General features: G+C 42.9%; 2 protein-coding genes and 1 non-coding gene across 3 annotated transcripts in view; 2 read left to right on the plus strand and 1 right to left on the minus strand.

Annotated features, from left to right (window-relative positions):
• CCDC73 (coiled-coil domain containing 73) overlaps nucleotides 1–102 on the minus strand; it is a 117,029-nt gene extending 116,927 nt beyond the window's left edge. The window contains exon 1 of the mRNA XM_040980055.1: nucleotides 9–102. The gene's annotated coding sequence lies outside the window, so the exon portion shown is untranslated. The remainder of the gene's footprint in view (nucleotides 1–8) is intronic.
• Nucleotides 103–11,242: 11,140 nt separating this feature from the next.
• Nucleotides 11,243–11,345, plus strand: LOC121156586. Its single transcript, XR_005883890.1, has one exon. It is a non-coding gene; the product is annotated as a U6 spliceosomal RNA (small nuclear RNA).
• Nucleotides 11,346–38,115: 26,770 nt separating this feature from the next.
• Nucleotides 38,116–58,570, plus strand: PRRG4 (proline rich and Gla domain 4). Its single transcript, XM_040980307.1, has 5 exons — nucleotides 38,116–38,218; nucleotides 44,210–44,373; nucleotides 45,926–45,974; nucleotides 46,875–47,004; nucleotides 58,336–58,570. The coding sequence occupies exons 1-5, from the start codon at nucleotides 38,116–38,118 to the stop codon at nucleotides 58,568–58,570; spliced, it is 681 nt and encodes a 226-aa protein (XP_040836241.1).
• The last annotated feature ends 13,519 nt before the right edge of the window (nucleotides 58,571–72,089 follow it).

The following is a 72,089-nucleotide window of genomic DNA, read 5'->3' on the forward strand; positions in this document are numbered from 1 at the left end:
CCGCCTACCTGTTGGCGTCCACTCTCTTCCTCGGGGAAAGCCTAGCGCTTCTGCTGATCACTTCCGCTTCCGCCTCACGCTAGCCCGCCCCCCTCGGGTCCTTCCGGTCTCCCTGGTCAGCCGGGATTGACGCAGGCTCCTGGGAGGCCGCCTCTGGAGGTTTCATGTTTTTCTCTATGTGAAACATTTGTTGGCTGGGATATCGTGTTGTTTTTAAAGTCTTTGGAAGGGTAAAGGAAGAGCCACGTGTTACTTGTTGGAAACACTAGAAAGCATGAGGATAGATTCAGGAGAGAATAAAGACTTGATTAATCCCTTCTAATACTCTTTAATGTTTGTCTCATGTAAATGTGTGGCCTGTTCAAAAAATTAAATGTCGCTTTTTTTTTTTTTTGATGAAACATTAAAAGAAAAAAAATGGCTGTACCTCTAACCAGGCCACTGATATCACTTATCTGTTTGAATATCTGTTGAGCATCTTTCAAATATGAATTCAATGTTTCAAGCCTATATGATACCACCAAACATAAATGGAAGGCTCCAACCCTGAATTTTTAACAATATTTTCAAGTAAAAATCTGTCTGGAACGCATTTTACTCTCTCACTTCTGAAAACCTAAGTCCAGCTGTTTTAGGAAGATGATCCCTGACAACCCTGTAGGAACACCTACATACACAACCTACTGTTATCTTGTTCTTATAAAGCTTGGGGTTTTTTTTTTTTTTTTTTTGAAAAGAGGTTTATTTGTTTTTATTGACACAGCAGATTTAGAGGGAGTAGGAAAGAAAGACAAAGATATTCCATCCACTGGTTCACTCCCCAAATGGCTACAATGGTCAGAGCTGAGCCAATCCAAAACCAGGAGCCAGGAGCCTCCCTTCAAGGCCTCCCTTGTGGGTGCAGGGTGCTAAGGCTTTAGGCCATTCTCCACTGCTTTCCCAGGCTACCAGCAGGGAGCTGGAAGAGGAGTGGAGCAGTGGGGACACAAAGCAGCACCCAGATGGGGGATGCTGCCATGTGGATGTGAAGGATTAGCAGTTAAGACATTGTGCTGGCCCCTACACAACCTACTTTTAACATAATCATCATTGAACATGGTGTCTTTATTGGCTCTGTCTTAGAACACAAACTCCATGAAAGCAGAAATAAATTTTATTCACTTTTACAACCAGATTCTAGTGTAATGCCTGGCATGTATATATCAGCTAACTGAAGTGAATGAATGGATGAAGTGTAAACTTGCAATCTGATGTGTGCTAATCCGAACAGCTGTGTTCTAACAACCACTCATGTTTCTTGGTAGTTTACTATGCACCTGATTATGAGCTATAATCTCATTTTAATCTCTGTGGCAATCCTACTGCCATATGCATTTTGCATATTAGGAAATAAAGACACGTAGAGGTTAATGAGTTGAACTTAAACATTTTTTAATCCGCTTGTAACTCTATGAAATTGTTCCAGGGATCAGTGCAATGGCTCCAATGTTTACTGTCCTCTCCAAAATTCAGGCTGAAACTTAATCCCCAATGCAACAGAATTAGAAGGTGTTGCCTTTATGCAGTGAGTCATAAGGGCAGAGTTCTAAAGAATAGGATTAGGTAGCTTCATAAAAGGGCTTTAGAGATGATATTCAGTTGTTTTGTTTTGTTTCTTTATTTGTTTTTATCCGCTCTATCATTTCCACCCTTTGTAAGCACCCAGCTTTCCACCCACCTGGATGTTTCAGGAAGAAGGCCACACTTTGGCTTTTTTGTTATTTTTTTTAAGATTTATTTATAATTATTGGAAAGGCGAATATACAGAGAGAAGGAGAGAGAAAGGAAGATCTTCTGTCCAATGGTTCACTCCTCAAGTGGCCACAGCGACTGGAGCCGAATGAATCTGAAGCCAGGAGCCAGGAGCCAGGAGCTCTTCTGGGTCTCCCACACAGTTGCAGGGTCCCAAGGCTTTGGGCCATCCTCGAATTCTTTCCCAGGCCACAAACAGGAAGCTGGATGGGAAGTGGAGCCACTGGAATTAGAACCAGCGACCATATGGTATCCTGCCACGTGCAAGGCAAAGACTTTAACCACTACACTATAGCACCAGTCCCCAGAAGGTCACACTTTGAAAGCAAAGAGCAGTCATTACCAGGCACATATCCTGTCAGCACTCTGATCTTGAACTATCCAGCCTCAAGTTTTGAAATAATCATTTTGAAAAAGTTTTCTATTTAGACACCTATGTGGTATGTCAATAAATCCAAACCCTTCACAATCCTGAAAAAAGAAGTACACTGCTTCAATGCATAAAAAACACGAGTAATTGCATGTCTTCCAGTTCCCTGTATGGAAAGAGCAATGGAGGCTGGCCAAAGCGTCTGGACCCATGCCACCCCCATGGGAGAGCTCGAGAAGATCCTAGCCATAGCCTAGCCCAGCCCTGGCTATCAAAGCCATCTAGGGCATTAAACAAATGGATGAAAGATCTCTTTCTATCTGTAAATCTTTCAAATTACAAATGAATAAATCTTTTTTCAAAGACAGCATAGCCCCGTGCAATAGCTCAAAGGCTAAATCCCCACCTTGCAAGTGCCAGAATCCCATACGGGCACCAGTTTGTGTCCTAGCAATTCCACTTCCCATCTAGCTCCCTGCTGGTGGCCTGGGAAAGCAGTCCAGGACAGCCCAAAGCCTTGGGGACCCTGCACCCCCATGGGAGACCCGGCAGAGCCTCCTGGCTGGTGACTTCGGATCACCTCAGCTCAGTCATTTGCAGCCATTTGGGGAGTGAACCATTGGATGGAAGATGGTTCTCTGTCTCTCCTCTTTGAATGAATCTGATCTGCCTTTCCAATACAAATAAATAAATCTTTTTTTTAATTGCATAAATTCTAAAGGCCCATACTTTCAAGCTAAAACTACATACATTTGCCTTTAACCACATTTGAAATCTCTTACACAGAATGAATGTCTATGAAATGATAATCCTCGTAGCTCCTCAAAGAATGACAAACCAAAATCAACATAAGGTAGAGTTTTACTTGTTAACTAGCAAATTGTCTTATTGCAGCACATATAATACTTAGTACTGCTAAAGTGAGCCAGTTAGTCATGCCTAAAAGTAATGCAATAAAGCATAAGACAACCTATAAAGATGGCATTTTTTTTCACTTACTCCTGGGAATTTGCAACATAAGAAAAAAACCACAGGCACCAAGATATGAAGGTATTATCTATAGTAAAGTAAAATTGATAATACCCTAAGTATTAAAAGAATGTTTAAGTAAATAATAATATATTAAAATGGTACTTTATTTTATTATTATTTTTTTTTAATTGTAGAGGCAGACATATAGAGGGAAGGAGACACAGAGAGAAATATCTTCCAACCACTAGTCCATTCCCCAAGTGCTGATCTGAAGCCAGGAGCCAGGAGCTTCTTCTGGATCTCCCACGCAGGTGCAGGGTCCCAAGGCTTTGGGGCCGTCCTCAACTACTTTCCCAGGCCATAGACAGGGAGCTGGATGGGAAGTGGGACAACTGGAACATGAACCAATGCCCATATAGGATTCCAATGGATGCAACGAGGATAGCCACTCAGCTATCGCACCAGGGCCCTTGTTTAATTTTAAATCCCCAGATGTTAGCACAAAGGGCTAGGGGTTAGCACATTGGATAGCATGTAGCAGGGGGACATCAGAGAAAATGGCCTAACCCAAACTTAAACTTACTAGTTAATGTACTAGATCTTTCTGAGCCTCAAAATTCACATTAGTGAAATGGGAATAATGCCAGTTCCCAACTGTAAGATATTCATGTGATAGATACACTGCATGAGGTGGATAGTATAGTGCCCAGCTAGTGTTCAACAAGTTCTGACTGCTATCGCTATTATATTAACTGATTCCACAAATTAATGAATAAGTGAGTAAATGTATTTTAGATGACTACTCAGGTATCTAAATTCAACCCAAAATAATGGCAAGTTCTTTCACTTCTGTACTCTTTTTTTCCTTCTGTTCTCTCTCCCTAATTTTTTTTTTCCCTAGTTAGTTTAACTACTGGGGCTGGTGCCATGGCATAGTAAGCTAAGTCTCCACCTATGAATCTGACATCCCATATGGGTACCAATTCATGTTCCAGTGGCTCCACTTCCTATCCAGCTCCATGCTTAAGGACTAAGAAAGCTGTGGAGGATGATTGAAGTCCTTGGGCCTCTGCACTACTAGAGGAGACCCAGAGGAAGCTCGTGGCTCCTGGCTTTGGATTGGCTCAGCTTGGGCAATTTCAGCCATTTGGGGAGTGAACCAGCAGGTGTCTCTGTTTTTCCTTCTCTCTGTAGCTCTACTTTTCAAATACAAATGAAATCAAATAAAAATTAGTGTAGCTACTTATATGAAAGCTAAAATCTTTTTTAACTGCACAGTCTATTTTTTCCATAAAAAGATTGTGAATATTATCCTGTGGAATTGCTTTTACATTCAACATAGATTAAAGACTTAGAATGTGTTGATCCAATCCTAAACATAATTGCCAGAAAGTGAAAGTGTGTCCTTTTTACTTGATGTCAGAAAGGGAGTTCTCATATTTACATGTCTCCCAATCCAGATTCTCTATGATCATAGTTTTCATGTCCTGTATTAATAGGCCTGCAGCTAGTTAGAGTTTGTTGTAAATGAACACAGTGACTCCCTAGGAGAATAGGATATAATATCTACATCAAAATATAATGTACAATGCACAAAGTGACTGAACATGTTTCTACTGCCTGCTTAAGTATGGAAGTGAAAACAAGTGATTACAACTTGTTTAGCTATAGTACTTAACACATTTGATTGGTGTTATTTGTTTTCATGTTTGTTTGAAGAAATTATATCTTAGTCATCTTTTTTATACTTATTTATTTATTTGAAAGGCAAAGAGATGTACCACTCCCATCTGCGGGTTTACTCCCAAGACATTGCAATGATGGGGGACTAAACAAGGTCAACGGCTCACCAGGTGCCAGGAACACTGGTTCCAAAGGCTAATCCTCCACCTGCCAACTCCAGCATTCATGTCCCTGCTGCTCCACTTCTTACCCAGCTCTCTGCTTCTGACCTGAGAAAGTCCTTGGGTCGCTACATCCATGTAGAAGACCCAGAAGTAGTTCCTGGTTTCTGGCTTCAGTTCAGCTCAGTTCTAACCATTGCAGCTATGGTTGGGGAGTGAACCAGAGGACTGAAGATTTCTATCTCTCCTTTTCTCTGTTCATCTGCTTTCAAATTAAAAATAAACAAATTATTTTTAAAAAAAATTGTATCCAAAAATGTGAACCTAAGTTAAAAATATAAAACACAAAACCAACGTGAACACATTTCTTTCTGAAGAAAATTCTTTAGGTCAGATTCATCTAACATATAAATTCTTCGGGGGCCCAGAGTGATGGCTCAATGGCTAAATCATCACCTTGTAAGCACTGGAATCCCATATAGGCACCAGTTCATGTCCCTGCTGTTCCACCTACCACTCAGCTCCCTGCTTGTGGCCTGGAAAAGCAACAGAGGATGGCCCAAAGCCTTGGGACTCTACACCCATGTGGTAGTCCTGGAAGAAGCTCCTGGCTCCTGACTTTGAAACAATAGCTCAGCTCTGGCCACTGTGGCCACTTGGGGAGTGAAACAGCAGATGAAAGAACTTTTTCTCTCTCCTCCCGTCTGTAAATCTGATCTGCCTTTCCAATTAAAAAAAAAATCACTTTGGCCAAATGTTGCTTAGAAGTAGTTCAAGAACAATCTTATAAGACATAGCAAGGGAAATCTAGATCAACTTTGGGAAAAACTACAGTATTGTCATTAGTTAATTCCCACGTTGTTATACCCTTTCCCCTGCTTCTGACCCACCCCTGAGCTCACATGAGTTCCTCAGAGAGAAGCAGTGGAGCTGACCAGGGGCTGACACAGGTATACATCAAAGACTCCTAGAGCCAGAAGGAAACATTGTCAGATGAAGCAATCCTTAAAGAATCAGAAGGCCAGAGAATTCGAATACTTTTCCAAAGCTTAAGAAGCTGTTTCAAATTCCAAATCTGTGATTTGTTTTGCAACCTTCTCAGACCGTTGCTAAAAGGAAAACTACTTTGACTCAAGTTTAACTCACATTGCCCTCTGGGAACTTCCTGGTTGCGTGGATGATCTACGCTGTGAGAAAGAAACCAGTTAAACAAGGTTAGAAATGTAAATATATTTTCATTATTGATTGTAGCTATTCTGTCAAGCCAAAACCTCTTTGAAAATAACTCTTTGATGCCTACTTCTTTGTTTAACATAGAGACAACAGGAAAAGGCATGGAATAAAACTTCAATTTTCCTAGTAGACTTTCCAGGTAGTTAGCCTTCCTAGGTTCAAATTACAGAGCTGGAAAGGCAGATTGGTCAAGGAACTTTCTGGAGAATGTGAACAGCAAAGCCAGGGTCATGTAAGGAAAAAAAAACCTTCGTTTGGTTTTGTGGTAAGTCCTGTTGATGGTGTATAAGTTAAGCAAATCTCTGAGGGGCTGCATTTTGGCATTGTGAGTAAAGCCACCTGGGCACTAGTTCAAGTTCTGGCTGCTCCATTTCAGATCTAGCTCCCTAACAATGTGCCTGAGGAAGCAGTGGAAGGTGGCCCAAGTACTTGGGCCCCTGCACTCACATGGGAGACCTGAAAGACACTCCAGACTTTGGATCTGCCCAGTTCCAGTCATTATGGACATTTGGGAGATGAACTAATTGATAGAAAATCTCTTTCTCCCCCTCTCTTCTCTCTCTCTAAACTCTGCTTAAAAAAAAAAATTAAACAAAAAGGAACCATGGGACCATGAAAATATTTTAGAGTTCAAAAGTAAGAAAAACCGGGCCCAGCGGCGTGGCCTAGCCACTAAAGTCCTCACCTTGAGCGCGCCATAATCCCGGCAGCTCCACTTCCCATCCAGCTCCCTGCTTGTGGCCTGGGAAAGCAGTCGAGGATGGCCCAAAGCCTTGGGACCCTGCACCTGTGTGGGATACCCAGAAGAAGTCCCTGGATCCTGGCTTCGGATTGGCATAGCATTGGCTGTTGTGCTCACTTGAGGAGTGAATCATTGGACGGAAGATCTTCCTCTCTGTCTCTCCTCCTCTCTGTATATCTGACTTTCCAATAAATAAATAAATCTTTAAAAAAAAAAGTAAGAAAAACCGTTCACAAATGGGGTGAACTAAATTTTTCTATAAAGGGCCAGATAATAAGCAATCTTAGATTTTGGACTCCATGAAACTTCTGCTGTTACTTTGTCCTGCATTATAGCAAAACAAGCATCTGCTGTAGCCTTTATAGTGCAAAAGCAACCAAAGACATTGTCTAAATGATGTGTTTGCCTGTATTACCATAAATCTTTATTACAAAGCCAGGCAACTCTAGTTTGCGCACCCCAACAGAGAGCAATCAGAGGAACGGCTGCCTCTGAAATAAACTCACCACAAAGGCATGAGAAAAGTTTTTTTTTTTTTTAATTTGATTCTTTTTCTCCATAAAATCCAAGAGTAAGTTGCATGTATCAGGTCAGAGTAGGCATTCCTAAAAAATGAAACCATTTTAGGCCATACAGAATTGGATTTAAAAATATATCAAACTTGGGGGAGGAGAGGGGGAAATTCCAGTACCTAAAAAGCTGTATCACATAATGCAACGTAATAAATTGGAAAAAAAAAAAAATCAAACTTAAAATTCCATTAAAGGCAGTCTACTACAAAACTTGAAACAGAATTAGTAAAATAAAGGCAGATTTTGAGGATTAACCAAATTGATGAGATAAAGGAAAATAAAATGAGAATAAGAAATAGATGTTATAGGAATTCCTAAAAAGGAAACTAATACATGGAATAGAGGAAATAAAGTGAAAACAAAAATCTTTCTGAGCTGCTTTTTAAAAAGTTGTGTGCATTTGAAAGGTGGAGCAACAGAGCAACGGGGAGCACAGAGAGATCTTCCATCTGCCGGTTCATCCCCTATACAGCCCTAAAGGCCAGGACTGGGCCAGGCTGAGCCCTGCACCATACACTCCTCAGGATCACCTGCAGAGGCTGCAGGAGCCCCAGCACTTAGGCTGTCTTCCACTGCCTTTCAGGACATTAGTGAGAAGCTGAACTGGAGTGAAGCAGTGGAGACTCATGCTAGACATGGGTTAGCAGCATCACACACCCACCACAAGGCCAGCCCCTAAGCCGGTAATATAGTGTAAGTGAGGCGTAACACACATCAACTAAAACAAGGAACCTATGTCTAGATGAGACTGGGAACAAAGCAGTGAATTCTACTCACTCTATTTTTATAAAATGAGAACTGATTTTCTACTTTTATACATTTCCATAAGAAACCCGTTTTAAAATTATTATGGGTTTTTCACAATTATGAACTGTATTAACATGTAAACTATTTTAAAATGTCAATAAAGCAGAAGGAATCTAGCTTATAATTCCATAACTCAGACATTACTAGAATTGTTTTACTACTTATCCTTGCAGTACTTCTTTCTGTACACTTGTTTATATCTATAAAATTCAGATCACTTCATTGTACTATTTTGTGTCTGATCTAATGGAAATGTTTCCCATTTATGTTCCATTTTTATTGATTAGGTCGAGTAAAAAGAAAGTGTTTGATACTGTCTTTCAGACCCTAGATCAAGCTCATTATGATTTCATAGCTAGATTTTGATGAATATGGTGAAGGAATATTTTTAATTTAATGCAAATCTTCAGTGTCATCAGTGTACAGGACAATTAGGGGATAAAAATGTGGTGCCTTCACAGACATGAGATGAACGAAATCTGCATTTAAGTTTGAAAGCAATTGAAATCAGCTCTAGCTAACATACAGAAGAAATAGAATGATATCTCGCAGCTCGCAAAAATCGATGTCCCAGTGGGGTGCCAGAAGAAAGAGACTCAGACAGTAGCAAAATGTGGAGCAAGTGCGGAGGTGTTGTGGTGCTGCCAGCACTGGGGGCAGCTGCATTCCACCTCTCATGGCCTGGTTGGAATCCTGGCTCCTCCATGGCCCCTGCTGGTGCTCCCGGGAGACAGCAAGCAATGGCCCTCATACAGGGGGCCTGTCTGCTAGGTGGGAGAGCTGGAGGGCTCCTGGCTTCTGGTTTTAGTAGAACTGGACTCACAGTCTAACTAGGATCCTACAAAGAGAGAATTGACCCTAAATAGGAAGGAAGCTATTGGGGGAGGCTGTTCATGTTTATGACAAAAAATTCCTCTGTGATCGTAACTAATCTGTGCCTTTTAATATTCTCCTTTAAATAATAAGAGCAATACCTGCTCCTACTATCTGCATTGATATGCTATGAAGACAAATGATTTAATCTCTGTTAATTGCACTGAACACCTTAGACAAAGAGAACGTTATGGACACAAGTTATTTTAGTTAGGGAAATTATAATTAGTAAATATTGTAACATATAGTGTGCTTCAGAATAAATAGTAATAACTGTTAGCAAGTCAGTGACCAGCAACTACAGATATTTTGGCATAACTAGAATTTTTCAAATGGAATTAATATTTGTTTAGCTTTAAAAAAATCTGTTTATATGCAGTCCAGTTCCAGGGTTTGGAATTGGAAAGCGGCAGGAAGCTGCATAGACCGGCCAGCTCCTTGGATCTGTTACATTAATTTCACAGTCTGTGAAGGAGTGGCTTGCCCCTTGAATGGTAATGGAAAATTAGTTTCTTTATTTCTTCATTAAAACTGTGGGAGGAAAATTAATGCCCTCTTCAGCTTTTCCAAATTAATAGAATACATCTTTATTAAAATGATGGATGTACAGGCCTACTTTCTTTTTGGTTGAGAGGTTCTGTAAGTCGTAGAGTGACTGAACTCAAAGTTGAGCTTGAGGAGTCATCTTGATAGGAAACGGAGGTCCGGGGAAGCCACTTTATTTCCTTGGATCACATAGTCTGAAGGACAGAGCAAAACTGGAAATGGGCTTCTGACCCTTAATCCAGTATTCTTCAGATTCATCAACTCATCTAAATGGGAAAAGGAAACTTCCTTTGTTATATTTAAGGGTTTTTAAAATGTTATGTATGTGGGCCTGGCGGTGTGCCCTAAGGCTGAAGTCCTCGCATTAAATGTGCCAGGATCCCATATGGGCGCCAGTTCTAATCCTGGCAGCTCCAGTTCCCATCCAGCTCCCTGCTTGTGGCCTGGGAAAGGCAGTCGAGGACAGTCCTATGCCTTGGGATCCTGCACCCACATGAGAGACCTGGAGGAAGTTTCTGACTCCTGGCTCTGGATCGACACATTACCGGTCATTGCGGTCACTTGGGGAGTGAATCATCGGGTGGAACATCTTCCTCTCTGTCTCTCCTCCCCTCTGTATATCTGACTTTGTGATAAAAACAAATAAATCTTTTTTAAAAAATGTTTTTTATTTGGGTCCAGCGAGATAGCTCAGTGACTGAATCCTTGTCTTGCATGTGCCGGCATCTCATATGGGCACCAGTTTGTATCCCAGCTGTTTCATTATTGATCCAGATTCCTGCTTGTGGTCTGGGAAAACAGTCGAGGATGGCCCAAAACCTTGGGACCCTGCACCCGTGTGAGAGACCCGGAGGAGAATCCTGGCTCTTGGCTTCTGATCAACTCGGCTCCAGCCATTGCAGTCACTTAGGGAATAAACCAAGTGCTCAAAGATTTTTCTCACGCTGTCTCTCCTTCTTTCTGTAAAATCTGCCTAAGAAAAACAAATAAATCTTTTAAAACAAAACAAACAAAAAAAGATATAGCAGATTTAGAAAAGACCAAGAGAAGAACAATTATATAATAAAAATTTTTAAAGATTTATTAATTTTTATTGGAAAATCAGATATACAGATGTGAGCTGATCTAAAGGTGGCAGCCAGGATGTTCTTTCCAGCCTCCCATATGTGTGCAGAGGCCCTGGGAGTTGGGTCATCCTGCCTTGCTTTTCCAATAAAAAATAAATAAATAAATAAATAAAATAAAATAAAATAAAATAAAATAAAATAAAAAATAAATAAATCTTTAAGAAATCATTATCTTCCCATAGTTACAAAAAGATTCTTTTGTTTCCTTCTAGTCATTGTAGGTTTAAGTTCTACATGTTAAATCTAATTTTTGAATATGTAAAGTAAAGCTTGAAATTCATTTTATTCCATACAGCAGCATATGTTTAAAAGGCTGTGTTTTCCCCAGGAATAATTTCAGCACTTGTGATGAAAATCAATTGATCATGCTCGCTTCGGCAGCACATATACTAAAACTGGAACAATACAGAGAAGATTAGCATGTCCCCTGCACAAAGATGACACAAAAATCAATTGATCTCCAACTGTAGACAACTGCCTAAATTTCTTTGTACCTAAGCAAGTGTTACCTTGTGGGAGAAAAACACCTAACAGCTGGCGGGCATCCTGGACTTGGTTAATGCCAAATTTGTGTTAACTACACCAGTGTGCCAGCATAGATGCCTATTTTGTTTAAGATATGTGGGGGACAGACACCAGCATGTCATCAGACAGGGTCTGGGGACCTACATGCAAGTGTGCATGGTCCCTGAGTAGAGAGGACCAGGCATAGGGGGTTGTGGATTGTCAGAGAAGCAGATATGGAGATGTGTGGAAGATAAGACTGCTGAGGGAAAACATGACAGGTAAGTAGTGACTTTTGGGGGACTTCCACCAACCTGGCTACTGCACTTGCAGCTAAACAAGGAGGCTGACTAGTGGTTTAGAGGAGGCAAGCCAGGGGAACTCTTGGGACAAAATCAATACACCCACCCATCTGGGAGATCTGTATCTGGGATTGTTAGTATCAGCCACCACCTCCTGGGGGGCCAGCCTGACAGGGCTCAACCATAGTACTCATAAGTGAGTGTCAGGGCAGGGAGTGGACCATGTAGGCTGGGCCATGACACTAACCAATTCATAAAAGAAATGGGCCTGGGAGCAGATTCCATGGTGGATCACGGGCTCACCCCTGTGGGACCAGCTGGTTTGCTTGAGGGCTAGGATGGTGACAGGCTGAGGTAAGGCTGATCATAAAACTTACCAACATACATGGATACTGGGATTGGGAATTAGCTGGGCTGGTCCAGACTGTAGCACCTTCAGGCACACTCAAGAATTGGGTATGGAGTGGGCTGGGCCTGAACAGCCACCAGTACACAAAGGTTAGCACCTGGCAGGGCAGACTGCCAGGTGAGGGCCTAGTACCCACTGGCACACCTAAAGTCTGGGTCTGCGAGTGGGCCTGAAAGGGAAACTTAGGGATTCCCTGATGGGCTGTCATTCCCCCGATGAGCACGTGAGTCAGAGCTGAGTGTTGGTTAGGTGAGGCGGGGGCACTTTACTTATTGGCAGATACATGGGTTAGAACTGAAGGGGGAGAACCAGGAAGGGCTAGGACAAACCATAGCACACATGTGCAAGAACCAGGATGGAGTGTGGGCCATGCTGAATTAAGCTAGACTATCACACTTATTGGTTTGCATGAAAGCCAGGGATGGGGGTAGGTTGGGCAGGGCTAGGCAGTAGTACCCACCAATGAGAGTTGGGGTTGGGGTGGGCCAAGCCAGGCCAGGCCAGGCCAGGCTGCAGCATCTGATGGCAAAGGCCTCATTGGGTGATAGGTTATGCTAGTCTGGGTCAGAGCAACCATCGGCTCAAGCAAGATCTGTGCCTGGGAGCAAACCTGGTTGAGGAGCTGAGATGTCCCTGCTGAGCTGTGGTTCCCATTGGTGAGCGCAAGATGGGGGCAGTGAACTGGCCTGGGCATGGTTGCAGCATCCCTTACTTTCGTATGGACTGGATCTGGAGTGTGCCAGACTGGGCTAGACTCCAGCACCTGCTACAAGAAACAGAGTGGATGTAGGACAGGCTGGGCTAGGTCTCTGCACCCTCTGAACCATGCAAGAGCTGGGTCTAGGGGTAGACCAGGCATGGCTGGGCTGTAGCACCCAACAGTAAAAGCCAGAATGCATGTGGGCCAATCAAGCATGCTGCTGTACCTGCTAGGACCAAGTCATGTTGGGCCAAGAACCTGCCAGTGTGCACAAGATCTCAACTAGGAGGTGGCCTAGTAGAGAAGCTTGGGGAACTCCCCTGTCAGGATGCAGTCCCTGCGCATGAGCACAAGAACCAAGACTGGGAGCAACCCAGACCAGACCAGGTTATAATACTTGCCAGCATACCTATGGGTCAAGTCTAGGGTGGGCCAGGCTGTGCCAGTTCACAGCACCCACTGGCAGGTTTAACCAGGATGGGGTGCAGGACATGCCAGGTTGGGCCACAATGCCAGCCAGCTCACATTATGGCCGGGACTGGGGGCTAGCTGGGCTGGGCTAGGCTGCAGCACCCACCGACATGAGCTGTAACTGGGGGCAGGCCAGGCCAAGCCATGTTGCAGTACCTGCTGGTGAATGCCAAGGTGAGGTGAGCCAGGCCAGTCTGGACCAAAGCTCCCACTAGCACACATAAGACCCAGGATGAGGGCCCAATCCAGGATGGGGAGTCAACCCAGCAGGGGAGCTGCAGGGGATCCCCCACTGGGCCACTGCTCCTGCTGGTGAGTGTGAGAGCTGGGATTGGGAGCAGACCAGGCTGGGCAGGGCTATAAAGCCCGTTGACCTGAAGATGAACTGAGTTAGAGGAAGAGCCAGGCTGGGCTAAGTGATTATATCCACTGGTGCATGCATGAGCCAAACCAAATGCAGGCTGGTCAGGTTTGGCTTTGCTGCAGCATCAGCTGACAAGTTCTGGGCCTGAAGACAAGTCCTATCAAGCTAGACTGCAGAACCACCTGGAAAGTGCCAGATTCAGGGCTAAAAATGGGGCCCAGTGGGGAAACTGTGGGCACCTCTCTGGTGGGCTGCAGCTCCTACCAATGAACATGAAAACCAGCGCGCAGGGTAGGCCTGGCTGGATAGGAGATGGCAACTGCCAGCATAAGTGTGGGCTGAATAGTGGGGTCAGTTGGGTTGAGCCAGACTCCAACACCGACTGATACGTACAAGAGCCAAATGGGATGTGGGATAGACTGGATCCATCTGCTGCACATACCAGCACATGCAGGAACCAGGGCAGGGGGCAGGGCTGGTGGAGGTTAATGAGGGTCACTCTAACTAAACTGTAGTTCCCTCTGGTGTATGCAAGGGCCGAGTGTGTGGTGGGCAGGGTTAGATTGCATCCATTGGTTTGCATATGAGATGGGGCTAGGGACAGAACTAACCAGGTGACTTCAACAGTCATCCTGTGTGTAGTCTGATACGGATGACAGACTAAGCCAGAACTTCACCTTGGTTGGTACACACAGGAGTCAGGTTGGGGTCGCCTCAGGTAAGATTTCTTTGGGGAATCCCCCCAACTGGGTCACTGGACTCAGAACTCCAGCCACAGTGAAGAATCACAGGATCTGTGATCTGACTGTGAAGTGCAAGGGTCAGAACTGGGCCTCCACAGTTGCTGAGGCCTGTGCAGATGCTCATGGGGTACATGACAACCAGTTAATTGAGGCCTGTTGAGGGTCTCTGTTGCTGTCCAGTACTAAAGAGAGCAAAACAAATTGGCCAGCTCTCCCAGACAAGCTTTGACAGTGAGTTGATGGGTAAATGGAGACTCAAAGGAGAACAATATCAGCCAATGGGAGGACCTTGGGAGGATTTCCTCAATCTTGGAGCAACAAAATCAACGGCATCTTAGAACTATTGAAACCACTTAACCAGTGGACTGGAACACACCCCACATCAGGGACTCTGGGATGAAATCAGGCTGGACTTCCCCCGTTCTTTGTGGTTGAGCTGCTGGCAGTGGCCCTCTCCCCTTCTTTCTCCATTTTCCCCAGGTACCAGAAGAAAAAAGGAGATTAAAGGCAATTGTCTCATTCACTTTCCCCTATTCCTGCACCCTTTCAGCCATAATTGGTGGTTCACATGGACATGCGCCCCTCTCAACTATTAAATATCATCAGAAGTAAGATGAATTTATTATTTTTTAAAAAAAGAAAGAAAACATAGCAATGATCATTGGAACCTCAGCTTCATTGATCCTTCATTACACCTCCTCTTCCATACTCAGGGATGACTAATCACTCCCCTGTTATTTCTTTTTTTTTTTTTAAGGTAGTGGAAGCAGTTTTTATTTTTAAGGATTTATCAATTTTTATTGGGAAAGCCGATACATAGACAAGGTGAAACAGAAAGATCTTCTGTCTGCTGGTTCACTCCCCAAGCGACTGCCCGAAGCCAAGATCCTGGAACTCTGTCCAAGTTTCCTACAAGGACTTAAGCCATCTTCTGCTGCTTTTCCAGGTGCATTACCAGGAAACTGGATTGGAAATGGAGCAGCAGGGATTCAATGCTGGCACTGCGGGTGGTGGGCTAATGCCTTACACTATAATGCCAGTCCTCACATGAGTCTTTAAGCCACCTGAAATATTTTTATAGATCATGTAAAGACTGAATTTTTTTCTATGTATATCAGATCCTCCTAGAAGGATTCACTGAACATTTCCTTAGCCCTTATGACCTGCAATGCCAAACACATCTGTAAATGAAGTCATCATTGTTACACATGTCTGTTGCTGGCGTCTGTGTTTGGTTCCATGGTTCAATAGTGTGATAACGCAGCATGTTACTCAGGCTTGGTAGCTCATGTGACTCCCTGGAGTCTCCCTCCATACATCCTGCCTCGGGCGTGTTTTATTCTCAGCCTTTTGCTGTTTCAAATCTGTTTTACAATTATTTTTTCAAATGTCCATAAATAATCTTGTTGGAATGTGTATCGCTATGAATAAAGTTATATTAGAAAGAACTTATTCTATCCTTGAACATGTTATTTCTCTTCATTTATTTAGGACTTCTGTGATTTCTTTCAATAAATTTTTATAATTTTTCCTATCAAGTGGACCCCTCCCCTTGGCTAGATTTCTTTCCAGAATATCTTGTATTTGGATCTAGGAGTAAATATTTACAACTAAATTACGTCAAATGGCTTTATCTAGGAACTTGAACTTCAGTTATCTATGGAGCCAGGGAAAAAAAGATAAATGTAAAACTCAGCCCAGGTGCGAGATGGCCAACAATGGAAGACCTCAGCTATTTGCAGCCTAAAGTCACCAGCTAGCCAAATGTTTCCTAGTTCTTGAAATATCATGCAGGTTGCTAGTTTCAAACACTCCAAGATGAGTCTATAGAAAAATGAAAAAGAAATACCAGGTTGTAGCCAATGAGTGAGATAGAACTTGAGAAAGCAGAAACAAATTCAACAACAACAACAACAAAAAGTGACAGGGACAAATATTGGCAGAAATGTAGAGAAACTGGAGTTGCTTGCTACTGGGAACATCCAATGGCTACAGCCCCTTTGGAAAACAGCTTGGCTGTTCTGTAAAGTTCAGTCACAGTCACCCTGAGTCCCGGCAAGTCCACCCAAGTGGAACAAAAACAGATGTCCACACAGGCTTGTAACCAAATGTTCATAGCAACATTATCATAGCAGTCCAAAAATGTAAAAAACTCAAAGGCCCCAAAGTGAGGAATGGATAGTCAAGTATAAGTAGAGCCACACAATAGAATAGCATTTAGTCAAATAAAGTGATGAAGTAGTCTTTTAGCTGGAACTGCCAACTTACAGTGATTTGCCAAAATGAAGAAAACAACAGGAAAGATGGTAAGTGTCTGATGTGTGTCTTCTCAGCCTTTTAGAAAACATAGTTATTCTTTGGGCCACACACGCAAGAACCTACAGAAAAGGTTAACACTGAAGACATCACGGGAATGGGTGCTGATCGAGAATGATGGCCCTGTAAATGTCACCATGACAAAACCGAAAGAGCCAGCAATGTTCCCCAGCTCGCCGCTGGCATTTTACAGGGGTATTCTTACAAAGGGGGTGTGCATACACAACCCAGTAAGCATCCTCCAAGATAGCTAGCCGAGATAGCTCCCCAAAACCTGCAAAAGAAATTGTCTAGGAAAAAGAAGTCCAAGAAAGCTTTCAGTGTGCAACTGCACCCCAGCTCTCTGCAGCCACAGAGTTCACTGGCTGAGAACTTGAGAGGTTCCTCAAGAATCCATGGCATAAAAAGTGTAAAAAACCAGACATTAATGTGGGCCTTGAGACTTTTGGTTGAGATATCCACATTACATATCAGAGTGCCTAGGAGTGACTCCACTCCTGACTCCAGCTACTGGTTAATGCAGGCTTGGCAGGCAGTGGTGCTGGCACAGGCAATTGGCTCCCTACCACCTGACCATATGGGAATCCTGGATTGAGCTCCCAGCTCCCAGCTTCAGTCCCAGCCCAGTTCCAGCTATTGTGGGCATTTGGAAATTGAATCTGAAGGTGGGAGCTCTCTCTCTCTTTCTCTCTCTCTTTCTCCTGACTCTCAGAAACCAATAATAACTCTTTATATTGAGATAAATAGGAAGGAATAAACTACTACTGATGCTTGCTATAGCATGGATCACCCATGAAAGCATCTTGCTAAGCAAGAGAAGCCAGTCACAAAAGATCACATAATGATGACATATGTTTATATATAATTTCCAGAATAGGCAAATTCATAAGAACAGAAAATGTATTAGTAGTTAACAGGAAAAAAAAATGTTGCATGAATACTAAGGGTCAGGGGTTTATTTGGGGATGATAAAAATGTTCTGCAATTGGATATCAGTAAAGATTGCAAACCTTATGAAGACACTAAACCACTGAATTTTACACACCGAGAAGGTGAAGCCTTTTAAAGATTTAAATACTGTGGCATGTGAGTATCCCAAACTGTGGCATACCTCACGGCACCAGAAAGCCTGCTCCATCTACTGCACTTGTTTTTTAAAATGGGAAGGTAATGAACATTTTTACAGCCACTGTTTTAAATGTATCATCATTATTTCTGATATAAATTCCTATACACTGGACTGAAAGGAATGGACCATTTGACAAAAGTTAATTAGTCAGTTAATTCATTTGAAAGGCAGAGTTACAGACAAAGGAGGAATCTTCCATCCTCTGCTTCACTCCCCAAATGGCCACAGTGGTTAGGACAGGGCCAAATCAAAGACAGGAGCCTGTCACTTCTTCCAGGTCTCCCACATGAGCGCAGGGACCCAGGCATTCTTCTGCTGATTTCCCAGGCACATTACAGGGAACTAAGACAGAAGTGGAGCAGCTAGGACTCAATCCAGTACTAAAATGGGATGCCAGCATCACAGAGGCTTAGTGTGTTATAGCACAATGCCCCCCCCCAAGCTTTGACATTTAAAAACCTTGCTAAATTGCCCTCTAGGGAAGTCGGACCAGTGTTATCACTGGTAAATTATTTGAGTATTCATTTCTTCATACCTACATTTTAATCGTTATCACATTAATGATGGAAAACAAGGAATAGCTGTATTTTGACAGAAGTGTTTTGCCACCCACTGAGATTTTCACATTTCCCTAAACAATCTTGCCTCTAATTTTTCCCCACATCAATTCATTCTGGATGCTACTGCATCCAGATCTAAGCTCTTAGAATTCCTACAGCACTCCTGCTTAAGGAAAAAAAAATCTTCCATGTTTCCTCACTGCCTCAAGTACAACTCTTTCAGTCAGCTGGTTAAGAACCCAGCAAGACAGGGCAGAGGAGACACTGTGGGGTAGTAAGTTAAGCTTCTGTCTACAGGGCCGGCATCCCATGTGGGTGCAAGTTCAGCTCCTAGCGGCTCTACTGCCAATCCAGCTCTCTATTAATGTACCTGGGAAAGCAGTGAAAGATGGTCTGCATGGGAGACCCAGATGAAGCTACAGGCCTTGGACTAGCCCAATGTTAGCTGTGAGGCTATTTAAGGAATGAACCAGCAGATGGAAGATCTTTCTCTCTCTGTCTCTGTCTTTCCTTATCACTTTGAATATCTGCCTTTCAAATAAAATAAATTAGTCTTAACCAAAAATAAATAAGTAAATAAATAAAGATTGTTGCAGAAGCAGACATTGGACACAGCAGTTAAGTTGCCACTTGGGGGCCTGATATGATGGCTTAGCAGCTATATCCTCACCTTGCATGTGTCAGGATCCCACATAGCTGCTGGTTCATGTCCCAGCAGCTCCACTTCCCATCTAGCTCTCTGCTTGTGGCTTGGGAAAGCAGTGGAGGACGGCCCAAAGTCTTGGGACCCTGCACCCATGTGGTTGTCCTAGAAAGAAGCTCTTAGCTCCTGGCTTCAGGTTAGCTCAGGCTGTTGCAGTCACTTTGGAAATAAGCCAGCAGACAGATTTTTCTGTATATTTCCTTCTCTTTGTATATCTGCCTTATTAAAGAAAAAAAAAAAGTTGCCACTTGGAACATTGGCACCCCAAATCAAAGTGCCTGATTTGAGTGCTGGCTATTCTGTTCCCAATCAGTTTCCTACTAATGTATGCCCAGTAAGGCTGCAGCAACTGCTCAAGTCCTTAGATCCACATGGGAGACCTGGGTGGCCGTTCTCAGCTCCTGCCTCCTGCCTGGCTTTGCACTGCTGGTGTTGGCATTTTCAGAAGTGAACCAGTAGATGGGAGCTCACTCTCATCTCACGTTCTCTCTCCTTTCTAATAAATACTATGTTTAAAAACATCAACACTGCAATATGATGTCATCACGTTTGAGAAGGCAGGTTTACCAAGAGGATAGAAAGAAAAATCTTCCATTCATCAAGTCACTCCCCAAGTGGCTCTAACAACAGGAGCTGAGCCACCTGAAGCCAGGAGCCAGGAATTTCTTTCAGGTCTCCTACGTGGGTACAGGGTCGCAAGGCTTTGGGCTGTCCTCTACTGCTCTCCCAGGCCACAAGCAGGGAGCTGGATGAGAAGTGGAGCAGGTAAGCCATGAAACAGCATCCGTATGGGATTTCTGTGCTTCCAAGGCAAGGATTTAGTCATTGAGCCATCACTCCAAGCCCCAACACATATTTCTTATCTTAGCCTCCAACTTCCAACACATACCTTATGACACAATTGAAACATCAATCATCGTTCCCTAATGAGACCCATGATTTCTCATCCACATGTCATAATCATCTAAAAGTGTGGCAAATATGCCCTGCCTGTGGCTGATACTGATGATGATTAATCATCGGATTCGCACCCCTCTTTCCCACTGAGCTGAAATTACATATGTCAGCACATTGCTAGCTTCTATCAATGAACTGGCATCTGCACTTAAAGTACAACCAACTTACTTGATTGGCTTTCACCCCAGTTCCTCTTCTTAACTGTATTTCTATTGGTTGAGGATCACTTCAGACCCTCCTTTTTCTAGAAAGTAGTTCTTATTCCACTTCCACCTCCGATTTCAAGCACGTTGTATGATTCATATACTTCCTGCTTGGTTTTGCCTGGTCCGGTTCCCTGTCTGTCCTCTATGAACCCTAAGTTTCATAAGGCACAAACAAAATGAAGAGGTTGGATTCTAGAACCAGACTACCTTAGTTCATTCCTGGGTCTATCCCAATTAACTGTGAGCCTAACTTTTGAGGAAATTGTTTAAGGTCTTAGAGTGTCAGCAAACCCAGCTGTAAGATAGCCTAATAATCAGAACAACTGCAGGCAGAGGTGATTACTTGATGAGAAAATGCAAACCAACTCCACAGCCAACTACCACTAAATAGAATCTGACATATTCCTCAAAAGTACCCATACGACCTAACAAGTCTCCTTCTAAGCTTATATCCAAGAAAACTGAAAACACACATTTATACAAAATCTTGTACAGGAATGTTCATAGAAGACAGAAGCGATAGACAGGTGATACAGTCACAGGAAGAAATGTTATTCAGCCACACAAAGAAATGAATACTATACATTCTACAACATAGATGAACTTCAAAAAATGTTACATACATTAAAAGAAAGGAGATCGTCGCCGAAAATTGCAATCCACAGACAGGAAATATGTTCAGAATACAAGAATTCCCCACAGAGGGAATGTTCAGAATAGGGAAATCTGTGGAAACAGTATGATATAAGGGGTCTTCACACCTTGAGGTACCATCTAACTCCAGTGAGACTGGCCTACATTCAGAACTCGAATAACAACACCTGCTGGCGTGGATGTAGGGAGAAATGTACCCTCCTTCACTGCTAGTAGGAGTGTAGGCTAGTACCACCACTGTGGAAATCAGTATGGAGAGTGCTTGGAGAATTGCAAATAAACCTGCCATATGACCCAGCTCTCCCGCTCCTAGGAATATACCCAAAAGGAGATCTGTAATCCTATATTTATAGCAGCACAATCTACAATAGCAAAGACATGGAAACAAACCATGGAAGAATGGTTAAAGAAACTGTGGTACATCTACTCCATGGAATATTATTCAGCTATTAAGAAGAATGAAATTATTCTATTTACAACCAGGTGGTCCCAACTAGAAACCATTATGCTCAGTGAAATGAGTCAATCACAAAAGAACAAATACCATATATTCTCTCTCATATAAGGAAGCCAACAGGGAAAGTGTAACTCCAACAGTCCAATCTATACTGGTGTTTGTTTGTTTGCTTGCTTGCTTGCTTTTTGGGCTGTATCCCATGTGTTCTGATGTTTTTATTTCAGTTTGGTTCATTCCAAATAATCTCTTTTCTCTAGTAGAATTCTTCACGTGCTCATGAAGTATACGATGGCATCATTTTTCCCAGGAGATTTCTGTGTTTCCTTTTCATCACACATGTGTTAGTTACTCAGTGGTGCGTTATTTTTTCAGGGAGATATAATTTGTTGTTGTTGTTGTTGTTGTTGATGTGGCTGTTATGAAATGATGTCAATCCGAAAAACAGTAATATTATTTCAATCCCAAACAGCCTATATCTCATGCAATAAGATATTGTGAAGTAACCAATGAACCAACAATCGATATGAGTCAGACTGCTTATGATCTACACCAAAGAATTGTAAAACCTAATATACTTTTAAGACCCTATGCAACTCGGAGATGGGGAGGGAGAGCATGTCCTTAGAATGTGAGAGGAAGACGTGAAGTATAACCTATCAGGAACACAACAGGTAACTTATGGACAACAGACTCGAATTAGCATTAGACAATAGTAAAACTACAAAGATATACAGGTGGAATCAAGAGCGATCCTGACAACCTCTTAACAGGAGGTCCTATAGACAAAGTAGGTGGTGGAATCCCAGGGTGGAGCAGGTGGACAGGAAGAGGCTTGCATCCCAACCCTGGGAACTACCGGATCCTCACCAAGGACTATCAGTATGGGTACCAAAGACTACATCCCAACTGCCAAACAGCCATGGGTAACTGGAATGCCTTCGGAGGCCAAGAACTCTGAGGTCATCCACCCCGTTTGGATCTACCACATGGGATAGAAGAAGCCCAAACCCTTCCTTGCAGGATCCAAGGTCATCGGAACAGTAAGCTTCCTTCAGGACTAGGGAGAGAGCTTTCTCTGGTCCTCACTTAGTTCCAACTTTGGATCCCCACCCAATCTTGCAATGACCATCAGGGTCACTCCAAAGTCCCCCACCCCAAAACACACACACACACACACACACACACACACACACACACACGTGCACACACAGATTGGAATAGATATACAGAGAACAACAAGGAAAGCTTGGAACCAGATAGGAAACAGTCAGCATGGACTCACACATGCCTTACTAGGTAGGACACAAAGATTAGTTGCTCCTCACTAAGGTATTGAAGATTCCTCTGCACACCCCTCCTAAAACTGTTCTGCACTTCAACTGTTGACATATGCCTTGTTAGAGTTATAGGTCAGTTTAGACTATTTCAAAATCTGCCAATTTCAGCAAATTAAGCTTCAACACTATAAACTGCTGAATGCTAAAATGAAAATAGTCACAAGACAGCTGAATAATACCCTATAACCATTTTAAGGTGTGTAGCAGCCAGTTCTGTGTATAAATTAAAATTGAAATGTCAATGAAGTAGTCAGAGGATGCGGTTAAGAACTTGCATTTTTAACATATATGTCACTCAACACCATGTCAATTAATTCCATAATGTTGTAAATTGATGTTGATGTTATGTTGTGGCTTTTAATTAATCGGGATGATATTCTGCCAGCTCTGCTTTCAGACCAGAGATGGTCTCCTCAAGAAACTGTTGAATTTATCTGGACAATTAGATGCTGGACTCTATGCTTGCAATGAAAGAATCTTAACTGAACTTGAACTGTAATACTGCAACAAGGTGGAGGAATCCACCATGGGGAGAGGGTATGGGGAGGGGTTGGGGGAATCCCAGAGCCTATGAGACATTGTCACATAATGCAATGCAATCAATAAAAAATAATAAAAAATAAAGAATATTTGAAAAAAGCAAGCATAAAAAAATGATCTAAGGGGTCTTCAAAAAGGGATGGAAATGGAAAAAAAGGGATGGAAATAAAAATACACATATATGGATTTCAAAAAATTACACCAAAATAATCCCTATCTTTTAATCCTATTTCCCCACAAGCAATTGGAAATATCCTTAATTAGTGGTTATGAGGGACAGTGGGAAAAAAAAAACTGGTGATTGTTTTTAAAGATGTACTGGTTTTTTTTGTTTTTTTTTTTTTTTTGGAAAGGCAGATATACAGAAACAAGGAGAGACAGAGAAAAAGAGATCGTCCATCCATTGCCTCACTCCCCAAATGACAACAATGGCAGTTGAAATGGGCAAGTAGACTTCTTAGGGTGACAAAAAAATGTTCTAGAATTGGATAGTACTGATGGTTTGCACACCATTGTGTATATCCTGAACTGTATAGGCTAGTGTGATGGCTTAATTGGCTAATCCTCCACTTCAAAGCACCGGCATCTCATATGGGCACTGCTTCAAGTCCTGGGTGCTCCATTTTTCATCCAGGCCCTTGCTTATATAGTCCTGAAAAAGCAGTGAAGGATGATCCAAAGCCTTGGGACCCTGTACCCATGTAGGGGACCTGGAAGAAGCTCCTGGCTCCTGGCAGCTCAGTTCCACCCAATGTGATCATTTGAGAAGTGAAACAGCAAATGAAGATCTTATTCACTGTCTTTCTTTCACTTCTCTGCATTTCCGTTAAGAATAAATAATTTTAGGCCCGGCATGGTGACCTAGCAGCTAAAGACCTCACCTTGAACGTGCCAGGATCCCATATGGGCAACAGTTTATGTCCCAGCAGCCCTACTTCCCATCCAGCTCCCTGCTTGTGGCCTGGGAAAGCAGTCGAGGATGTCCCAAAGCCTTGGAACCCTGCACCCATGTGGGAGACATGGAAGAGGCTTCTGGCTCCTGGCTTTGGATCAGCACAGCTATGGTGGTTGCGGTCACTTGGTGAGTAAATCATCGGATGGAAGATCTTCCTCTCTGTCTCTCCTCTCTGTATATCTGACTTTGCAATAAAAACAAGTGAATCTTTAAAAAATAAATAAACAAATAAATAAATTTTAAAAATAAAGTTTGGACCCCGCGGGATAGCCTTGTGGCTAAAGTCCTCACCTTGCATGTGCCGGAATCCCATATGAGTGCTGGTTCTAATTCCAGCAAACTACTTCCCCTTTCCAATAAAAATAAAATAAATCCTTAACAAAGAAAATAATGTTTAAATAATTAAATATTTGTTATTTATTTATTCATAAATTAAATAATTTTTAAAATTTAAAGATAAAATTGTTTACATTATAAATTTTGATATGTGATTTTTATCTCAAGAAAAATGTTGCTTATATTATCCTTATCCTTATATTCCAACAACATCTAAAGAGATATCACTTAAAAAGTGATTTTTTTTTTAAGAAAACACTCATTTATTTATTCCAAAGTCAGAGTGACACAGAGAAATGGAGATACAGACCGGTCTCTCATTGCTGCTTCACTCCCCAGATGTGTACAACAGCAGGGTTGGGCCAGGCTTTAGCCAGGAGCACAGCATCCCACCGGGGTCTTCTACATGGCAGGCAGGAACCCACGTACTTGAGCCACCACCACTGTCTCCCAGGAGAGTTAAGTGGGAGTTGGATTGGAAGTGCAGAGTACCCAGGACTCACACCAGGCGCTCCAATATAGGATCCAGGCATTCCAAGCAGCTGCTTAACCCACTATGCCACAGCATCCTCCCCAAGCCGATTTATTTTTTTTTTAATGGAAAGATACTTAATCTGATCTTAAATGCAAAGGCAAAATAATTCAAGTGACATCTACAAATTATAGTTCACAATTTGCATGTAGGAGAAACCATGGATAACATGGTAATTTATTCCTTTGTGAAAAGCCAAGACTAGATTGGGCCTTACCCAAAACAAAAAGAGTTTTAGAGTAACACTTAAAAAACAATTTAGTGAAAATATGCTGCTAACAGGGAACTCAAGAAAGAATGCAAAAAGAAGTCAATGAGATATGCATAAATGATAATTAAAATAAGAAACTTATTAAATCATGTTCTTAAAATGTTACTGTCCACTGTTCCTGTGGGGGAATGACGGTCTCGGTTGTAGACACAGATATGTAAATTTCTAATCTTTACTGAAGGCTGACGTGACAACAGGCAGGACCCATGTATGTACTGATGGCTGGGAATGGCCTAGAATGAATTACACCAAGTGCTGCACTCGCAGATGGAAATAGGCATTTTTCTCCCTGTTTTTAATTTTTCTACAAGTTTATTAGATAAATAATAAAAGTAATTCTTAACCTTTAGAAGTCATTTGGGGGACATGGGAGACATCAGCTCACTTTGAAGTTAATTTGCTAATTTTAAAAAACATTTATGAGGGCCCGGCGGCGTGGCCTAGCAGCTAAAGTCCTCGCCTTGAACGCACCAGGATCCCATATGGGCGCCGGTTCTAATCCCGGCGGCCCCACTTTCTATCCAGCTCCCTGCTTGTGGCCTGGGAAAGCAGTTGAGGACAGCCCAAAGCTTTGGGACCCTACACCCATGTGAGATACCCGGAAGAGGCTCCTGGCTTTGGATCGGCATAGTATCGGCCGTTGCAGCTCACTTGGGGAGTGAATCATCGGGCGGAAGAACTTCCTCTCTGTCTCTCCTCTCTGTATATCTGACTTTGTAATAAAAAAAGAATAAATCTTTAAAAAAAATTTATGAATAAACTTCAGCTTTTTGAGCTTGTTTTTGATATACCAAGAAAAAAATGATAAATAAGCAATATGATATAAAAAGTGATTTTTTTAAAAGAAATCATTTATTTATTCCAATAAATGAGACTTTAATAAACTTAGGAGACTTTAAGTCTGCAATTAGAGAATGACTCATGAGATATTATCTTTATAAATCAGCAACACAAAAGCACAACAGCTAACTTCATGAAAATGGATGAGGCAATGTTCAAATGCTTACTGCAATCTGCGTACTTGTTGAAGTGAATTGCTCAATTGCTGTCAAAAATGGTTATTTAGGTCATGGACCGTGCCCTTGTTATTCACAGTATCCAACTGTTATTATCTTTTCTAAATTTTAATCCATTCTAACTTTCATCTTCGGTTATTACCGAAGCTGAATATTTTTAAGGGCTTACCTATTGGCTAGTTTTTGAAGATTCATTTATTTTACTTGAAATTCACAATTACAGAGATAGGGAGAGACAGCGAGAGATCTATCCACTGGTTAACTTCTCAAATGGCTGCCAGAGCCAGAACTGGATCAGTCTGAAGCTAGAAGCCGGGAGATTCTTCAGGATCCCCCTGGTGGGTGCAGGTGCCTAAGGATCTGGGCCATCCTCCACTGCTGTCCCAGACCACCAGCAAGAAACAGGGTGGGCACTGGAGCAAGCAGAGCATAACCATAAGGGAAGCCTGTGTTTTGTGGCAGTTCATCCCTCTTCTTTCGTGCACTTTCTGTATGTATATCTGGGATTTTTCATGTATTTTAAACATTTCTATCTGTTCTTTTACAAGATTTTTCTTTCTTCTTCATTAGTGCTTTAAAGACAGGTAGCTTCAATCTGTCATATGAGTAAATGCTACAAGTGCCTTACTTGTCCTGTGCTTTAATGATGCCTTATTATCTCTAAAAGAGTTTATTTTTTGTGGAGTTCAAATACATCAACCTTTTGCTTTTTCACTGTACTTGTGTTTTTTATTATGAGGCAGCCCTAGATTTAATCATCTGTGGTTTATGCTAATTCGTTTCTGGGTTCATTTTTTAAAATTCAAGCCTGAAAACCATCTGAAACTGATTTTGAAATAAGAAATAAGAGTGGCAACTCATTTTTAAAAGCACGTTTCTAAAGCATTGTACATTCCAACAAATTCTGTGCAAAGAAAATATTTAAAATATCAAATGTGTCCAAGGACTCATCACGTACAACAAAATTTCTAAATACGTAAGCATTTAAATCTTCCAAGTTCATCAGAATAGTTTGAGCGGAATGAAAATTTATTTTAACTTTTTAAAAAATATATTCTTTCACTAGTAAACTTCCATATAGCCTGGATGTCTTACCATAAGCACAGATTGTTTTGTTATTTCAAAGTCGGCGCTTTGTATTTTTAAAAAAAAGAAGAAAAGCGTGACCTTCATCACATGATGCCACATGACACAATCAGGTCTTGAATTTCACCTTCTCATGACTAAAAGAAGTCAAAAAAGTCACTTTATGATTCAGAAGGCATGAATCATACGTGCAAATGACTGGATGACGAAGTAGAACTCCAAAGGGGGAGAGGGTGGTGAAGTGGATATCCTATTCGGGTGAAACCAGAAATGCCAGTTTTAATGGTCCCCTGATTCACTTACTGAATTTCCTTTCCCTAATCTCGTAAAATTTCTGCACCTGTTTGTCAGTGCATTAAACTAAGATGTTATTTGATTGTCAAGATGGCTGCATGAGCTGACATATCAAAGCACTAAAAGCATTGTGAACTACAAATCCCCATAAATGGGGTCAGCAGTTTCAATCTTCAGCAACTGAGAAAACCCAACATGTTTACTCAATGGAGAAGTTTTTCCTCCAAGGCTCAGCTGTTCTTTTACTGTGCATAAATTCTCAAACAGCCCACTGAGGATAACAGGATACCAAGGTGAATGGCTTAGAAAAAACAGATGTGGGCCTGGCACGATGGCACAATGGTTAAGGTCCTCGCCTTGCACCCCCGGGATCCTATATGAGCACCGGTTCTAATGCTGGCAGCCCAGCTTTCCATCCAGCTCCCCGCCTGTGGCCTGGGAAAGCAGTCGAGGACAGCCCAAAGCTTTGGGACCCTACACTTGCGTGGGAGACCCGAAAGAGGCTCCTGGCTTCGGACCAGCACAGCATCAGCCATTGTGGCCGCCTGGGGAGTGAATCATCGGACGGAAGATCTTTCTCTCTCTCTCTCCTCTGTGTATATCTGCCTTTCCAATAAAAATAAAATAAATCTTTAAAAAAAAAAAAACCAGATGTGTCACTTTCCAGCTAATGGGACTAAAATATCAATGTATTTTAATGCATCCTGATATGTCCAAAGAAGCTTTTGTTTTATCGTGGTTTTCAGCTTTCTGAGATATTGATGGATACCCACATATACATTCACAAGAGTCTACAAAAAGGTACATTCTTCATTAATGGGTTTACCAACATTCATGCACACATGAACACAATAGCACAGACGCGGGTGCTCACAAGGTTTGCTTACAAGCATATCTCCAGGTACATCTGTAGCCAGGAAGGCAAGGACATCCAGAGAATCAGATAATCAACAAATTGGCAAGACCTTTCATAATAATTGGCTTCTGGTAGGGAGCTCTCTGCTTATTTACATACATTTTTTAAAGTTTTTCTTATTTATTTGAAAGGCAGGGTTACAGAGAAAGAGATCTTCCATCCACTACTTCATTCCTCAAATGGACACAACAAGCCAGAGCTGGACAAGTCTGAAGCCAGGGGCCAGGAGCTCCTATCATCTCCCATGCAGGTACAGGGGCCCAAGGACTTGAGCCATCCTCTGCTGCTTTCCCAAACACATTAGCAGGGAGCTGGATAGGAAGTGCAGCAGCTGGGAGTCTAACAGGCACCACAGATTTTTATCTGCCATAATCCAAAACCCAGAACCTCTCTGAATAATGATCTCTAGGCCCTCAAAATCAAGATTATAAATTTTCTAGAATAATTTGACGAAAAACTCTGAAAAGTAGGATTTATTATTAATTTGTTCAACAAGTATAAACAGAACACTTACCAAAGCTTGCTAGGCTCTGAGAAAAATTGTTAGATTGAATCTTGAAATGACAGCTATTCCACTGTTTCTGACTTATGAAAATGGCAAATTCTTATGGTTCAACCTAAGAAAATCGTAAAGCTCCCTAGAGAGGAAAAGAAAATGTGAGAGTTGAGAATCACAAGAAAAAAATTCAAAATAGCAACTTAAAAGAAATTAAAAGGAATGAAAAGAGAAAGATAAAATTAGGAAATTGAATAATAAAGATAACATATAAGCAAAGATAGAAATGAATAATAGGGCCCGGCGCGGTGGCACAGTGGTTAAGGTCCTCACCTTGCATGCCCGGGATCCCATATGGCCGCCGGTTCTAATCCCGGCAGCCCCGCTTCCCATCCAGCTCCCTGCCTGTGGCCCGGGGGGGAAAGCAGTCGAGGACGGCCCAAAGCTTTGGGACCCTGCACCCGCGTGGGAGACCCGGAAGAGGCTCCTGGCTTCGGATCGGCATAGCATCGGCCATTGCGCTCACTTGGGGAGTGAATCATTGGACGGAAGATCTTCCTCTCTGTATATCCGCCTTTCCAATAAAAATAAAATAAATCTTTAAAAAAAAAAGAAATGAATAATAGAAATACAATAAAACTGATGAATTCTTAATAATGAAATTATTCAATATTTATTAAGTGTCCAACACCATATACACAATCCCATGGATAGGTGGAATACATGCCTCAAAAGAGACATTCTTCTTTTTCTTAATAAGAAATGCAAATTTTGTGCTCCCCTGTCCCCCACCCTTTTTTTTAAAGAGAAAGAGACAGATAGCCCCCATCTTCTATTTCAATTTCCAAATGCCCTCAGTGAAAAAGAGAAAAAAAAAAAAAAAGAATAAATGCCCTCAGTGGTCAGGGTTGGCAACCAAGAGCTTGGAACAAAATACAGCTCTCCCAAAGAGGGTGGCAGAGATCCATGACTTGAGCTATCATGGCTCCCTTTCCAGATATAGCAGGAACCTGGAGTCAGGAGCCAGAGACAGGAATCAAACCCCTATTCCCATGTGGCTAACCCATTAGACTAAATCCCTGCCTCTGCCTTACACTGTCCAATTCTAAGTTCTGAGGAGAACACAACAAATGAAAGAAAGAAGTCAGGCAATATGAACTAAAACACAGAAAGCAATAATAGAAATAAGATAAATTAAATACCAATCCAAGATAAAGCAAAGTTAAAATTAAAACATAAGTTCCATGACCAGTACCACGACTCAACAGATTAACCTTCTACCTTGTAGCACCAGCATCTCATAAGGGTGCCGGTTCATTTCCCTGCTGCTCCACTTCTGATCCAGCTGCCTGCTTATACCCTGGGAAAGCAGTGGAGGATGACCAAGTTCTTAGGATCCTGCACCTGTGTGGAGACCTGGAAGAGCCTCCTGGTTTCCAGCTTCAGATTGGTTCAGTTCCGGATACTGCAGTCATTTGGGGAGTGAATCGCCGATGGAAGATTTCTCTCTGTCTCACACTCTCTCTTTCTCTTTCTACTTCTTTGTGCAAATCTGCCTTTCCAATAAGAATAAATAAACCATATATAAATATAAACCATATATATATATATATATATATATATATATATATATATATATATATATACACACACACACAATGGCTCAATGGCTAAATCCTCACATGTGCCAGGATCCCATATGGGCACTAGTTCTAATCCCAGCTGCTCCACTTCCCTTTCAACTCCCTGCTTATGGCTTGGGAGAGCAGTGAAGGACGGCCCAAAGCCTTGGGACCCTGTACCCATATGAGAGACCTGACAGAAACTCCTGGTTTCAAATTGGCTCAATTCTGGCCATAAAGCCATTTGGGGAGTGAACCAGTGCATGGAAGATCTAGAAAGTTCTCTGTTCTTCTCTCCATTAATCTGATTTGTCTTTTCAATGAAAATAAATAACTAAAAAAGAAAAAAAGAAAAATACTAAAATGGGACCTGATACAGTTGCATAGTGGCTAAAGTACTTGCCTTGCATGTGCCAGGATCCCATATGGGTGCCAGTTTGTTTCCTGGCTGCTCTACTTTTCTTACAGCTCGCTGCTTATGGCCTGGGAAAGCAGTAGAGAATGGCCCAAAGCCTTGGAGGACCCTGCATTCACGTGGGAGAAGCTCCTAGCTGCTGATTGGCTCAGCTCTGGCTGTTGTTGCCACTTTTTTCTGTCTCACCTTGTCTCTCTGTAAATCTACCTTTCCAATAAATAAACTTATCTTTAAAAAAAATACTAAAGTGCTTTTGGATGTTTTCACTGTAAAGAAATTTTAAAGACTTTAGAAGACATATATGCTTACATTGATGGGACACTATGCAACTTATGTGTGCATCAAACATCACTTGGTTCCCCATATGTATGTACAATTTTACATCTGTTAGAATTTTTAAATGAACAAATTTAAAGTAAACAGCTCTAATTTGTAACTTATGCATGTAATTCCCAAAATACCTACTTTAAAGTTATGTAATTAAAGACTATACAGAATGGGAAAGAACGGTTAGTCAATTATTTACATAGAGTCCACTTTGCATTTCTATCATTAAAAATAGTCCAAGAATTATGCAATTTTAGCCCAGGATGGAATTTTAGAGTTTATTCAGACAAAACCCTCAGTATTTCAGAAGGGACAAATTTAAAGAGTGACCTGCGCCATCCAGCTGGAGAGAAACAAATTTAGGACTGTATTATATTCATTGTTGAACTCACTTAGCTATCAGGACATGCGTTCCTACTTTGACCATGGTTGTTGTGGGCATCTGGACAGTAAGTCAGGGTTGTGAGCTTCCTCCCAGTGTCTATCCTGCGTGTCAGATAGATTAATCATTGCAAACGCATAATTTACGTCTCAAAAGCCAGCACCAAGAGCGCTGCAAGTCAGGATTCAAGGTGAGTGCTTAACTAAAGGAAGATTAGCAGGACCCTGGTTTACAGACGTCCTAAAGGCACTTACCTATAATGTATGAGGAGTCTTCCAGAAGCACAAGAGAAATGTGCATTATGAGAAAAATAGCCATGGATTTCACCAACTGTGTACCAGTGCAAAGTGATTTTTTATTCACATTTCCCATGAACTTTCTGAAGCTCCCTTAGCTGTCTCTAGTCAACATCAGCACCATCAGTACCATAGTATCATCCTCCATCCATGCAGAATTAGTCATCTAAAACAAACCAGCACTGATCTACAGCAATTTTTAAAAAATGTTTGTCTTGTAAAATGTATTTGTCTTTTTTTCTGCTTGAAAGGCAGAGCAGCAGAGGGAGAGAGATGAGAGAGAGAGATTCTTTCATCTACTGATCCACTTCCTAAATGCCAGTAATAGCCGGAGCTGGACCGGGCTACAACCAGGTGCCCAGAACTCCACCTAGGAGTTCTGTCATGTGGCAAGAACTCAAGCCAAACCCTTGAGTCCCAGTGCTGCTCCCAGGGAGTGCATTAGCAGGAAGCTAATTTGGAAGTGGAGGTGCTAGGACTCAAACTAGACACTCTAGTGCCTTTGGGGGGCAGGCATCCCCAAGTGGCAGCTTAACCTACCGCACCACAGTAGCCATCAGTAATGATTCTTAAACATTATCAATTGTATATGTAACTAGACAGGTATGACTTGTTTAAACTCTTTTTTCACATGTGATCTATGTGCAACTGGTGCCAAATAAACTTGAATGGGGGGGGGGAGGGAGGAGATGTGGAAATCTGTTTACTCAGAACATGATGACAACCTGAATATGAGTCTACTGAAAAAAGGCCAAAAAATTGTGTGGCAATCAGAAGGTAAGGTAATGGTTATAAAATGAGTTTGATGAATGAAGAATTGATTCTAGTTGTTCTAATGCCAAGTTCTGTACACTGAGTGATAGTTCTGTGACCAGTCATGACACAGGTCTCTGTCACAGGCCCCTAGGAGTAACAAAACCACAGGGATTCGAGGGCTGATGTGTCCTGGACAAGGAGAATTTTTTTTTTTTTAAACATGACACAAGTTCTTCTTGTGACTCATAGCATGAGATGAAACCAGATGACCTCTCACACTGTTCTTGATTTTATTTCATTGTTTTGTTATTAGCGTTGTCCTAAATGGTAGATATAAATATAATCTCTCAAGTGTTTCCTTAAGCAGTCAAAATAAAATCTTTAACCCCTGTATTTACATGACAAATGTGAAGATACCTACACGCAGAAATATAATCATTCTGGAACAGTAGGAGTCTTTTCATTTTCCACTTGCTGACTCTACGGCGATAAATGAAAACTGCAAACCATAGATGTTGAAATGTCAAGGCTAAAATGTCACAGAAACATCAAGTTTGGGAACTTGCCTCTGCTGTTCCAAGTCATGTAATGATATGGCCATTGGTGCTTCTTTAGCAACGTGCATGTGACCTTACACTGCGGGACGTCAGGCCGTGCCGTAACACTTCCTGTCACAGTCCTTGAGTCAATCTTCATGCCCACACAGTGAACCACATTTCTATTTCATTCCTGAATTCACACAGGTAAGTAGGTTGACATGTGCTCTACCAGGAGAGACATTCTCAAATGACTCCCAAGTCCATTAATCTCATTGCTCTGTTTTATTTTCTTAGCAACTATATAATTCCTTGCCTACCACCCTTCATTGCTTATTAACTAAACAAACAAACAAAACGTACTAGAAAAAAGGCAAGAATCAGGCTATTATTGGTCAGTGATCATTCAGTTACTTCTTCATGTTTCAATATCCTACTTTGTAAAATGAAATATAGTCACGTCTGGCTGGACTACACCGATGGCCAGTGGAGAAATACAACCTGTGAGAGCGCTTCAAGAGCTCTGGGAGATAAGCATGGTACAAAGTAAGACAACGAATACGACACATAAACCACTAGATGAAAAAAGCACTACTGGACACTACATGATAGGCTGTTTCCTGTTCCCTCAATGCCATCTGACTTTAAAATATCCTGCAGTTCCACGAGGGTCAAAGTGTGTGTCCATACCGCCAAGTGCAACATTCCCCAGGATCCCATGTTACAGGGAAACGTGAAGGGGTGTAATCCACCCCTAAGAAACAACTTTCATTTCTCTGTCTGCCTCCCTCTCAGGCTATAAATTATGATACTTGGTGTGAACACAAAGCTTCACTTGTTTTACCACAAATACTCAGATATGTAGGTGGACTCATTTGACCAAGAAATGTCATCAAAGTTCAGATCTGCTGATCCCGTAACATGAAACTTTTACACTTGACCTTAGCCAAAAGGCCCAGAAGCAAATATAACATGAACCTTCTTTCCAAATGCCTCTCCCTCAATACAGTGTGAAGCATTTTTCTTACCTAAAAGTAAACTGCATCACTAAAAAACGTTAATTGCATAGGAATTGAGAGCAGGCAGGCTAAAGGGAGTAAAGATGCAGCAGGAGGGGAGGAGATAGAGGGAGGCCACTTAACAAGTACGCAAGCACAGTCAGACGAGGGGGTTGAGTCCTCCTGTTACACACCACAGTTGGGAGACTGAAGTTTACAATTCATTATATATTTTATAAAGGGCTGGAAGAGAGGAGTTCTAAGGTTCCCAACACAAGGAAATGAGAAATGTTGTAAGACATGAAAATGATGATCACTCTGAGATGCATCAAATTATCACACTGTACTTTATAAATACATATAGAATCAAAAATAAATAAGACCTGGGCCAACACTGCGGTGTAGTGGGCAAAGCTGCGCAGCATCTGCTATGGGATATGTGTGCTCCCTGAGAACAACCTGGGAAAGGCAGCAAAAGGTATCTAAGTGCTTGGGTCTCTGCCACCCGTGTGGGAAACAGCGAAGAAGCTCCTGCTTCCCGGCTTTGGCCCCCGGCCCAGCTCTGGCCACAACGACCATTTGCAGAGTGAATCTGAGGATGAAAAAATTTCTTTCTCTCTCCTCTCTCTCTCTGTAACTCTGATCTTGAAGTAGATAAACCTAAAAAAAAGGAAAGTCAGGGCAGGTATTTGCTGCTGTGGTTAAAATACTACCTGGGGTTCCCTGCATCTTATATTGAAGCACCTGGTGTCAAATCCCAGTTGTGCTCCCATCTCTAGCCTCTTTCTCATGCACCTCTAGAGAAGTAGCAGGTGACAGCTCAAGTCCTTAGGTCCCTGCCACCCATATAGGGGACCCAGATGAGGCTCTGGCTTCTAGTTTTGGCCTGATCCAGCACTAGCTCTTGGTGGCATTTGGGAAATGAACTAATGGATGAATCTCTCTGTGGTTGTCTCTTCTTGTCTTTCTCTCAGCCTTTGCCATCAAAATTAACCCATAAATAAGCAAGACAAAATTAAGCCAGAAAACTACAGGTAAATAGCAAACTCCCACCTGCTAAAAGTGTATCGAGGATGCACATTATCAAAGCTGCTCTACTGGGCCGTGGGGAAGCCACAAGGAAAATTGGTCAGTTCTTGCCCTCCACGAGCCCTTGACAAGACCCATGTTCTTGATTCGGACCTTGGCCAGGTTAACTTCTCAGAACAGAGATTGTGGTGTTGACCTTAGTTGCAGATTGACCAAATGAGCAAACAGAAGAATGAAAGTTCTAGTGAAGATGTTTCCTGCTCTCATCCAACCTGAAGGAATTATTGCCAGCTCTTCACAGTCTGATCCCAGCTGTTTATGTAAGAGGGAGGGAAGAAAAGTCCATCCTAGAAACAGGTTGGACCGCCAGGGGGACACATGGAAAGCGGAGACAAAGAGGTTGGGAAAGAGGGGTGTGGATGGGAGAACAGCAGTGCCTAGAAGGAATCAGTGAAAACAGAATTCCTACGAGAAACCTAGGGAGAATTCAATTGATCCTCAGCCATCAGAATAAAACAGACAACAGACTTTGAAAAGAAGTGAAAATTAAATCAGTTCAAGATCAGGAAGGGGAAAAAATACTTTGGTCTCCAGCAAGTGCCAGTTCACTTCAGCCAAAGCTTGAAACCTTAAGAATACTCCAAGGACTTACCGAGCATGTTATTTGGAGGGTGAAGAGTATGAACAACATGTAGCCAAGATCCTGGGTGCACCTGTTACCTTCATACTTGTGGCAGCTGATCTCACGCTCTTTGACCTTGGAAACTCATGGTACTCAATTATCAACAACCCCAAAGAGTCAGAGAGAGATCTTCCATTTCCTGGTTCACTCCCCAAATGCCCACAAGAGCCAGTGCTGGGCGAGGAGGAAGCTGGGAGCCTGAAACTCCATGCAGTCTTCTTCAGGAGGGCTAGGGGCCTGAGCATTTGAGTCTTAAACCACTGCCTCCAAGGGCACAACAGCAAGAAGCTGGACTGGAAGCGAAGGAGCCAGGACGGGGTGGGATTGACCCTAGTAGTGGCTTAGCCCATTGCGCTACGTGTGAATTATATCTAATGACAGTTATCATATACGAAAACTGGGAGATTATAAGCCATTATTTCAAATCAAGACAATAATGTACACTTTTTGTTTTCACATTGGCTAAAAGGAAAGTTCATTTCAAAGTAATTATCTCTTTAACAATAATGAGGGTTACAGCTCTCCCGGTAGATAAAAGCACAGAAATACTGAGAACAAATTTCTATAAACCTACACAAATTTCTATGTCAACATATATTCTGATATTTTAAGCCTACATAGAAAATTCTAGAAAACACAGCATACACAAACAAGCATTCTATTAACAGAGTGATGACATTCTTACACATTAAAAAAAAAATCCTTTGGAAATTTCCACTGTACACTCTTGAGAGAATGAAAGTGAAAATGGCAAATCACAGCTTGTCACTAGGGAAATAGTTTTGATCCTGGAGACCCCTTGAAAGGATCTCGGAGACATCTCAGGACCACCATTTGAGAATCGGTGAATTCATTTTTTTAAGCTCATTTCCCACTTCATGTTTGAGTGACTTTTCTCTGAAAAGTGTTTTTGCTCTGGTTTCTTTAACGTTAGTTGCCCAAGGTAACCACAAGACTCCAAAGCAGAAGTGAAAACCGTCGGACGCGCACCCACGTAGCTTTCCTGAGCAGTGAAAACTGAAACGGTTGCCTGAATTCCCTGAGAACCCGGGATCCAAAGACAAGTTCAAAAGCAACCCGCCACCCGCGCCGCCAAGGCGGGGCCAGAACTGGCGACGGACGGCGGGATTCGCCCTGGGCTGGGGACCGAAGCTGCGCCCGCCGCGGAAGCTCTGCGCGCGTTCCCAGGAGCCCGCCGCCCGCCCGCTACAGGTAGGCGGGGTCCCGGGGAGGAGCGCCGACAGGTGAGTCCAGGTAGTCGCTTCCTCCCTTTCGCGTTGTCTGCCCGGGGACGCCAAGGCAGCAGACCAAGGCAGACGCTCGCCCGGCTCGCGTTCCCCTGGCGCCCCTCTGCGGACCCTAGGCGCTGGCTGAGGACATCCCCATCCGCAAAGAGCTAGGCCCGAAGTGTCGCCGAGATTTGGGGGGGGCGGCAGAGAACTGAGGGCCCGGCGGCGGCAGGAACCAACTAAACAACAACAGGGCTCCGGCCCGGGGTCTGCTGGAACATGTGCCGGGGGACACAGGTGCGGGGCCCTGGCGCGGGGTTGGGTTACCACGAAGTGGATTCGGGGGCTGGGCACCCGCGGACAGGATCCGGTTCGGACGTAGCCTGGGGGTTGCTCGCGGTGACAGGTGCTTGTCCTTTGGACCCTGCCAGAGTCCAGGGGTACGGCTTTTATGCCCAGGCGCTTTCGCGGGGCGGGGGGAGGGGGAGAGGACCACTTTCTCAGCGTGCGTCCGGCCTGGGCGACCGAAACCGCGCGCCGGGTGCAGTTGCGCGTTGGCTTAGAGAACAATGGGTCGGTGACTCAATTCCCACAGAAACTTGGAGAGCTGCGCCAGGGGCTTTTTTTTTTTTTTTTTTTTTTAACGTGCTCTGTTTGCTTGTTTGCTTTTTTTGTTTTGTTTTGTTTTAGTTTGTTTGACAGGTGCCAGAGTATGTTTGCGCTCCTGATTCTTCTCAGCCACCTGCCCACAGTTACCTTCGCGTTTCCTCATTGCACAAGAAGCCTTCAGGATTCCGGGCATGCCAGAGAGGAAGGTAAGCAGGCTTCAGTGTCCAACAAAACCGTGCTGGAAGCCAAAGCCACCTGTCGCAGATCACCATGGAGACAGAAGCCCTAAAGCTCATAGAAGCTCCAAAGCATCCCTTGATTTAATGTATGTTTATTTGGTGATGTTGTGGGCTTTGGTGTTCTTTAGATACAGAGGTATACACAACTTTATTTATTTTTAAAGATATGTGTGTTTTTTATTTGGAAGACAGATTTTTGGGCCTAGCACGGTAGCCTAACAGTTAAAGTCCTCACCCTGCATGCATCGGGATCCCATATAGGTGCCAGTTCGAGTCCTGGTGACAACACATTCCATCCAGCTCCCTGCTTGTGGCCTGGGAAAGCAGTTGAGGACGGCCCAAAGCCTTGGGACCCTGCACCTGCATAGGAGACCCAGAGGAAGCCCCTGCCAAAGCTGAGCTGTTCCAAAGCTGGGAGCCAGGAGCTTCTTCCCAGCCTCCCACATGCGTGCAGGGGTACAAGATCTCTGGACATCCTTCACTACTTTCCCAAACTGTCAGCAGAGAGCTGGATCAGAAATGGAGCAGCCAGGACTCGAACCCATAGCTATATGGGATGACAGGTACTTGCAGGTGGAGGATTGGCCTACTATACCATCACCCTGCCCCCAAATTTATTTCTGTGAATTTCCATTGGCAAGCTTGGTTTGTAGTTAACTGAATGGAAAACTAGTAGGATCAAGAATGATTTGGACTATTTTGATTTCAGGAAATCATTGACTTTTTGTAGATGCAGTTATGTGGTGACTATAATGACAAATGATCTGTTCTTCTTGGAGAGACACACAGGGGCGCCAGGATCTAGTCTGGACTTTTGAGACCATGGGCCAGATGTTTCATTCATCCCTTTGTGTTCTAACATCTTCATCAGTAAAATTATGGGTGTGGGACTGAAATGATCCCCGAAGCCCGTTTGTTTAGACAGATTCTAGATAAGCACAGATGGTTGAGAAATTGGGCTTTGGGCTTCCAAACCCAAACTGCACATGTTTTAAATTTCAAGTCATAAACAGATTCTAGATCTTAGCTACAGTACATTACTTTTTTTTTTTTAAGCGTTCTTTATTTCAAAGACAGAAGGACAGCTTCCTTCTGCTGGTTCACTTCCCCAGTGCCTGCAACGACAAGGACTGGATCAGGCTGGTAGAAAAGCTAGGCGCCTAGAACTCCATCTGGGGCTGCCTCCTGGGGGACCAGTGCTTGGGCTGTCTTCCACTGTCTTCCCAGGCACATCAGCAGAAAGCATGGAGCAATGAAGACTCTCACCAAGTGCTAGGGTAGACAGGTATCCTGGGCAGGTTAACCTGCTGCATCACAGCACTCACTCCTTGCCTACATTTTAAAAAGCTAACCTAGCAAAACCAGAAAGGACATCAGATAAGTATCAATGACATTTGAGGATGGACTTGAAATGAATTTTAAAAGGAACTTGGGAAAGATAAGCTAGAAGAGAGAAGCAAACAGGACTGTCTGGGTTGAGTGGATTTGTAGCAGTGGAGTGCACAGACAGCCGCTCTGCAGAATCTACAGGAAAACAGAGAAGGGCAGAAAAGCCATGTGTCCAGTATGCAGGCTGCCCCATCCTGCAGCCATGCCGAAGGGAAACAGAGGATCCCTGGCTAGGAGCTGAGTTTGCTCCACGTACAGGGAAGTGTGCTTGTTTTTCATCAGAAGCAAATCCAGAGTTACTTAAAATCCAAGTATTAAATTGTTTCTCCTAAGGCCATTGGGGAGGCAAGAAAAAATGAATCTGGCTCTGAAGGTTAAGTCTAATACCAGCAACCAACGGGATCAGAACATGCACACTCAGAGAACAACCCCCTACTCTCTTAGAGTTTTCTTAACAAACAAAAGACCTGTCTAATGTAGCACTAATCATAATATTATGACTTCTCAGAAACACCGTATTAATACTGGCATACATACTTGAGAAAAATTTAAGTGATCATCTCTTTTTGTTTTACTCTATTTTATAAAAACAGTATTTACTTATTTAATTTGGAAAGTCAGAATTATAGACAAAGAGAGAAAGAGAGATAGTCCATCCTCCGGTTCATTCTTCAAATGGCCACAACAGCCAGGACTAAGCTGATCCAAAGCCGGGAGCTGGGAGCTTCTTCTGGATCCCCCATGTGGGTGCAGGGACCCAAGGCTTTGGGCCATCCTCAACTGCTTTCCCAGGCCATAGGCAGGTTGCTAGGTTAGGAACTGGAGTAGCTGGGACTTGAACTGGCGCCTATATGTGATGCCAGCACTATAGGCAGAGGATTAGCCTGATACACCACCATGCCAGCCTCTGTCATTTCTTTTTATTTTCCTTTTTACTTTATGTAACAGTAGCGTTATTAGGTCCCATGGCAATAATTCATATAGCCTGCCTCAACAGAAAAGACTGACATTGATATATCCGCCCCTGGTTTAATAGCCAATGAAACGTAAAGAGCTGGGCTTCTCTGAGCGGAAGCACTATATAGGCATTTTCTCATTCTCCATTCTGAAGTGAGACTTCAGGCACGTCATTGGTTTCTTTCTTCAGATTTATACCAGGCCAGGTAGCACCAGGCCATGCACTTGAATTGCTTCAACTGGTACAATGTAGGTTCCTGAATTTCTTTCTACCCATAGAAAAACGGAATGTATTCATTCATTCAGTAACTTTTTGAGTGATGTTTATTTGCCAAATACCAATACCCCTGCTTTAGAGAGAGGGTTTCCTTCTAGTTAGGGAAAAGGAGTAATAACAAATGAGTAAGCAAGGCATGTAGGACACCAAGCGGTGATAAAGTGCTGTGGAGAGAAGCGTGGTATGGAAGGGGAGTGCCTGAGGTGGTAAATGGGAGTAGGGAGGGGCTTCAATGCAATGGTGAATAAACTGCTGCAGGAGGTGAGAGGCCAAAATGAGAGGTGATATTCTGAGGAAACAGCAAGTAGAAGGACAAATGAGAACCGGTTGTGTTAGAACTCCTTGGGGTGTAGCCACAACAGAAGACATGAGGGGTGGACTTGGTAGCACAACAGTTTAAGCCACTGTTTGGGACACCCACATTCTATATGGAAGTGCTGGGCTGGAGCTCCCTACACTCTGCACCTGCAATCCCGTTTCCTGCTAATGCACCCAGGAGGCTGCAGGTGATGGCCCAAGTACCTGGGTCCTGCCATCCTTGGGAGAGACCAGGAGAGAATTCTGAGATCCGAGCTTAGCCTGGCGCAGCCCTGCCTGCTGCGTGCACTGGGAGAGTAAGCCAGTAGATGAAACATCTCCCTCTGTCTCTCTCCGACTTTTCTCCTCTCTGCCGCTCTTCCTTTCAAATAAATAAATCTTTTTAAAAAAGTGAGATGTTGTAGGAGTTGAAGTCAGAAGGGTAAGGATTCAGGGAGTACATCATACAGGCCTGTGTGGTCAATTGTAAGGAAATTAGCTCTTATTCTATAAGAGGTGAGATTGCTATTTGAAGGCTTTTAAAAAGTAAAATGGGGGGAGCTGGTGCGGTAGCCTAGTGGCTAAAGTCCTTGCCTTGCACACACCAGTATCCCACTTCCCATCCAGGTCCCTGCTTGTGGTCTGGGAAAGCAGTTGAGGATGGCCTAAAGCCTTGGGACCCTGCACCCACATGGGAGACCCAGAAGAGGCTCTTGGCTCCTGGCTTCAGATCAGCTCAGCTCTGACCATTGCTTGGGAAATGAATCAGTGGATGGAAGATCTTTCTCTCTGTCTCTCCTCCTCTCTGTATATCTGACTTTCCAAAATAATAATAATGATAAGTAATCTTTTTAAAAATAAGTAAAAAAGCAAAGAGGTAAAAAGTAGTAACAAAGTCTGTTTTTCCTTTTTATTTAGTCTCTGGCTAAAAAATAGACTGTGAGGGAGCAAGGGAAGCAGTTGGAAGGTCCCTGCAGGGATCCCAGTGAGGGATGACGGAGACTTGAAAAACCGTCCCTTTCCTTTTATCCATTGGCATCCAAAATCCCCAAGAAGACAGAGCAGGAGCAGAAGCGCTCCAACTCTCGGGTCCTTCTAGAATACTTCTTGAAAAAAAGTATCTCCAATAATCCCTTTCTAGCATCACCCTGCGTTTGTATAGCTGACCTCATTGCACTGTAGAAGTGGATATTAGGATAGTGTTGGCTGACAGAAACATAATGGGAACCATGTAAATAATTTAAACCTTTCTAATAGCCTCCTTCTTATTAATATTCTTAAAGATTCTCCTCCTGCCCTCTTAGGGTTTTCTTTTCTTTTTAAATTTTGGTTTACTTAGTTCTTAGATGGAAAGAGCACCCATCTACTGGCTCACTTCACAGATGTCCAGGAACTGGAAACTCAGTCCAAGTCTCCCAGGCAGGAAGCAGCGAATCAACGGTTTGACCCATCACTGTTCCCACCCAAGGAGCTCACTAGCAGGAAGCTGGAATTGGGAGCTGAGCCAGAACTACAACCCAGACACTCAAAATCGGGACACAGATGTCCAGCAGGTGGCTCGACCACCCAACCCAGGCATATATTTAAAAATAGAAAGAAATCAATGAAATGTGTTTTAATAATGTATTGAATTGAACCAAATTTCTCAAATGTAAGTAATTTTTGGAATCCTGTGTATTCCACACTTAAGGCATGTTTTAGCTCAGACTGGCTACATTTCAAGGGCTCAATAACTCCACATCTGAAACAAACCAGAAAGAGCCTTAGAAGACTCAGGTTGCTGGAAAAGATAGGTAGTTCATAGCAAAATATCTTGGACAAGATGTGACTATACCTATAGTTTTAGTAACTTTTATATTTAGAATTATATGCATTTTAGTGTGAATTGAGTAAAACAACTTTAATATAAAAATACTGATTTATAATTTTAGAACTTTAAAGAGTTTAGTTATTAAGTACAACTCTCAATTTTACAGATGAGTGTGTGACTCATTGCAGAACACACAGCTGAAAGCTTATTCCAAAGCAAAATCAAAAATGGATATTTTTTCTAAACCTCTATATTATGCTCCCATAATTTTTCCTAAGCAAGGTAATAGCAAACCCAATCCCTTAGAAATGGAGTCTGCCTGGCCTATCATTTGTTGGAAAAAAATGATTGTCTAGAAAGAAAACTGATGTTCATATAACTTACCTTTATGTTAATAATTTTGGACATATGCGCCAACATTGCGGCACATCAAGTTAAGAGGCTGTTTTTAACACTAGCATGCCACATCCAAGAAATAGTTCAAATCCCAGATGCTCTGATTCCCATCCAGCTTCCTGTTAATGTTCCTGGGAAGGTGCAGATGATGGTAATGACCTAACTGTGTGGGCCCCTGCCCCTGTCATGGGAGATCTGGAAGGGATTTCAGGCTCCTGGGTTTGGCCTGGACCAACCCTGACCATTGTGGCCATCTGAGGAATGAACTAGCAGTTGGAAGATCTCTCTTTTCTCTCTCTCTCTCTCTCTCTCCTCCTCTCTCCCTCTCTCTCCCTGTCTCTTTGCCTTTCAAATCAATAAATTTTTCAAGAACAATTTTAGATATAATCAACTGAAATCTTTTCTGAAATTACATTAACTTTTGTGTATCATATTCTCTGACTTTTTTTAAGTTCAGTACTCAAATGCCCACAGTGATCAGGTTAGCACTGGGACCAGAGGCAGGAGCCAGGAACACAACCTAGATTTCCTACATAGGTGATAGGACCCTAATTACATGAGCCACCATGGCTGACATCAGAGGAAGTCAGCAAACACAGACTCTCCATTGTGGGAAGTGGGCATCTTAACCACTGGGCCAAATGCCTGCTACCATCAGAAGTCATTGGTTCTGATGCTATATTTTTAAAACATGCAAGAAATTTTGGCATAATGTTACCACATGAAGAGAGCTGTTCACTTTCCCCACAATTAAAGCAGGATTTCGCTGCCTTACTTTTTCTTTTTCTTTTTTTAATCAGTACTTGACATCTTTTTTTTATTTCCTTGTTAGTCTTTACGTCAAAAGAAGAAGCAAACTTTTTCATTCGCCGACGCCTCCTGTATAACAGATTTGACCTGGAGCTCTTCACTCCTGGCGACCTGGAAAGGGAATGCAATGAAGAACTTTGTAATTATGAGGAAGCCAGAGAGATCTTTGTGGATGAAGATAAAACGGTAATTTGGTTGATTGTGTTAATTAGCTGGAATTTATTAGATTGTACTTAAGAAAGTGGGATTCTCAGTTATTATATATTTTATGCTTTAACAAGATCAAGGCTGTGTACATGTTATCTTCTACTTAAAATGCTAATTGAACCACTTAGACTTGGCTTTATACTTAATTAGGTGGACATATAGTAATTAGAAAATGATTGACTATGTTGTGATTTTGTGTTAATGTTTATTATATACAAAAACAATCACAGAGCAGAGTTAAGCTTTGAGATATTCAAGTTAATGCTCTGACTCACGATTCAATCGTTAAACCTCGGCAATTTCTCCTACCAGTGAAAGTAACTTATGATTAGTCATATTGATATTTCAAATACTCTCTCTCTCTTATCTTTTTGAGGGAGAGAGAGATCTTTCATTTGCTGATTCTCCAAGTGGCCTGAACAGCTGGGGGCAGGCCCGGTGGAAGCCAGAGCCAGGAGCTTCATCCAAATCTACGAGGGTGCAGGCCCATCCTTCACTGCCCTCTCAGGGACATTAGCAGGACTGGAAGTGGAGCAGCCATGACTCAAACCAGCTCTCATATGGGTGCTGACCCTGTAGGCAGCAGGTGACTTAACCCGTCACAGCACATTACCTCTCAAATATTTATTAAAGGTTGTGTACCAGATGTTATGCTAGATACTGAAGATACAATGTATAAATCCCCTGTATTGTTTGATCTGGATGATAGAAGGGGAAAAATTCTAGAAGTTTCCGGAATTTTTCCTCTTCAATATTAGTAGGGCTTGTCTGTTGATCTTGATAGGAATACAAAACAGGGCCAAGATTTGTGATGCAGCAGGCTCGGTGGCTACCTGTGACAATAACACCCTAAATCTCTGGTTCAAGTCCCTGCTGCTCCACTTCCAATCAAGCTTCCTTATAGTGCACCTGAGAAAGCAATGAAACATGGTCCAAGTTCCTGGGCTCCTGTACCCATGTGGGAGACCCAGGAGAAACTCCTGGCTCTTAGCTTCAGCATTGCACAACTCTGGCCATTGAGGACATCTGAGAAGCGAACCAGCAGGTGGGAAATCTCTTTGTGCAACTCTGCATTTCAAATAAGTAAAACTAAAAATCTTTAAAATAATAATAAAGAATTTTTCAAGCAACCGGTAACAGTGTAACTACTATAATCTGGTATGTTAAGTGGACCAAATTCCTTACTAAATAACCCCCAATTATTTTCCACTTTCTCAAGCATCCTCTGGCACAATCTTCAGCTGTCTAAAGAGATACGATTGCCCTGTTGCCAGAACGGGAGCTCCTCTCAGGAGAAGGGAGAACAGTAGGACACGGTCTTAGAGCTAGGATTGGCAACAATCCCTTAACATCAGTTAAGCAAAAACAGTAGTAGGTAGTTGCGCCTTAATTAGGTGAATCACCTCCTTGAGCTTGAGAGGAGTGCTGTCCTACCCACAGCCCAGTCCAAGGGTTTACCGTCCCTCGTCTGGTCATTTGGGTACAGGCAATGACAAATCCCATAAATTCGAAAAATTTCTCTTTTTCTTAGATGACATTTTGGCAGGAATATTCAATTAAAGGACCATCCACAAAATCAGGTAAGGCAAGAACTGATAACATTGAATGCTTTTCTTACCCTCTCTTGTAATATGTATTAGTTGTATTGTTTGAGTTTGGCTGTTGCTCAACATCCATGCCTTGTAAATCCCTGCAAGATTTCTCAAGTGTACACTGAGCTACCTGAGAGGGCCACCTTCGTCTACTTAGACATGGAAAATCAAGTTTGGTGAGATACTAGAGAAATGAGATAACAGGCTTAAAGCTGCTTTCAACAACCCAGGTCGGTCAAGGCTTGCACACAGCGAAAGCACGAGGGTGTTGGCTTCAAGTGGGAAACTATTTTGACCTTTTTTTTCCTCTTTTTCCATCCTACATAGGTGAAATGCTTTCATATTAACGTTGTTAGATAGAATTGCAGAAGTTGTGGAGAAATGAGATCCTTTATCAGTTTTGATCATCTCTTGCAGCATTTTTTGAAACTTTTTAATTGATAGAATAGTTTTTCATGTGTATGGGATTTAAAGTCATTTTTTTTTTAAAGTTATGCCTATTTGTTTGAAAGCCTCTCTTTCTCTCTCACCTACGCTTACTCTTCTAGTTGCTTTTAAGTCAGGTCATGCTTTGCCAGCTTTTATTTCATTCCTCTTAGTTGGGGTCCTTGAGAGGAGTCCATGCTAAACAACTATACCATGTTGCATAATAAATGTATCTTAATATTTGATATCAAATACACCTAATGAAGCAAAAAATATACTTATCCCACTTGGTGTTGAATATTATCCCTTTAAAATGACCTATTGAAGATAAATAAAAGAACTAATAATTAACTAGATTCTCTAGCACAAAGACTTTTGGAAAGAAATCAATATTTTTATTAACATGCTTAATAGTGCCGGTTATTATATTTATATTTCTGTTCTTTTAATCATTTCCCTCAGATAACAGAGAGAAAATGGATGTTATGGGGCTTCTGACTGGATTAATTGCTGCTGGAGTGTTTCTCGTTATTTTTGGATTACTTGGTTATTATCTTTGCATCACTAAGTGCAATAGGCATCAACACTCAGGGTAAGTACCAAGTAAAAGAACCTAATTCATTATTACATGTTCTGAATTGTTATTTTAGTCGATCAATCAAGTCGCTGCCTTTAAAAAAAGAAAAAAAGGATGTTTTTATTTGAAAAGCAGATTTACAAAGAGGAAAGACAGAGAGAGAGGAATCTTCTGTCCATTGGTTTAGTCCCTAAATAGCTGCAACAGCTGGAGCTGAGCTGATCTAAATCCAGGAGCCAGGAGCTTCTTCTGGGTTTCCCACACAGATGCAGGGGCCCCAGGACCTGAGCTGTCCTCTGCTACCTTCCTACGTCAGGATCAGGAAGTTGAAGCAGCTGGGACTGGAACCAGCACCTATATAGGTTGCCAGTGCTGCAGGTGGAAACTTAGCTTACTACACAACAGTGCTGGCCCCAAATGGGTGCCAATTTTTTTAGAAGAGGGAAAATTTCAGATATAATCAAAGATGGCATAGATAGTAAAGAGTTCCCCTATATCCTTGATCCATCATTAGCATCATTAGTGTATTTGTCATAAACAAAACAATACTGCTGCTGCATTGCTGGTAACTAAGCCCCAGCCTGATTACTCCCGGTTGGCCATGCTTGCCTTCCTTCTGCTCCAGACACGGCACCTCACTGCATCTGGTTGCCAAGTCCTCTCTGGCACTTCAGTCTGTGCATGGTGTTTGGCCCCTTGGTTTAAAATGTTAACATGTTGATAATGAAATTATGCAATTTCTAAGGTCCTGCACAAGCCCAGAAGAAGTTTCAGAGCTGACAGTTGGGGTTTCAGTATCTCCTTCTTGAGTAGGCAGCAGATAAGCAGTGTGCTCACATCATCTTCAGAGGCGAGAAGTCCTCTGCTTTACTGTGAATCAGTTAACAACTTTCTGTAGCTGCCTAAATAGAAGCCATAGAGCTACTTTTGAAATTAAACTTTCTTAAGTTAGATAAGAGTAACAAATCTAATCAACAATAATATCCTGTGACCTAAAGCTCATCACAATTATTCATAAAGGCTGTAATTATTTGCATGAAAGTATTCTGCATCCTTTTTAGAGAAAATAGTACTGATTACCTGGTCTTCCTAGTACAGAAGAGGAAGATCTTCCATTTGCTGATTCACTCTCTAAGTGGCCACAACGGCCGGTGCTGAGCTAATCAGAAGCAAGGGAGCCAAGAGCCTCCTCTGGGTATCCCACGTGGGTACAGGGTCCTAAGTCCTTGGGCTGTCCTTGACTGCTTTCCCAGGCCACAAGCAGGAAGCTGGGTGAGAAGTGGGGCCGTTGAGATTAGAACTGGTGTCCATAAGGGATCCTGGTGTGTGCAAGGTAAGGACTTTAGCTGCTAAGCTGGCACGCCAGGCCCTATACATTGATTTTTATGTATCTATTCTTACTTTCAAGTTCCATCAACAAGTTCATCATAAAGACAAAGTGTTTTTTTAGTGATAACTTCATCTTTTGATTCTTCTTTTCTGCCAAATGGGCAGTTGCTCTGGCATCCTTCTAATGGAATTAAAACATATAACATATTCTGTATCATATATATTAGAGAATTTTTGTATTGAGACAAATTAAAGTCTTGCAAATCCAGAGCAGGTTAACATGCTGGCTCAAGCACCCTCATTCCACAGCAAAAAGCCTATGACTGAGTCTCACCTCCACTTACCATCCAGCTTCCTGCCAATGCACTAAGAAAATAGCAGGTGATAGCCTGAGTGCTTGGGTCTTAGCAACCTTGTGGGAGGCCTGCATGGAGTTCTTTCACTTCTAGGCAAAATGCCCATCCCTAAACAGAAACTTCTACATGTGTATGTGTGAGTGTGTGTCAATGAAATCAACAAATATAAGAGATTTTTCTCTAAAGTGTTTTCTTTTAAAGGTGTGAAGTAAGTTATTTCATCTTATTTGCTATGAGTCATCTGATCATTTCCATTGCTACAAGAGTGTCTGAAAATGTGTTGATAAGGTGATGAGAGCCGATTAAATAGAAAGTTTTATCCTATTTTGTTGCTAGAGAAATAACATACACATTGAAAAACAGTCAAATACTATAGATAGATACAACAAAAATGAAAATCCCTGTGCTCTCACTTTTCAGAAATAATCACCGTAGTAAGTTTGATATATCTAACTCCAGATTTTTCCTATGCATATACTATCATAGTTTAGGCTTTTAAAAAGAATATTGTTGTGCAATTAATCTCTAGCTTTCCCTCTCTTTATCTTGCAAAAGGAAAGCTCTCCATAGAGGTAAATAACTCTGCATTGTCCCCTCCCCCACAGCTTGGGAACTGCCATTGTACTTTTCGGCTCTATGAATTTTACTGCTCTGGAACCTCTTATAAGCACAATCTTACAGTATTTGTCTATTTTTACTGGTTGCTCCAATGCAGTGCTTTTAGTTTTGTTTATTTATTTGACAGGCTGAGAGAAAGATGGAGCACTCTTACCCACGGGCTCACTCCCCAAGTACCCTCAGTAGCTGGGCTGGGTTGGAGCTAAAGCTGAGACCCAGGAACACTACCCAGGTTTCCCATGTTGGTAGCCATACTTTCAACCGAGAGAGTCTCTTCAAAACATTTTATTGCAACATTTTATTTCCATTTGCTAAAGTGTTTTTGTTTTATCCTACAATATAGTGAGATGTGATTTCCTTTCTCAAGTACATTCATCTTACCCTGGTACTGCTTCTAGCAGAGACCAAGAAGTATTCTCTCCATCCCAGACACACTTGTTACAATTGAGGATGTGAGCTCTGGGACCAGACTTCCTGGGTTCAAATCCCTGGGTTACCAGTATCATTAAACTTTAGACAGGCATTGTGACATTCCAGGCTAACGAAGCTACTACATGGGATGCCTACACACCATATGGGAGTGCCTACTTTGAGTAATGGCTGCTCTACTTCCAATCCAACTTCCTACTAATGGGCACCCCGAGAGGCAGCAAGTACTCAAGTACCTCAGTCTTAGCTCTCCATGTAGGAGACGTAGGTGCATTTGGGGACTCCTGGCTTTGACCTAGCCCAGTCCCGGTCATTTAGGCATTTAGGAGTGAAGTAACATAAATAAATTTATAAACATCGAAGTGAAAATTTCGGACATGTTGCTGAAAGTCATACCCTGCCTCAGTTTTCCCTTAAGTAAACAGGAAAATAATCAGAGACACTACATTAGATAGGCCTGAGGAATACCATTTATATGGTTCATGATACGGTGCATGTGGTAGCCTAGATAATAACCGTGTGTATCTGCTAAGGAAATTGTGACATTTAAATGATGTTAATACATAGGAAATGGTTAAAGTCATGCTTGATATAGAGCAAGTACTCAACAGAAGTCAGCTGTTATTAACTTGCAAACTAAGATTATTCCTAAAACCTTACAAAAGAATGTGTATGTTTTCCCATCCAGTGGTGATCGCTCTCTCTCCATTTTTTAAGATTTATTTATTTTTATTGGAAAGTCAGATTTACAGGGAGAAAAAGAGACAAAGCTCTTCCACCTACTGGTTCACTCCCCTAGCAGCCACAATGGCCAGAGGTGAACTGATCCCAAGCCAGGAGCCTCTTCCAGGTCTCTCATGCAGATGCAGGGTCCCAAGACTTTGGGCCATCCTAAACTTCTTACCCAACTCACAAGCAAGGAACTGGAAAGGCAGTGGAGCAGCCAGGATACAAACCAGCACCCACATGGGCTCCCTGGGCATGCAAGGCAAGGACTCCAGCAGTTAGGCTACTGCACCGAGCTCAATGTCTCTTTAAAAATGAACCTAGGCAGAAAAATAGCTACAGGTTGTCTAGCATTCATGTAGAATTGAAGCCTGAAGATAAGTTATGTTCAAATTTGATAGATACACAAATATTTTATTTTGCTTATGAAACCTTCCTGATTCATACTTACAATTGTCTTCTCCACCCCTTGTTGCTGCTAACTAAATGCCTGATTTTAAAAAGAATAAAGGAATTGAACTGACATTTCTTCAAAAAAGATGCACAAATGTCCGATAAGTACCTTAAAAGATTCTTAATACCCTTACTCATGAGAGAAACAAACCAAATCAGAACAACAATGAGACACTACTTCACGCCCACTGAAGAGCTATAATCATGGCTTTTTAAAAACAAATTTATTTATTTACCTGAAAATCAGAGTCACAGTGAAATGGAGAGACAGAGAGGGAGGCCTTTCATTCACTGGTTCACTCCCCAAATGGCCACAGAGGCCAGAGTCGGGCCTGTATGAAGCCAAGAGCCAAGAGCTTCTTCCAGCTCTCCTATGTGAATGCAGGGATCCAATCACTTGGACCATCTTCCACTGCTTTCCCAGTCCCATTATCAGGGAGCTGGATCAGAAACTGGACTTGAACCATAGAAAGGGTTATGGTCCATAGTAGTGCTGGCCCTGATGACTTTTTAGCATAGTAACGACTCATCAGACTGTGAAGAGCTTAGAATCCCAACGAATATTGCAGGTCATGATGTAAAGTAGTAGTGCAGCTGCTGGGGGAGTTTGGCAGTTCCTCAGAAAGCTAGAGATAGAATTACTGCATAACCCAGCAACTCTACTGCTGGTATAAAGCCAAAAGAATTGGAAACTGAGACTCAGGCAGGTGTTCATATCCCAGGATTCATGTTAGTATTATTAATAAGAGCCAAGTTGGTGGATGGAACTCAAATGTCCAGCGACAGATAAATTTTCAGATAGATCCATGCTATGACCTGGAGCAACCTGGAAGACAAATGAAAGCCAGATACAAAGGACAACTAGTGTATGGCTGTGTTTGTCTGAAATCCACAATGTACAAATTCATAGAGGGAAAGTAAAGCAGAGTTCCCTGAGGCTGGGAAGAGGGTGTGGCTTATTCTGTTTGTGCCGCTGTAACAGAAAACCTACAACTTGGCAATTTACAAAGAACAGAAATTTGTTTCTCACAGTTCTGGAGACTGACAAGTCCAAGCTCAATGCACTGACAAATTTTAGTGTCTGGTAGGCCCAGTCTCCACTCCCAAGATGGTGCCTGCCATGCTGCTCCTCCGCAGAGGAGGAACCCTGAAACTTCTCATGAGAGAAGTGCAAAACAGAGGGAACTTTTGCAAGAAAGCCCCCTCCACAGTGGCCAGCGGCGTTCATTCGTTCAGACAGTCCTCCCAGAAGACCCCGCCTCCCAACACGGTTGCCTTGACGATTAAGTTCCAGCATGAATGCTGGAGGGGACAAAAATATTCAAGCCATAGCAGAAGTCATGGGGAGTCACTGCTTCATAAATATGGAGTTTCTGCTTAGAGCAATGAAAGGGCTGTGTGAATAGATAGTAGAGATGATTATACAACTTGACCGTGATTGATGCTGTTGAATTGTCGACTTTAAAATGGTTAAGATGGGGGTGGGCATTTGGAGTAGTAGCTAAGACTTCACTCAGGACACCCACATCCCATATTGAAATGCCTCGAATTAGAGACCTGGATCCTCTCCCAATTCTAGCTGTTAATGAACAGCGGAGGAGGTAGCAGGTGTTGGCTCCAGTGATTAGCTCCTTGCCATCTGCATGGAAAACCCAAGCTGAGCCCTTTGCATCTGGTTTTGGCCTACTACCACCTTCATTATTGCAGGTATTTGGAAAGTGAAAAAAACATGGGAGATCTCTATGTCTCTCTCTGCCTTTCAAATCAATTAGGTAAATAAATTTTAAATGGAAAATTTTGTTATACATAGTATTTGCACATGTGTGTGTATTGACCCCAAATTTTTTCTTAAAAGAAAGAAGAAGAAGAAGAAAAGTTGCGGGTTTAAGGCAGTTTAATTCTTAGTATTAATGGAAGTGTATTAGAATGTGGAATTAGGAGCCTGACGCACTGATGGTTCAGTGGCTAAATCTTCAGCTTGCACACGTCAGGATCCCATATGGGTGCTGGTTCCTGTCCCAGCTGCTCATTTTCCCATCCGGCTCCCTGCTTGTGGCCTGGGAAAGCAGTAGAAGAGGGCCCAAATCCCTTGGAATCCTCCACCCATATGGGAGGCCCAGAAGAAGCTCCTGGCTCATGGCTTCAGATTGGCTAAGCTCTGGCTGTTGTGGCCACTTGGAAAGTGAACCATTGGATGGAAGAGCTTTCTCTCTGTCTCTCCTTCACTATATCTGTCTTTCTGGTAAAAATGAATAAATCTTTAAAGAAAAAAAAATGTGGAATTAGGATTCACTTGTTGGAGAATCAAAGTTAAAATCATGAGAGCAGACCAGTTCTGAATGTGAAAAAAGGACACACAGCGAAGGCAGAGCCTGTATAGGGCTACCCACAGTAAAGGGCACAGAAAGAAGAGGAGGCAGGCAAGATGGCAGAAGAAGGGGGCAAATAAATCACAATTCTAGCCCCTTGCTGAATCCTCGGAAAGCTCCTAGAACCAATGGACATACACTGAAGAGTTTGTCTCTGTAAATCCTAAGAAAGTTTGAGACACAAGAGAAAACAAGGAGGAAGTTGCTTAATTTTTAAACACTTTGTTAATTTTCTTTATTCACAACAAGGAAGTGAGCAAGATGTTTTCGTTGTCTAGAACCTTTTGACTGTTATTTTATTCAATGTGGCTTTCCCCAGGCTGGAGGGACCCATAAGGCAAATGAAGAAATGGTCAAAAACTTGACTTTGAAGTTTTTTGTCCTGTCATTTTTTTTTGCTTCTTTTCCATGTTACTCATAACATTTTCCCAAAAAGCTCCTATATGTCCTCATATTTAACAATTTCATTTAAAGTCTGTGAGGATCCTCACACTAGGCCTTCTGCCTTCTCTCTGCTTTCATTTTTCTATCTTCTCCACTATTTTATCCTTCCTTCTCTAAGATTGATTTTCTTTTCCCATTGAAAGGCAGAATGACACAAAGAGAGGAGAGATATTCCATCTGCAGTGGTCGAGTCATTGCAGTCAGAGGCCCAACTCCATCAGGGTCTCCCATGTGGGTGACAAAAATCTAAGTATTTGAGCCATCACCTGGTACCACGCAGGTATCTTAGCAGGAAGCTGGATCAAAAGCAAAGGCACTAGGACTCAAGTAGCACTTTGATTTGGGGTGCCAGCATTCCAAATAGCAAGTTAACCCACTGTGCACAGTACCCATTTTTACCACCATGTCTTCTTACTTTTCCCCATGAACATTCCTAGCCTCTTCACTGCCTGAGGATAGAAGGAGAATTCAAAGATGCTGAGGGTAACTTGGTGGCATGAGTAGGACCTGCCTTCTGTGAATGTTGGTATAAAATTTAAAATCCTGGCTGTCTTTGTAAGATTAGTGACATCTTATGTTAGTACGCGTAATGCTGTGTAGTTCACAAAAATTTTTTAGTATCTATTATTTCACTTTCACCTTAACCACAATGCTTTGAGTTTCACTGAACACTGCAGACTAGGCTTATTGGTCATTCTCTTCTGTTGGAATTAACGTTTAAATATTTACTAAGTAATTTTCATCCAGTATTCCAAGAAATGCTTCCAGCAGAATAATTTGCTCTCTTCAAATCTGAAAGAAGTAGGTAGGGAGAGAAATTTTGAGAAAGAACAGAGTAAGAAAAAAGATCATTGCCAGAAAAGTCTGCCTCATTCCCCTATAAAGACCTGCCAAGATACAGAAAACACAATTTTTTCATGTTTTAACTCCTACATTTTGTGAAAGTAAGGAACCATTATAATGCTACAAATTTGAGGTGATATTAGTGAGTATTTTATAATTTAAAGCAAGTAAGACATGTGATCACACTTCAGAAAGTACATGGGAAATGGAACTAACAGACAAAGTTATCTTGGTACGGAAGAAGTTGAAATTCATGCAGTGTTTTAATCATGTGCATATTTATGAAAACACTCCACTCATATTTAATAACTAGGGTAATTTTTTTCCTCTGTGTATGTGTGTGTCTGTGTGTTTTAAGACTTATTTCTTTAATTTGGGCCTAGTACAGTAACCTAGTGGTTAAAGTCTCACATGTGCCAGGATCCTATATGGGTGCCGGTTCTAATCCTGGCTGCTCCACTTCCCATCCAGCTCCCTGCTTATGACCTGGGAAAGCAGTCCAGGACAACCCAAAGCCTTGGGACCCTGCACCCATGCATGGGAGATCCGAAAGAACTCTTGGCTCCTGGCTTCAGATCAGCTCAGCTCCAGCCATTGTGGCCAGCTGCGCAGTGAGCCAGCAGATACAGGATATAGTATAACTTATATTATTTCTAAATGTTAAATTTTGTAAGTCAGCATGGAAAAATGTATTTGTTCCAAGAGATGGTTTGCCTCTGGTTTCCTACAAGCCAGGACTGTTTGTAGTGTGGCAAGTGGGTGGCCTGCTGTGGCCACATTGCGGACTCCTGACACAGGATGAACGGTGCTGAGCTCTTTAGATGAACTGTGCTCCTCTCCATGGCCTACGTGTACACACATCTTTTCTGTTCTCTCTGCCTTGCCTCCAACTCCAGAGCTCATTATTACCTCTCCCACAAGAAGTGTTCTGACAAACTGGTTGATTCAGTAACTTGGGTCTTCTTGGTGGCAAGAATGGGATAAATTTATTTGTGTAAGAGGCAGAGAGGCAACAGAACACTTCCCTTCCCTTGTCCACGCCTCAAATGCCTGCACCATCCCGGTTAGGTCACAGCTAAAGCCAGGAGTTAAGAATATAATGTGGTTCTCACATGGGAGTGCCAGGAATCGATTTACTTGAGCCATCCCAATGCCTGCATTAGCAGAAAACTAGAGCCTGGAGCAGGAGCTGGGAATGGAACCCAGGGACTCTAAAATGGGAGGAGGATGTTTTAATGAGCACCTTCCCTGCCAAGACAAATGTCCCCCTCAGAATGTGATAAATGTTGACTGTGGTTGGGGCTTACCTATGAGGTTTAATTATTTCATCACCCGTAAGTGTGGAAGTTTTATAGGCAGCCAAAATCATAGGGAAAACATCCATTCATTAATATTTAAATTATAATTTCTAGTTCAGAAGTGAAGGGAAATCTGTATATTTTAAATACCAGATCTTACTTAAAAATTGGGCTTATGTATTGGAGAGGAGGAAAGAATTTTTGTTTAGATTTATTTATTTTTATTAGAAAGTCAGATATATAAAGAAGAGAAGAGACAGAAAGATCTTCCATCTGCTGATTCACTCCCCAAGTGGCCACAACAGCTGGAACTGAGCCAATCCAAAGCCAGAAACCAAGAACTTCTTCTTGGTCTCCCTTGCAAGTGCAAGGTCCCAAGGCTTTGGGCCATCTTCAACTGCTTTCCTAGGCTACAAGAAGGGAGCTGGATGGGAAGTGGGTCAGTCAGGACATGAACCGGTGCCAATACAAGATCCCGGCACATGCAAGGCAATGACTTTAGCCACTAGGCCCAGAAAGAATATTTTTAAGAAAGGGAATGAGACCTCTGAAAGCAGAAAGAATGGGCTGAGAATTCACTGTGCATGTAAGATTATTAAGAAGTTATGTTAAAGAATCAAACTATACCATTTGCAACTAGATGGTCCCAACTAGAGACCATTATGCTCAGTGAAATATTATTATTTCATTATGCTCAGTCAATCTCTAAAGGAGAAATACCATATGTTCTATCTGACTTAAGGCAGCCATCATACAAATTGGAATGTATAGTGGTGGAGTAATGGAGACCACCATATCCAGATGTGAAGACACAATGCAACATGGACCCCTGCTTTCAAACAAAAGATGGACTCCCAGTGAAAGTATTGGACATATCTAGACGATGGGATGATGGACTGTCTGACATTGTCTGTAACAGCAATGTTGGGGCACACATAAATAGCAGACTGATGGAAGTGTAACTCCTTATGAAAAAATGTACTGTGACAATATGGGAAAAATCAGTCTTGAGGATGGGGAATCCCAGATTTTACAGAATTGTATGATAAAATTCAAAATTTAAAATAAAAATTTATAAACAAAGTATGTTGTGGGGGCTGGCACAGTGGCATAGCCAGCTAATCCTCCACCAGCAACACTGGCATCCCACATATATTCAACTTGTGCTGCTCCACTTCTGATCCACTTCCTGCCTGTGACGTAGGAAGGCAGTGAAGGATGGTCGAAGGCCTTCAGACCCTGTACCCATATGAGAGAGCCAGAAAAAGCTCCTGGCTCCTGTCTTTGAATCAGCTCAGCTCAGGATATTGTGGTCTGGATATTGTGGAGTGAACCAGTGGATGGAGGACCTCTTTGTCTGTCTCTTCTCTCTGTTAAAAAAAAAAAATCCACCTTCCGACTGAAAATAAACAAATCTTTACAAAAAAAAAAAAGTGTTTGGCCAGAGCAGCAGACTAAAAACCTAAAGTGAGGCCAGACTAAGAAAGGATTTGAGAAGTCTTCACAGGAGCACTGGTAGAACCTGATTCAGTGGAAAGTAGGCCATGGATTAGACTTCTGGGAAGAACGTCGTGACACAACTGTTGGGGAAGGCTGGGCCAGGCAGCAAGCCTGCAGGAGCCAACAGATGCAGATGGGCACTTGCTGGTAGGACTAGCTCTAGGGCAACTGGTTTCTTGGATTGGTGGTTTGCCCCTTGCAGCAAAGACTGAATTTGGTTTTCCATCATACCTTGAGAAAATTTTAAGGCAGGAATAGAGCAAGAAAAGGAAATCAATTCTTTGGAGAACACTGGACAGTGTCCCAGGCAGCTGTAGAAGCTTTACATACCACATTGTGCTAAGCCCACACAAAACAACTAACTTGCAGTTGCTGTTATTATCCCTGTTTTTTTTTTTTAATTAATTTATTTTTATTGGAAAGTCAGATATACAGAGGAGGAGAGACAGAGAGGAAGATCATCTGCCTGTTGATTCAATCCCCAAGTGACCACAACAGCTGGTGCTGAGCTGATCCTAAGCCAGGAGCCAGGAACCTCTTCCGGGTCTCCCACATGAGTGCAGGGTCCCAAGTCTTTGCGCCATCCTCGACTGCTTTCCCAGGCCACAAGTAGGGAGCTGGATGGGAAGTGGAGCTGCTGAGATCAGAACTGGCACCCACATAGGATCCAGGAATGTTCAAGATGAGGACTTTAGCCACTAGGCCACGCCGCCAGGCCCTATTATCCCTGTTTTTAAGAGGAGGATCTTGAAGTCCCTTGGCTTTGGTCCTACAGCCATGAAATGATAGGGTCAACTTTCAAACCCATGTCTGACTTTGGTGCTCTTGGTCTTTCATATACCAAGGAGCTTTCAGCGCCTATTGGTAAAATAAAATGCTTCTGTCGGTAAGTCAGGTTCAACATTTAACAAAATGCGTCACATGCTGTGCTGTTGTCATTTTAACCCCGGAACACTGACCATATACTGTGTGTCTTTTCAGTTCTTCGGCTCTCTATGTAAGGCGGAGCAGGCACACTCCCTCGATCGGTTCCAGAAGACCCGAAGAAGCTGCCTTATCTCCGGTGCTATCTCCTGTTGAGGACGCTGAATTACCTTCTTACGAACAGGCAGTGGCACTGACCAGAAAACAAAATGTTTCACCACCACCACCATATCCTGGGTCACCAAAGAGTTTTAGGGTATTTAAAAAGTCGATGTCACTTCCATCTCACTAAACCCCGTCTTGTCATCTGTGTTATCTGAGTGAGTTGTTCACTCTGAAGCAGGACAGCAGTGTGTCTGCACAGCTGTTTATAAAGCTTCGACAAGAAATGAAGGACACGCTCCACTCTATAAGTCTGCCTCCATCTCGGACTTCAGCCTGATCAACCGCAGCTCAGCACACAGACTGCGATGCCATACCCTCGTACCCTGGCAGTTCAGGAGAAAGTACCTTTTGTGGGTAATGTTTGATGGTTTAAAAAGTCTTTGTTCTAGATAGCATAATTAGAATGTTAACTACTAGTATCTTTTGTACAGATGTTATAAATTTCATATGTTAAATATTTTGAAGAATTTCTGTTCATGAGATTATCCCCAGTCATGATATTAGACCCACTCTTTTGGTTGAAAATACAGAATTTGACATTTCACTGTGAAAGTGTGGCCTTAATATAATCACTTGCCTTAGGTTTTAGATTATGACATAACACTCACTGTAGTTTACAGACTTTTTTTCTGAAGCTTTACCATCAGCCATGCTTTGCTATGAGGAGTGAAATCAGTAATTTTCTTTTTCTGAAAAGTGCTGTTTTGATGTGAAGGTGGGTCTTCAAAGAGTACAGGCTTGCAATGGCAAATATATGCGAGGGCTGTTGTGCTAGCGAACAAATAATAGTCCTCCAGTCTAGAAGTGACTAGTACTTTATATTCTTGCCACGTTACTGATGAGTGTGTCTTCAGTGCTCAATCTGCATGGCTATATTATCTACATGTACTGAGGGTCCTTCAAAAGTTCAAGGAAAATGAAATTAAAATATAAGCTTGTTTTGGCTCAAGTAATCTAATTTGAAGTCCACATATAGCTTTTTCCTAACTGTGTTTCCCATTACCTTTTTTTAAAATACCTTGTATATAATTAAATATGACTATTTATAAAATTTGTTGAACTGTGTAAATACTACCTTTGAATATCTAGAAAAAGCAATGTGGTTTTCTGCTATTTAAATTATATTGATGAAAGTTATCAAAAATCTCTTGGATCTCTTAATAATTCTGAACAGGAAAAAAAAACACCATTTGTAGTCATTTTAAACCATACTTTGCTAGTTTTTCTAATCATATTTATGACTAGTTTTTCCTTAAGGTAGCATGGCATAAGCTATCAACCTCTGGAATATGTGTTCACAAATCTATACAAACAAATATGTGTGTATGTATAAATTTGTTTCCTCTTTATAGGAGCTTAAGAAATAAAATGCTCCTAAAAATTAAACTAGAGAATTCTGTTGTCTTGCCAGGCATTGCATTTTCTTTTATTAGGGATCACTTACAGAATGTTGTTTCATTTTATAATTTTTACACAAATGAAACCACAAACCCATATGCATTTGATAATCCCTTCCAAAGTAAATGTGTATAAAGTATATATTGAAGCAAGGGGTTCACCTACCAATGAAGATTCCAGTCAAGACGTCCACATCCCATATGGGAGTCCTGGTTTGAAACCTGGCTCTGGCTCTTGACTCCAGCTACCTGCTAATAATGCAGACCCTTGGAGGCAGTGGTTATGGCTCAGGTGACTGGGTTCCTGCCACCCGCGAAGGAGGCTTGAACTCAATTCCCAGCTTCAACTTAGCCTAGTCCAGTCCTTTTAGATATTTGGGAGTGAACCAGCAGATGGACACCCACAGTGCTTATCTTTACGTAAGCACTTTCATTTATTCTCTTTAAAAGATTACGAGTAAACTCTATTTTGCCTACCTTGTAATAATTAAACCAGTGCAGAGAAAACCCAACTTGCCCAAAATATAACAGGTTGGTGTTATAAAAAAAAGATTCAATAAATCTTTGGCAGATCAGTTTTTAGGTTACTAATTTTGCATGGTCTCCGAATGATGTTATAAAATATCTAGATGGTCTGTAGCAATAACACGGTTTCCCACTAGAGCAATAAACTGTCCTCCTCCATTAACTTCTAAAATTCCAATCAACTTTTTCCTGTTTTTCAGATATGTGTGTAGAATTTTCTTTAACGCTAAACCATATGTTAGTGCTTAATAAAGCCTCAGTTTCATGTTGTTTATGTTTTAATTTAATGTGAATTAGATTTTGTTGGTTATTAGCATGATTTGAAATGTTATATGCGGCATTTATACTATTAGAGAAATATCTAACATTTCCGTTATTTTTTGAAATCATATTTTTTTTTCAGATCCTACCTATGTTGTCCCTTTGTAATATGCATGACATGCATTGATCACTTCAATAGTCTGTATTGAGTGTTTCTGCCAACCTCGTTTTACTTAAAAATGTTTCCCTAATGATTTAGAAATTTAAGGTAATCCAACAGAAGCATATCAGTATTTTCATTATTTAGGAAAAACAACCATTTTCATACGCATATTTTCCAAAAGCCTAAATGTTTTTAATATATAAACTTTTTATACATATAAATAAACTTCATGCTAAGTAATCATTGCTCGTTTGCTTTAATTAAACATTCTTTTTCCTCATGACATATAATGACAAGTGCAATTCTACGAATTAAATCGGAGCGAGCATGTTTTCCCAACGACATTTATAATATGATGTAGCTACACATTTTTCACCCAGTAGGTCTAACATTTCATTTAAACAATTAGTTGCTCTTGTGTAGGTATTGTTTTTTTCAATATCGTTTTAATTCATTTAAGGCAAACATAGCATATAACTCCTTAAAATTAACCTTATTTCTATGGCCCATAGCTAAACATAATTAAAAACATAGAAGAAAACATAGTACTAGTATATTAAGTTATAGAAATAACATAGTATTACCACATTAATAGAAATTTATCAGGGGCCTAGGCAGTGATACAGTATGCTAAACCCCTGCCCTGTGGCACCAGCATCCCATATGGGCACCACTTCTAGTCCCAGCTTCTCCACTTCCCATCCAGCTCCCTGCAAAGCAGCGGAGAATGGCCCAAAGCCTTGGGACCCTGCACCCACGTGGGAGACCCGGAAGAGGTTCCTGGTACCCGGCTTCAGATTGGCGCAGCACCGGCCGTTGCGCTCACTTGGGGAGTGTGAATCATCGGATGGAAGATCTTCCTCTCTGTCTCTCCTCCTCTCTTTTTATCTGACTTTGTAATTTAAAAGAAAAAGATTCTCTCTCTCTCTCTCTCTTTCCCTTTCTTCCTGGGTCAATGTGCCTTTCAATTAGTAAGTAAACTTAAAAAATATATTAACACTTAATGCCTCTTAAAAATTTTTAACAAGAGGGCCCGGCGGCGTGGCCTAGCGGCCAAAATCCTTACATTGAACGCGCCAGGATCCCATATGGGTGCCGGTTCTATCCCGGCAGCCCCGCTTCCCATCCAGCTCCCTGCCTGTGGCCTGGGAAAACAGTCGAAGACGGCCCAAGGCTTTGGGACCCTGCACTCATGTGGGAGACCCGGAAGAAGTTCCTGGATCCTGGCTTTGGATTGGCATAGCATCGGCCATTGTGCTCACTTGGGGAGTGAATCATTGGACAGAAGATCTTCCTCTCTGTCCTCCTCTCTGTATATCTGACTTTCCAATAAATAAATAAATCTTTAAAAAAATTTTTTTAACAAGAATGTATACAAATAAATCGTAGATTAAGAGAAACTATTTTTGAGTCATGTTTGATAAACTGTCATCTAAAATATACAAAGGACTCTTAAAGCTGCACAATTAAAACGCAAATCAATTCAAAATGGGCAAAGGACAGGCACAGACGTTTCACCAAAGAAGTTATACAGATGACAAATAAGCACAGTAAAAGATGCTCAACACCAAGTATTGTTTGAGCCAGGGAGCTGGATCTGAAGGGGAGCAGTCAGAACACACACGGGCACTCACCTGACATCAGAGGCAGTAGCTATGCCACATTTCAATCCCTTGCCTAGTGATTTTTAATGTATGTAATACATTGTTATTTATAATAGTTACCATGCTGTACAATAGATGTCTTGCACTTTTTCTCCATATGACTGAAATTTTGTGTCCTTTGCCTAACATCACCCCAAGCCCCTAATTCTTAATAACCATAGTTCATTCTACTTCTGTGACTTTCAATTTTTAGGATCCATCTATAAGTGAGATGATACAAATTTGTCCTTCTGGACAAATTGCTACGCTAGTTTCCCATGGCTACATAACAAACTCCCACAAGTTCAGCAGCCTCAAAGCAGCCACATTCCACACTTTCTGTCAGTCAGGAGTCTTGTCGGAAGGATTTCATGAGAATGCAATCAAGGTGATGACCAGGCTATGTGTCTTCATCTGAAAGCTGTCCTGTGGAGTAATCCATGTCAGGTTCACCCAGGCTGCTGGCAGAATATTGCACAGCTAGGGCTGAAGGCTGGAGGTAATACACCAACCATGCCCAGAGGCTGCCTGCAGTTCCATCCCACACCAGCTTTCCCTAGCTTGACCCTTTACTTCAAACCAGCAGAGAAATCACTGAAGTATGTCTGCTAGAAAAAGATGGAATATTTGCACAATGTGATCACAGGAGTGACATCCCATCACCTTTGCTATATTCTGCTGGTTAGAAACAGGCCATAGGTTGTATCCACACTCAGTGGGAGCAGATTCCACAAAAGCATGAATATCAGGAGTGAGAGATCACTGAGGGTCACCTTAGGGTATGTCTACCACAAACCCCTATCTTGTGAAGTTCCTAGGCCAAATGCCTTACATATGTTCCTTCTTTCCATAGGAGTATATTGCAAAGTTTTCAACTATGAAATGCGATTAAATGTAAGTTAAAGGGTCAGGCATGTGGGGTAGCCATCAAGTCACCACTTAAGATGTCAGTTTTTCATGTCACAGCACCTGTTCAAATCTCGCTGTGTTGCTTCTAATCCTGCTTCCTGCTAACGAGCACCATGGAAGGCAGTAAATGGTGGTTCAGCCATTGCAGCCACTTGGGGAGTAAACTAGCAGATGGAAGATCTCCTTGTTTCTCCCATTGTATGACTCTGTCTTTCAAATAAAGAAACAAATCATCAAAATGTAAATAGATTAGGAAAGAATGAAGAGGGTTGTTATTCTCTCATGGGAACCCACAGGTGGTGGTGTGACAGCACCTGTTGGATTAGGTTTGGCCCGGGTCCAGGAATGGTTGGGTTGAATGAATTAAGCTACAGCTCTCTTGCATATGCATGCGACCAAGATGGTGTGTGGGAGTTGCTAAGGTAGGCCTCAGCCCATGCTGGCATGCACAAAATCTAGGGCTGGGAATTTTGTGCCTGGTGGAGATTTTAGGTGTCACCCCAACTAAGCAGTTCACCTTCTGATGTGCATGAGGACCGGGCCTATGTTGGGTTGGGCTAGGTCACACCATCACCTGTGGGTTCCCATGAGAGGTGAGGCTGGGGACTAAATTGACCAGGCAGCTGTATCTACCAGCAGTATGTGCACGGGCTGCTGCAAGTGACTGCAGCTGACCCTGCACTAGCTGGCACACCCAAGAGTCAAGTGTGGGGTCTCCCAGGTGAGGTTTTTTGAGGGAATCCCTATATACATTCTTAGACTAAACTGTGGCCCCAGGGAAAACTACAAGATATGTGGTCTGACCTTGGAGTGCATGTATTGGGGCTAGACTTCCTCAGTTAGGTTACTGATGTCTATGCAGAGGACAGCATGCACATTAACAGCCAGCTCCTTTAGGCCAGCAGAGGGCGTCAAAAGTCTCATCAAAAGAGGGAAAGCAGAACAGTTTGGACAGTTCTCCTGGCCAAGCTATGCAGCAAGGTTCTGGGTCTGTGGATACACTGAGGTGGACTTGGCCAACAATAGGCCTTGGAAAGATTTTCTCAACCCTGGTGCAATGAAGCTGACAATGTCTTAGAATTTTCAAAACCACTCAAGTAATGCCTTCAGAATGTTCTTTCCCAAATTGGGGTCTTTAGGGCAACATCAAATGACCATCTCCCATCCCAGGGTACTGATGTAGTTTGGCAGCAAGTAATGAACCTCCTCCTCTTCCCTCCCTGCAGACACAGAAGAAAAAAAAGATGAAGCAATTATCCCACTCACCTTCCTTTGTACCATGGCCCTGCCCACCCTGATCAGAGTCCCACATGGGCATACAATCCTCTCAACTATATAAATATTTCAAAATACAAAATTAGAAATTAAAAAATAAGGCCCAGTGTGGTGGCCAAGCTCTATAGTCCTCAGCTTGCAGACACCAGGATCTCATATGGTGCCAGTTCTAACCCCAGCAGCCCCACTTCCCATACAGATCCCTGCTTGTGGCTTGGGAAAGCAGTCAAGGACAGCCCAAAGCCTTAGCATCCTGCACCCACATGGGAGACCCGGAAGAAGTTTCTGACTACTGGCTTTGGATTGGCACAGCTCTGCAGTTACGGTCACTTGGGGAGTGAATCATTGGATGGAAGATCTTCCTTTCTCTCTCTCCTCTCTGCATATCTGCGTTTCCAATAAAAATAAATAAATCTTAAAAAAAAACAAGAAATTGATAAGGGAAATACCAGGAGCTTATGGAACTGTATCATAAAATGATAATAATAATAATAAAATGTAAAAAAAAAATAAAAAATAAAAACTGCAAGTTAAAAGAGGAAAAAAACCAAGAAATTAAAAAAGAATAAATGGGAATAAGGATAGCTTTCTTTTCATTGAAGGGTGATCATTATTAATTAAAGAAGGAATGAGGGAATTTGAAAAATCACTATTCAGCAACTATTTAGTCATTGGTGCCTGAAAATAGCACCACTGGTTGCTACAGTGAAATGACTGATGGCCCCCCCCAAAGAGTTCTGGATATCCTAATCTCCAGAACAAGTGAGTATGAGCTTACTTGGAAAAAATGCATTTGCAGATGCAAATGCTCCAGATGATAGAGCATTTTGAGTTACCTGTGTGGATGCTAAATCCAGTGGCAAATGTCCTTCCAACGTCCACACATAGAAAAGGCAGTGTGAGCACTAAGGAGGCAGAGTAAGAGCTTCTCCAGAGCATGACCCTGCTAACTCCTTTATTTCCGTTTTCTCAACTCTAGCATCGTGAGCCGATTCATTTCTGTTGTTTGGAGCCACCTCATTCGGAGTCATTTATTGCAGCAACCACAAGAACTAACACAGAGATGAAAGAATGATGCCTGAGGAATTAGCACAGTCTTATTAAAGTATCCACAAAATACTTCTTAATGGGAAAGAAAAATATAATCTCTCTCTTCAGTGGAGAAAACTGGCAGTAGCTCCTTACCCATGCCTTGGGTTGCAGAGTGAGACAGAACTGGTTTGCAGCTCCTCTCTCATTATAGTCTTATAGTAGCTTATGTGATGTTTTGAAAGTTACTTAAATTCATTAATCTTCAATTTCCTGTAAAACAGGATTACTAATAATCATTACCCACATCTTAAGGATATTATGAGGATTAGATGCAACAATCCACTAGAAGCTCTTAGCACAGAACCTAGCACAACTGAGTAGGAGTGCATGTTCAACACATATCAGTTATTTTGATGAGAACTGTCACCATTTACAGAATGAAGTCTCAATTCCTTGTAATCTCATCAGGGCAATAACGGCTGCACAAAATTAAAAACATGATGATTGGCCAGAACAATGGCTCAACTGGCTGATCCCCAGCCTCTGCTGGAATCCTGTATGGGCACTGGTTCACGTTCTGCCTACTTCACTTCCATTCCATCTCCCTACGTTTGGCCTGAGAAAGCAATAGAAAACGGCCCAAAGTCTTGGGTCCCTGCACCCATGTGGAAGACCTGGAGAAAGTTCAGGTTTCAGATCAGGTCAGCTCTGGCTGTTGTGGACATTTGGGGAGTGAACCTGCAGATGAAAGAGCTTTCTCTTTGTCTCTCCTTCTCTCTGTAAATCTGCCATTCCAATCAAAATAAATAAATCTAAAAACAAAACAAAACAAAACAAAAACCCCACACATCATGATCAGGTCATACCCCTAATTTTTCAGGTCCTACTTACATGGTGCTTCTTTTCCAAACCTCCTGGTATTTCATCAGCTAATGTTGCTTCTTGCAAGTTCTTTGATCAGGTAAGCCATTCATCAGTGCCTCTGTATCCACAGTTCAGACCACAAGCCCTGCATCCGAAATGGACAGCTGTGTCCTTCTGGAACTCTGCTCACTGGGCAGAGTTTATTTCATCACCATCTTTCACAAGAGATCACTAGTTGAGGCTGTGGCTTCCAAAGAAGCAGAGTTTTCTTAGCCCATTGCTTTCTCCACTGTAGGAAACCGAGAGAGGATAAATGGTGACTGTTAGGTCAGGCCTATCGAATGGTGCTCACTTGGTTTATGATGTTTTAAGTGAACTTTTTTTTTTTAAGATTTATTTGTTTTGGGCCTAGTGGCTAAAGTTCTCGCCCTGAACACACCGGCATCTCATATGGGTGCTGGTTCTTATCCTGGCAGCTCCACTTCCCATTCAGCTCCCTGCTTGTGGCCTGGGAAAGGAGTCGAAAACGGCCCAAAGCTTTGGGACCCTGCACCCTGCATGGGAGACCCGGAAGAGCTCCTGGCTCCTGGCTTAGGATTGGCTCAACTCCAGCCGTTGCAGCCACTTGGGGAGTGAATCATTGGATGGAAGATCTTCCTCTGTTTCTCCTCCTCTCTGTATATCTGACTTTGCAATAAAAATAAATAAAATCTATATGTGCCGTTCCCAGTCCTGGCTGCTCCATCTCTGATTCAGTTCCCTTTAACTAGGGCAAAGCTCTATTGGGTCTAACTCCAATAATTTTTAAAAGTAATCTGATTTTTTGGAGAGACATAGATAGACCCAGAGAGAACCTCTATTCATTCACTCCTCAAATATCCACAACAGCCAGGGCTGGGGCAGGTTAGAGCCAAGAGCTAGGAATTCAATCTGGGTCTGTCATGAGAGTGGCAGGGATGCAGTGACTTGAGCAATTAGCTGGTGCCTCTCACATAACACTTCAGCAGGAAATGCGAACCTGGTGAGCTGGGACCAGAATCCAGACCCTCAGATACGAATGTGGGTAGTTTTGCATTTTTATAAATTTAGATTTTTTTATTTGAAAGGCAGAATTACAGAGAGAGAAGAAAAGACATTCTATCTGTGGCTCCATGGCCAGAGCTAGGCTGGTCTAAAACGGGGAGTCAGCCGCTCCTTCTAAGTCTTTCATGTGTGTTTAGGGGTCAAAAGCCTTGGGCCATCTTCCGGTGCTTTCCTAGGCACATTAACAGGGAGCTGCATTGGAAGCAGAGCAGCTGGGACTTCAACTACAGTCAGGACTCAAACCAGTGCTCATATAAGATGCCAGCATCAGAGGCAGCAGCTCAACCTAGCACACCCCCAAACCAGACCTTCTCCTCTCATTTTATTTATTTATTTTTAAAGATTTATTTATTTGAAAGCAGATCAAGAGTGAGAGTTTTTTTAAAGCTAGAATTACAGCGAGAGTGTGTGAGAGCAGGAGAGAAAGAGAGAAAGAAACCTTCAATCTACTGGTTTACCCCCCAAATGGCAGCAACAGCCAGAGTTGAGTTGGGCCAAAACCAGGAGTAGAGAACTTCAACTGGTTCTCTTGTGTGGGTGCAGGTGCCCGAGGATGAGCCATTCTCCACTGCTTTCCAAAGTACATGGACAGCTGGATCAGAAATGGAACTGCTAAGACAGAAACTGGAGCCCATATGGGATGCTGGTACCACAGTTGGTGGCTCTACCCAACAACATGGGCTCCAACAACCCTCTACTGAGATATTGCTGCAATGTCAGGTCTAGTGTTGGAGATACAAAGAACTCTTTAAGTGTAACACCTGCTTTATGGAATTCATGATCTAGGAGGGAAAGGTAATCATAATACAATGTGATAGGGTGAAATGTAGTAGAAATTTAAAGCATCATAGGAAAACGGAAAAGGAAGCAACAGACTTTGCCAAGGGAGTAAGGAAATGTCATGGAATCCCAAATCCTTAAGGAATAGATGTTTTTGAAAACAAGAACAACGATCTCATTTTAGGCATTTGATTTTGCCTAGATCAGACTTGAAGCAGTTCTGTAGGGACTGTTTCAGAGGTTATAAAAAAGAAAAGAAAAAAACAAACCCACCAACTACGGAACATGTTTTCAGGACAGAAGATATTTTTCAGGTAGTAACATTGTGAAAGCTTAGCAATTTATTTATACAATGTGTATGTGTGTGGGGTGGTTTCCCATCCACTGGCTTATTTCCCAAATACCTGAATTAAAGGCATAAGGCAGGAAATTAACAAAGGTTTCTCACTTTGGTGGGATAGACCCAATTACCTGAGCCACCATGACCTCCCAGGATACACATTAGCTGGAAACCTGGAATGGAGCCAGGACACAGAACTTAGGTACTCTGATATGGACACTCAACCTTGTACAAATTTTTTAGAAGATTCATATACATATATGAAAGCTCAATACACCCCAATGTAGAAACAATATAGAGCTTGGAATTACATTTGTGCTGATTTGGGGTAAACCACAGCAATTTTATTTAAAGAGCAAAATAACATATGGTGCTACAATAATATTTTTTGAAATACTCGTTACAATTTTCCCTTAATATCTTTTCTGATTTATGTGGTATAAACAAACTCCATAATGGTAATGAGAGACTATAAAGGTTTTATTGCCACTTGCTTGGTATTGGCTACATAGCGCACTGCAGCACCAGTCGCGGGTATCTCCAACTAAGCGCCATAAAACATTTATAGCATGCCGCTTCGTTTCCTATACTTTGACAAAACTTCAGCGAGGACAAAAGCGAGCATAAAATAGCTGGTTGTGAAAACTCTTCTACTAAGATCCCAGATTTCCTCTCGGCAGGAAGAAAAATAAATGTAATGAAGATTTACGTTACTTCTCCGAAAGATCTCACATTATGAGGCAAATTGTTTCCCTGAGGAAAAGGCATTTTCAGAGCTATCCACAGCAAATTCATCCTGCACTTAACATAAAACTGGCAAGGTCGTTTGTGTCCAGACCTTTGAATTCACTTGTAAATAACAACTACTTACTGCCTTACTTCCCCATCCGGGGACCAGGCACCAAGTATTACAGGTGCAGAAGGGCTTACAGAAAGCAATGAATAAGAACAAAAGGATGTAGGCGCCTGGAGGAAAACACAACCTGGTTGGCTGAACAATCTCGGCAGGAAGTGCAGATCCAAGGCGAGATTTTACCGAAGTTCAAAACCTTTTCAAACGCTCATCAACGGTTCTGTGTCCAGTTCATTGGGTCTTCCACTGTGCCTGGGTTGTTTAAACCTTTCTGTTGGCTTATCTTGAGGGATGCAAGTCTGTGCTAAGCAAGTAACGCATGTTGAACACGCACTGATTTTTTTAAAAAGAGGGATGTGGCCGTTAAACTTTACTGTTACTTTGACTTCAGTCTTAAGGGCAGGAGGATTTCTCGGAGCGTCACTGCTCAAGAGAAGAAACACACGCGTCTGATAGGCAAGGGATTTCTCAGTAGTCATTCATTACCCACCACCAAACAGCCTGCAGGTCAGTGGGGAATGTTCGCATAGACTTTTGCTAAGTTCCAGGTCTCAAACAAACAAACCCCAACGAGGAATGCACGGTGCGTTGACATTTTCTAAAAAGTTCAGTTATCCCTAAAGTTGGTAGATTAGTCAATGAAGAAGCAGTATTTGTCTTAAGACATTCGGAAACTCAGAGTGAGAAAAACCCCCGAGGTGGGGGTGGGGACAGTTAGTAAGAACCCCTGGGAAAGGCCCTTTCAATAAGAACTGGAAAAGAATACGCTTGAATTTGAATCTCTTTTGAATATAAATCTCCCTCGAACAGCAGGAGAAGGGTCCTCGAACTAGCAAGCTTCGGGCAGGAAGGGAATAAACCAACTCTACGACAGCTCGTTCTGCAGTTTTTGCTTCGGGGAGCGGGGGAAAGAGCCATCTGGGCATTGAATATTTTGAGTCCCTCGAAAGAACGCGAAGGTTTGAGAACGAATTCCAGGCACAACGCTGACAAGCTCCCCGTTCGCTGCACCCTAACACCCCCCGGCTGCCCCTCCCCCGCGTCGGGCTCCCCTTCCCACGCGGGGTGCGGCGAGCGCACACCGCGCTTCTCCAGGGCGCAGAGGGCGGGAAGCCCGCCGGCTCCGCAGCTCCGGCTAGCGGGCGCTCCGCCGCCGCTGCCCTCGGAGAGGCGGCCGTGAGGCGGCCGCGAGCGGCTGAGGCCTCGCCCGCCGCCCGCCAGCCGAGAGCGCGGGGCGCCTAAGGGGAGGCGGGGCGAGGCCGCGGGGCGGAGGGGAGCGGGAGGTGCATCCTGGGAAATCCACCAACATGGGGCGAAGCGGCCGCCGCCGCCGCCGTCGCCGCCGCCGCGAGTCCCGGGCGCGGGTGCCGCCGCTCCCCTGACGCGCCGGGCCGTGTGTGGAGGAGCCTCGCCCGGCCGCCCGGGCCCGGCTTCCCCGCGGCGCGAGCCTGCGCCAGCGCGCCCTCCTTCCCGTCTCGCCCGCCGGGGCCATGTGAGGGGGGCAGCTCCCTCGGCCGCCGCCGCCTCCTCCTCTTCCTCCCCCTGCCCCTCCCTCCCTTCCCGCCCCCCTCACACGGGGCCCTGGAGGAGCCCCCACAGCCGCCCGCCCTCCCGACGCGACCCCCGCGATGGACAGGAACTACGCGACCTCGGGCTTCGCGGACCCGCCGCCGCCCGCGCCCCCCGCCAGCGCCGCCGCGCAGCCCCCCGCCCCCGGCTGGGCCTACGAACCCCGAGCCGCGGCGGCCGCCAGCAGCAGCAGCTGCAGCAGCGGCAGCAGCCCCAGCCTCAAGGCCAGGTAGGGAGGGTGGGCGGCGGGGTCGCGGTGGGCCAGGAAAGGCCGGGGATGCATCTGGGGCCTTCGGCGCGGGGTGCAGCGCCGCCGCCCAGGGGTGCGGGCGCTGGCGGGGAGCCCCCTGCTCGTCTTGGCCCCCCATGAGGGGAGGGGGCTGATGACTCGGTAGGAGGTGGTCCCGGGCGGGTGTAGGATTCGCGCTTGGGGCTGGGGGGTGGGGGGAACCGTGGCTGAAGGAAGGGCTTGGCGGGCGGGAGTCGTGGGGGGCTCCGTCATCTCCCGGTCCTGGGCTCTCACATGGTGAAGTTTGGGCTCCAGGCTGAACTCGGGATCCGAGGGAGATCCAGGACTGAGTCCCGCGGGCGGAGGAAGGCGCCGGGGAGTTGGGGCCAGTGACATTCCATTGTATTGAAACCTCGGTGGGCCACGGTGTGGTCTTGGGGGCCTTTGCATTGAGCGTGGGGGAAGGCTTGGAGCTGCGCCCCACCTTCTGTGGGACCCAGAAGGATTCGGCTGCCCCAGAACCGGCGGAGCTCGGGGCCAAGGCATTGATTGGGTCGTGGGGTTGAGAGGGGAACCCGCGGGGCCTGAGTGCTGCGCCGGGGCTGGGTGACATATGTTTGCAGGGATGGCTAAGATTGAGCGATTTGTCTTGCACGCGTTCAAAGTTGCTCTTGTGTTTCCTCCCCTTCTAACAGCAGGAAGTAAGGATTCTCTCGTGGCTTT

Source organism: Ochotona curzoniae, unplaced genomic scaffold (assembly GCF_017591425.1).
Source record: "Ochotona curzoniae isolate NIBS_2020 unplaced genomic scaffold, NIBS_Ocur_1.0 contig_3432, whole genome shotgun sequence".
NCBI lineage: Eukaryota > Metazoa > Chordata > Mammalia > Lagomorpha > Ochotonidae > Ochotona > Ochotona curzoniae.

Coding starts and splice junctions, on each gene's coding strand:
- PRRG4 (XM_040980307.1), top strand. CDS start 38,116: ATGTTTGCGCTCCTGATTCTTCTCAGCCACCTGCCCACAGTTACCTTC. Junction 44,374..45,925: donor TTGTGGATGAAGATAAAACG/GTAATTTGGTTG, acceptor TCTTTTTCTTAG/ATGACATTTTGGCAGGAATA. Junction 47,005..58,335: donor AATAGGCATCAACACTCAGG/GTAAGTACCAAG, acceptor GTGTCTTTTCAG/TTCTTCGGCTCTCTATGTAA.